A 72089-nucleotide genomic window follows, 5' to 3' on the forward strand; every position below is an offset into this window, starting at 1 on the left:
TCATACTAAGAAATACTGTTTCAGCTAAACCATCTCTTCCAAACCATCCTGCCTCATATTTTTTCTGCAACCCATTCCATTTCTTTATTGTTTTATACCAAGCCTGAACTTTACCTGGTCACATAGGCCAGTTTCTTATTTTACTTTATTTATCTTGTGATATACTGAGAGTCAAAATCTTGCAAATTTGGTAATTACAGCTTTTCACTATTTGATCCCGATTTACCTAGCTTTCCAATCTTTTCTTCCCATAGTTCTCTGACTCCAGCCATATCAAAATATCTGTCCTCAGCCAGGTATAGTGGTGCATGACTATAATCCCAGTGACTCTAGCAGGATTCCAAGTTCAAGGCCAACCTCAGCAATTTAGCAACACCTTGTCTCAAAATTTAAAAGGGTGGCGGGGCAGGGGGTGGTGCTGGAGATGTAACTCAGTGATAAAGTACCCCTGAAGTCAGTCCCCAGCACCCCAGTATCAGGAAAAATAAAATCTGTCATCTAACAAGTTATACATATTTCTACCTCAGTGCCTTTGTCCATGTTGTCATCCCCTACTGGAATGCATTTGTCCATGCACACGGAGTAGCCAAGGTCCAGTCCAAATCCCTCCTTCTCCTTGAATCTTCCTTGGCCACAGCATCCTTGATGATTCCCTACCACCACTCTGAAGTCCTCTCATTTTACATTAATTATACTCTATTCTGTAATCACTTTTACATTATTATTCATCTTATGTATGCTTTTTTACCTCAAGGACTAAGCTCCTTGAGCGCAGGGACTATGCTTTAAACAGAACTTCTTTGTGTAGTCCACAGACTTTGGCTCAGAACTATGTACTCAATAGGCAATTTCATTTTCTTGAGAATAGAAGGGAAACACTTTTTTCTAAAGTAAATAATGGGGTAGGAGGCTGGGGATGCAGTTCAGTTGTAGAGCATTTGCCTGGTATGCACAGGTCTGGATTCAGTCCCTAACACCACAATAAACAAATAAATAAAGCAAAAAATGGAATGGAACCTGAAGTCTATAGATGTAGAAGCATGAGGGATGAATAAAATCCTAACATCTATTACCTCCAAGCGGTGCTATGAGAATAATTAATGTTTGTGCAGGTCTTTGAGATCTTCAGATGAAAAGGACTTTAATAGAGTTCAGAATTATGATGATGATTCCTATGGCTCTTTCAAAGCCTCTGACCCAATACCATAGCACCTGTCAGGTTTTCTCAGACTAAGAAGAGTTCTGGGTTAAGAGGTGACTTCCCAAAACTTCTGGGGATATTCAGGGAATGTACACTTTAAAACAGAGCTGGAGATGGTAAAAATCGGAACAAAACAAACTCTGGACTCCCTGAGCAAAAGTGAAACCAAGATACTCCTTGTTGTCTTCCAGCAGGAAGTCGTTGGACTCTAGGACTGGCTGGCTGTGCCTGCCTTCTCTCTTAGACTCACTCAAGGCTTTCAGGTGTAAGGACCTATGCTGCACTTACCTGGTCCAGAAACTTCACGCTCAAAGTATGCAGCTCCAAGTGATTTTTGACCTGAGCATACAGATTTTGGTCTGAGGTTTACTCTTCATGATCTCTCTCTCTCTCTCTCTCTCTCTCTTTCTCTCTCTCTCTCTCTCTTTCTCAGAATAACTCTAGTGATTTCTTGATCACCAGTTGAAAATCTGTTGTGGCACAAGCTACAGAATGTTTATGCGGAAATCTAAGCTCGACTCCATTTTCTTTGATACCAAATTTCCTTTCCATTTTTCTCTTTGCTTTCTTCCTGCCTCCTGGTTTTGGTTGACTTGGATTGGTACCACTTTAACAATAATTTATTAACTATAAAAAATGTCTTCTCTGAGTCTGAAGCTATGACTACTTATGTTACAAAGAAAGAAAAGAGTTCCAATACTTTTTCAGGCCCAGGCAGACATAGATACAGTTATAATTAAGCAGTAAATCACGAGATGCTGTTAGAGCATGCTTCAGGTGGGTTGGAAAAAGTTGAATGTCCTCACCTGCCAGCACAAAATTAAAAATATTAAAAATATAAAAAAAGAAAGAAAGTAAAAGAAAAATCAGCCAAGCTTACCCAGATGGGGCTTATATCTAGTACAATCATAAAGCCACTCCTGGTTTCTGTTTCCGGGAATGAAAAACCCAGCAGCCAAAGATCCAGGGTAACATTACACACCAAATGCTAATTCCCTCCTTAGCAGATCAGGTCAAGCCATTCCTGGTTTGCAAGGGGCAACTTTGGTTAGTCTAATGTGTGAGATCAGACATCCCCACGCTGCTATGACCGGCAGGACAAGAAAGTCTGCAATTTAACTGTAATAGCAACAACAAAATCACATGAAAAGACTCCATTCTTCCAGTCCCTAAACTCAAAGGTATAGTTTTCCTTTTTTGGCAGCAGTTTTTGTGGCTTAAATTTAAGCACAAATAAAATGAACTTTTCTTTTTTTTTTTTTCCCCTGCTGCCTGGCATTGGGATTGGTGACCGATGGCCATCTGGACTGGTCTTTCCACAATGGCCTTATGGTTCTTGGAGGAAATGTGAGAGAACGCAATATAGTAAGGTTTTTTCACATCAACAACCCTTCAAACCCTTGGATATTCTAGACCAGGGGCTTCCAGAAGCCACTGGGCATCACTTTATCCTCTCCTCTCCTCTCTTCTCCTCCCCTCCCTCCCCTTCCCCTCCCCCTTCCCCTTTCCCTTCCTTTTCCCCTTCCTCCTCCTCTTCCTTCTCCTCCTCTTCCTCCTTTTTTCTTTTTCCTTTTGGTACTGGGGATTGAACCCAGGGACACGTAACCACTGAGTCACCTCCCCTGCCATTTTTATTTTGAGACAAGTTCTCACTAGGTTGCTCATGACCTTGCTAGGGTGCTGAGGCTGACCTCGAACCTGCCATCCTTCAGCTCCTGCCTTCCTAGTTGCTGGGCTCACAGTGCTCCGTCATCCCACCTAGCATGTGCTTTGTTTTCTTATTGCTCCTCAAACCCATGATGGGCATCAAGATCTGGTCCCTGATTTTCTCCACGCCCTGTTGTCAATCCCCTAGTTTTCCACCAGTTAGAATTAATTTTGATATATGAGTCTGACTGGTGCCAGATGAACTTCTTGATCCACCTTTTTATAATCTTGGGCTTCATGAGAAGTCTGAGAGCAGCCGTGATGCATGATGGCTGCCATCTCTGCAGCAGCACCAAGGAGGAGAGAGTGTGAATCTGCCATCAATTAGCCAAGTGCTCTGTCCTCACAGCACCTTGCTCTGGCTTCTGAGGCTCATAGTTGGCATTGGTCCTGCACAGGGATATTGATGTGGGCAGCCCTTGATCTAACTGAGGCTTCAGGAAAACAAGCAAACAAGCACGGCCCTGATTCTCCGTCTCTAGCTGCCTTTTCAGTATATACTTCTGTGGAAGAAAGAGGTCTCTCTCTTGGACAAACGTACACACATGATAACTTGATGACGGCACCTCCTCAAACCTCTCCCAGCACACACGGTGTGCGGCTCAGCTGTGTTAGGGCCCATTAAGCAGGAAGAGGAGGCGCACTGAACCAGAGGCAAAATGGCATTTATAATAAGTTGTAATTGAATAATATTGCTACAGTCGGGAGCAGAGGCACACGCCTGTAATCCCAGTGGCTCAGGAGGCTGAGGCAGAGGATCACAAGTTCAAAACCAGACTCATCAATTTAGTGAGGCTCTAAACAACTTAGTGAGACCCTGTCTCAAAATAAAAAATAAAAGGCTGGGGATGTGGTTCAGTGGTTATGCCCCTGGGTTCAAGCCCTGGTACAAAAAAAAAAAAAAAAAAAGCATATATCAGATACATTTAAAACAAAACATATATATATATATATTTTTTTTTTGCTATAGTTTGGATCTTGAATGTCCCCCAAAGAAGGCCCATGTGTCATGTGTTTAAGGATTGGCTGTCAATCTATCACTCTTAGGAGGTAGTGGAACCTTTAGAAAGTGGGGCTTAGTGGAAGGAAGTTAGGTCACTGGGGGCATGCACTTTTTTTTTTTTTTGTGCTGGGGATTGAACCCAAGTGCTTAACCACTGAGCCACATTCCCAGCCCTTTTTATTTTTTATTTTGAAACACAGCTTCACTAAGTTACTTAGGGTCTCACTAAGTTTCTGAGGCTGGCTTCAAACTTGTGATCCTCCTGCCTCAGCCTCCTGAGTCATTTGGAATTACAGACCTGTGCCAACAGGACTGGCTACTGGGGGCATGCTCTTAAAAGGGATTATGGGACCCCAGCCATTCTTCTTCTTTTTTTTTTTTTTTGCGGTACTGGGGATTGAACCCAGGGCCTTGTGTTTGCAAGGCACTCTACCAACTGAGCTATAGCCCCAGCCCTCCCAGCCATTCTTGTCTCCTAGTCAGCATGAAGTGACTAAGCTCCTCCATCCTATGTTCCTGCCAAAGACCTACAACAACAGGGGTCCAGCAACCCAGAATTGAAATCTCTGAAACCATAAGCCCAAATAAACCTTTCCTCCTTAAAAATCAATTATCTCTTATATTTTGCCACAGTAATAGAAAGCCGACACAAATCCATTAAATTCAAGAAAACCATGGGCTTAAAAATCTTTTTGTGATTTGAAGTAGAACCCCCAAACACAACTGGTAACATTTTTGTAAGAAAAGGCTTCTTGCTGGGTGCAGAAGCACAACTCAGGAGGTTGAGGCAGGAGGATCACAGGTTCAAGGCTAGCCTCAGCAATTTAGTGAGACCCTGTCTCAAAATAAAAAATAAAAAAGGCAGTGGGGATGTAGCTTAGTGGAAAAGTGCCCCTTTGATCCTCTGTGCTGAAAAGGGAAAGAAAAAAATAAATAAAAGAAAGAAAGAAAGAAAAGGAAATGCTTCCTGAGGTGTGCACAACTGGCTTATTACCTTTGGACCACAAATCTCTAAGTTGCTGCTTGCGTGTCCTCACCATAGGATCTAAGGCCTTCCTTCAGAATGTGCCAAGGAAAAGGGATCTAAGGATTTCTCACGACTCCATTGCTCACGGTCCATAACATGTTCTCCAAGTCCCGTCCTGCATCAACAGCATCACCTGGGAACTTGTCAGAAATGAAGTTTCTTAGGGCTCACCCCAGACTTACAGAATCAGAAACTCTGGGGGTGGGGCCAGCAATCTTTTAACAACTACAGCATGGCATTGAAGTTTGAGAACCATTGGTCTGTCAGGAAAACATTTATACATGGAGAAAGTTGGGGAGATGGGCATTATTTTCTGCCTTGAATGTGCTAAATATTTATGTGATTTACCAATTTTGTCCCTTCTTTGCAAACCAGTTTTTGCATGTGGAAAGCATAAATCGCCTCATTTCGTCCTCTTCAACAAGAGCCAACTGACAATGTAGTAGTGCACACTCTACCTGCCTTTCATCTCACACTGGAGCCAAGATTCTGCTCAGAAAAAGGCCCTCCTTTCAGAACTAGGCCTCTCAGTCCTGAAGGTCACTAGGCAAGGAGCTTTCCCATAAAAATCAGAAGCAGCCTGGGCGAGCTGAGGTAAGCGATACAAAGGCTTGGCCACTACCCGACAGGGAGGAAATCTGCTCCTGTGCTCAGGAGTCCTGCCTGATCCTCCTGGGGAACCTGACAGCTTGGGAAACACCTGGTAGGTCAGTCCACATATGGTCAGGAGAGCTGAGGGCTGGGGCCTTGCAAAGCAAGGACAAACATCTTCAATAACCTTGCATGGGCTGGTATCAGAATAAATCAATGGAAAGGCAGGGTGTGCCCAAAGGGCCCTGAGCCCTTCCAGAGACATATATGAAGACTACTCATAGCAATATGTATTTATTATACGTGGGTGGCTGCTATGGCTTGAATATGGTTTGTCCACTCTGAAACTCATGTTAAAATTGAATCCACTGCCTAGTGTGGTGGCACACACCTATAATCCCAGCGGCTGGGGAGGCTGAGGCAGAAGGATAGAGAGTTCAAAGCCAGCCTCAGCAAAAGTGAGATGCTAAGCAACTCAGTGAGACCCTGTCTCTAAATAAAATACAAAATAGGGCTGGGGATGTGGCTCAATGTTGAGTGCCCCTGAGTTCAATCCCCAGTTACTCACCCCCAACAAAAAATTAATCCCCATTATGAGATACCAGGTAGAGCCTTTCAGAGGTGATCAGGACTCTGTCCTCATGAATGGATTAATTCATTCTTGCAATTAGTGGATTAATGAGTTGCCTTGAGTGTGGGTGGCTATAAAAGTCAATATGGTTAGGTCTCTTGAGTGCTCCCTGTCTCTTGCCATATGATGCCCATGCTACCTCAGGACTTCACCAGCAAGCAGGCCATCATCAGATGCAGTCCTTGACCCTGGACTAGAACCAAGCACCAAAATAAACCTCTTTTTCAAATAAGTTACCAAGTGTCAGGTATTTTGTTATAGTAACCCCAAACAGCCTAAGACAATGACATCTGCTTTTCTACCTTGAAAAAACTTAACTGGGAGTCTTTGAGAAAAGGGCAGTCCAGTTTATTTAATAGTATATTGTGGGCTGGGGAGATAGCTTAGCTGGTAGAGTGCTTGCCTCGCAAGCACAAGGCCCTGAGTTCGATCCCCAGTACCGCAAAAAAAAAAAAAAAAAAAAAAAAAAAAGTATATTTCTAAAGGTCAACCACATTGTTAAGTGTAGCTGTAATACATCTGTTTGAGCTGCTGAATCAAATTCCATTGTAGGCAAAAAACAATGTGTCCTTCTATTCTCCTCTAGATAGGCTTTGGAGTTTTCTTTTTTCTTTCTAATTTTTTTTTTTCCAGTGCCAGGGATGAAACCTGGGGCAAATGCTAGGCAAGCACTCCTATATCCTCAGCTCTAGGTTGTTTTCAGTTTTTGTTACTGTGAACAGGAGACAGAATGTTTGTAGAAGATCAGAAAAGAATAATTTGTTCCCCCACCTTGGTTTTTGGTTTTGATTTTATTCTTGTACTGGGAATTGAACCTGGGGAACCTTACCATTGAGCTACATCCCCAGTCCTTTTTCTTTTTTATTTTGGAACAGGGTCTCAATTAGTTGCTTACAGCCTCAGACTTTTGATCCTCTTGTCTCAGTCATCTGAGTCACTGGGATTACAGGCGTGAGCCACTGCACCCAGCAAATTTACCTTATTGATAACAAAACCTATTATGAAACATAGTAATTAAAGCAATGTGTACCAGCTCAGTGACAGACTAACTGACCAATGACGCAGGATGCAATGGTATAGTACTTTGGAGTATATCAGAGAGTGGCAGTTAAATTAGTGGGTAAACCAGGCTCAGTATACCTGTAATCCTTGTGACCCAGGAGGCTGAGGCAGAAGAATTGGAAGTTTGAGGCCAGCCTCAGAAACTTAGTGAGCCCATATCTTTTTATTTGTTTGTTTTATTTAGATGTTGACAGGCCTTCATTTTATTCATTTATTTATATGTAGTGCTGAGAATTGAACCCAGTGCCTCACACATACTAGGCAAGTGCTTTACCACTGACCCACAACCCCAGCTTCAGTGAGACCATATCTTAAAAAAAAAAAAAAAAAAAAAAAAAGATTGGGGATGTAGTTCAGTGGTAGAGAGGCCCTGAGTTCAATCCCTACCACCACAGAAACAAAGTAAAACAAAAGAAAACTGAACCCCTACCTCAAACTATAAAGTCAACACTAAATGGATAAGTAATTAATTATCAAAAAGCAAAAACTCTCATTAGAAAATGTAGGTGAATCATTTGTACCTCAGAGTTGAAAACATTTCTTAAATAAGACATGAAAAGCACTTTACTAGAAAGACTGATAAATTTGACAATATTAAAAAATAAGACAAAGCACAGTGGTGCATGCCTGTAATCCCGGCAGCTCCAGAGGAAGGAGAATTGCAAGTTCAAAGCCAGCCTCAGCAACTTAGTGAGGCCCTAAGCAACTCAGTGAGACCCTAGGGATGTGGCTCAGTGATTAAGCTCCACTGGGTTCAATATCCAGTAACAAAATAAATAAATAAATAAATAAATAAATAAAATAAAAATAAAAAGAAGAAGAAGCCAAGCACAGTGGTGCATATCTCTAATTCCAGCTACTCTGGAGGTTGAGGCAGAAGACTCATGAAATTTGAGGCCAGATTCAGCAACTTTATAAGACCCTGGGGGGGGCGGGGAGTAAGAACATTTGTTTGTCATAGATTTTATGCAGACAAATCTCTAGGACTAAACATTATCTGCTTCTTGAACCACTCCCCAGTTGTTTTAGTTAGCTTTTTCACTGCTGTGATCAAAAGACCTGACAAGAACAACACAGAGGAGGAAAAATTCATTTGGAAGCTCACGGTTTCAGAGGTCTCAGTCAATAGATGGCCGTCTCCATTCCTCAGGGCTACAGGTGAGGCAGAACATCATGACAGAAGAGTGTGGTGGTAGACAGCAGCTCAAGACATCACACCAGGAAGCAAAGAAAGAACTTTGCTGAACAAGGACAAAATGTATACCCGTAAATCACGACCCCAATGACCCATCTCCCCCCACTCACCTTGCCCCGCCACACCCCACCTGCCCTCAGTTACCACTCAGTTAATCCCTACCAGGAGATTCACTCACCAATTGGGTTAAGGCTCTTACAACTCAATCATTGCATCTCTAGACTTTTTTTGCCTTGTCTCACACATGAGCTTTTGAGGGACACCTAATCTAAACCATAACACCAGGGAAAAGCCTTTTATAATTTGAGATTTGATTTTAATATAAATAAAACTGCAACTGACTCCATAAAGAGAACCATTCTTTCCCTATATTTTCAACAATATTATTGGAACCAAATCACCCTCTTTGCTTGACCTTTATCTCCTTAGAGAGATGTCTCCTCTTGCTTCCTGATTCCTCTCTCAATTAGACTTAGAATATGAACATATTCCCAGTCTTTATTGGTTAGAAACAGTGATGGGAGAGAAAGGTTAAAATCTATTAAAATAGGTGTATGTTTATCACATTTCAAAATAGCTAGAAGAAAGGATTCTTAATATTCTCACCAAAAAAAGATGAATGTTTGAAATGATGACTAAACTAAATATCCTGATTTGATCATTATATAATATTTCTATGTATTACAACATCACATAAATATGCACAATTATGTGTCAATTATAAAAAAACATAAGTGGGACTTTATCCCCATCTAAAAATAAAAATTAAAAGTTACCAAATATATAGAAGCTAATGAAAATTAATCAATGTTCCTTCCTTGAATATTTACTGAGTATCATCTACCAGACATTGTGCTAAAAACTAGAAATACAAAAATAGATAACATGCAGTACCTTAAAAAGACAACAGTCTTGGTGGGGGGTGTAGTCAGTGGTAGAGCAATTCCTAGCATGCATGAGGCATTGGGTTTGACCCCCAATACAAAAAAAAAAAAAAAAAAGAAAGAAAGAAAAAAGAAAAAGAAAAAAGACTTCAGTCTCCAGGAAGACAAGAGCAATAAGTGTCCTTGACACCCTGTTAGGGTTGTCTGTAGGGACCAGAAGGGCACAAATGAAGAATCAGCCATGCTACCAGGGAGGACAGGGAACGCGGGGAAAGGTCAGCCTGAGGAACGTTAAAGATGCAATTTGAGCAAAAGATGAAGGAATGCATAACCAGGTGAGATACACATAGGATATCCAGATGGCAGAGAACTGAGGAAGGCCCACTGTAGCATGCCAAGGCACTAAAGCAAAGAAAGGGGTCAAGGCAACCCTGAGAAACCTCTGAGGAACTTGGTCTTCAGGGAGGAGATTAAGAGTGCAAGTGACACAGGACATGGGGTTAGGGAAGATTTTAGCGTTTAAGATACATGAAACAGCCAGGGGTAATGGAACACTCCTGTAATCCCTGCTATTTGGGAGGCTGAGGTAGGAGGATGGCAAGTTGGATGGCTCCAACCAGGGAGATCCTGTCTCAAAATAAAATACAAAGGGCTGGGAATGTAGCTCAATGGTAGAGTGCCCTTGGATTCAATCCCCAATACTGGGTGCAAAACAAACAAACAAAAAGAGACACACATGAAGTATAAATATGTGTCCAGACTTCAGGAAAGAAGCCAGGAGAAATGGAATACTTAAAAATATCTGAAGGAGAAATTCCATCTTTATGTCTTAACTCCCTGTGAATGTTAAAATTTCTAAGAAAAGGTAATAGTATTTTCAGGAAACCACTCTGACCCTAATGTAAATCCTTAATGTCAAAATTATAGGGGCTGGAGTTGTGGCCCAGTGGCAGAGTACTTGCCTAGCATGTGTGAAGCACTGGGTTTGATTCTCAGCACCACATATAAATAAATAAAACAAAGGTCCATTGACAACTACAAAAATATTAAAAAAAAATGTATAACGTAGTTCCTCTTGCCTCACTGCCACAAACAATTTTGATGCATAAACAAGGTATATGTCCAAAACTATGATGATCACACAAAGTGAGCTGGGGGTGAGGCTCAGCAGTGGAGTGCTTTCCAAGCAGGCACAAGGCCCTGGGTAGCTCCCAGCAATGCAAAAGGAAAACTTTTAAAAATCATTCAAAGGAACCTAAATGAGGACTATGGATGGGCCTCATATCTTCATCTACCTCCCGCTGATATCCTAAATAGCACCCCACCCTCTCATTGGCCTTTTCTATTTACACGGGATCTTTGTTGTGAACACAGGAGCATTTTCTAGATTCATGCAGACACTATCAGAATATCATTATAAATCCATGACACAGACACTGACGGGCTCCACAGGGAACCCAGGTATGTAAAGAGAAATAAAAAAAGAACCAGAAGGAGTACAACAATGACAGAGAAACAAGAGAAACATCCAATCTAGTTCCACTACTCAGCCCTTGACCGCAATCTTGGGATTTCTGGCAGGAAAAAAACACTTAATAAAATCTACCCCCAAATTCTCCTTGTTTTTTTTTTTTTTCCCCTCCTTTTTTTCTTTTTTGCAGTACAGGGGATTGAACCCAGGGTCCTAATACTTGTGAAGGAAGCACTCTACCAACTGAGCTATATCCCCAGCCTCCTCCTTACTTTTTGATTGTGTAACTTCTAGACTCTGCTTTCTCTTGGAGAACACCAGGCCACCATAAGTAGACAAGAAACCATCTATTCATTCTGCTTCCTAGGTGCCTCTGCCCATTCTCTTTTTGATGCTGCTACCTGAAGAACTTCACCCTCCCCACTGAACCTTGACAATAATCTAATTGATCTTGATGCAGTGGAATTAGTCAGATGAATAGAAATTCTGACATTGATTCCATATGGTTGTGTGACCTAGGTCAAGTCACTTGACCTTTCTGTTTCCACAATTGTGAAACAGAGATGGCTACTCTATAAATGGTGGCTACAATTGTTGTTTATGCTTCCAATCCCTCCCCTGCGGTGATTTTCTAACATAAAGATCTGGCCATGTTTCTTCTCTGTTCAGAATCTGCTATGGACCACTCATGGTGGTGCACACCTGTAATCCCAGGGATTCGGGAGGCTGAGGTAGGAGGATTGAAGGTTGAAGCCAGCCTCAGCAAATTAGTGGGACTGTAAGTAACCTAGTGAGACCCTGTCTCAAAATAAAAAATAAAAAGGACTGTGGATGTAGTTCAGTAGTAGAGTCCCAGGTTTAATTCCCAGCACTGCAAAAACAAGCAAAAGCCTGCTGTGGTCTCCCTTTGTAGATGAAGTTCAGAAACCTGGCGTTAAAAAAGCCCTATTTACCTCTCCAGTCATTATCTTCTATGCCTTCCACCTTTTCCCCTGCTCTGCACATGTTCCCTCTTTCCATTCCCTGGACAAAGCCTATGCTTTCCTTTTTTGTGACTTTCTCTACTGGGGAGAAGGGGCAGGTGTAGTGGCACTTGCCTATAATCCCAATGACTCAGGAGTTTGAAGGAAGAGGATTGCAAGTTTGAGGCCAGTCTTAGCAGTTTAGCAAGTCTCTCGGTAATTTAGTGAGAACTTGTTTCAAAATAAAAAAATAAAAATGGCTGGGGATGTTGCTCAGTGGTTAGAGTCAGGATTCAATCCCCAGTCGCCAAAAAAAGAAAGTTTGTGTGCGTGATGCACGGTTTCTTTTACCTACTCAGCCTATTCAATGCACACCCATCCAAACCCTAATTCCTCATCTCTCTTTCTCTCCTATGTGTCTTTAAAATGTATGTGTGTGTGTGTTGTGCGTGTGTGTGTGCGTGCGCACGCATGCATGCCTCTGTGTCTAGTATAGCATTTATTTGGCCTGAGATGTACTAAGAATGATTTTTTTATTATTATTATTATGGTGTTAAGAGTACCTAGAGAGTAGAGTCTTAGGTCTTTACCTGTTTTATCTTGGTATCTCCTTGTCTAGTCCCCTCACTCTCTCCTCTCTTTTCCTGCACTTAGGAGGTAAGAAATAAATGGTTGCTAAATTGAATTGAACAGCCCACTCCTACTGCAGGCCTCTAAATCTTCGGTGTGAGCCGTGGTGATACAGACTTTCATCTTTACACAGTAAATCCCTTTGTGCTTATTGACTCTGCACACGAGCATGAAGAGGACAAGTAATAGAGCTGTGTTCAGTTATTACCTCATCCTCCAAGTGGCAGAAAGAAGAAAGACCTAGCTCGCCAGCATTGGTCCTAACAACTAGAAAATAATATGTGCTAAAGTGAATTTAGACAGTATTTGGGGAAGAGAGTGTGTGTGAGTTTGTGTTAGCTCTCCACCACTATTAAAAAAAAAAAAAAAAAAAAAAGCAAACCCTGGGATAATCAACTTATAAAGATAAAAGGTTTATTTTGATTCATGGTTTTAGAGGTTTCCCTCCATGATCAAGTGGACCCATTGCTTTTAGGCCTTTACTGGGGGTACAAGATTCCAATGGCAGGGCACATGTGGTACAGTGAAACTGCTCACTTCACGACCAAGAAGCAAAATAGAAGAGGAAGGGGCAGGGGTCTCACTCTCCCCTTCCAGGGCACATTCCCCATCACCTAAATACCTCCCACGAGGCCCACCTCGAAAAGGTTCCGCCACCTCCCAAAAGCACTTCCCTGGGGGACCAAGTCTGTAACACATGAGCCTTTGGAGGACATTCAAGACCCAAAGGACAGCAAGGTTTTTGTGAACTGATATGAGCTAAGCTCCATAATATCCTGAGGAATCAGACACAGTGCCATTGTGATGGCTCTTTTTTAAAGCCCTACAGCTAACCTATAGTACCATACCTGAGCCTCAGACTTTTCTGAATACCATGCTAATCCTAAAGCATGCTATTACATATAACTTGAAAAGAAATGCCAGAGTCAAATGAGTTTATTATCTATTGGATTGAATAAAGATAACAGAATTTCTTGGGGCTTTTATTATGTTAATCTGTGAATCTCTAAAAGGAGGCATATGGTATGGAAGTTGTAATGAATGTTGGCATTTTCCCTCCAAATTCATATGTGGAAGACCAAACTCCCAGTGTGACAGGGAGGAGGTAGGGCCCTGAGGAAATAATGGGGTTAGATGAGGTCATGAGGACAGAGTCCTAATAGTGTCCTTATAAGAAGAGGAAGAACTGAGATCGACACACCTCTCCCTTCCCCTCTCTCTGTCATCTGGAAACAGAAAGCTAGGAATAGGGCCCTCACCAAGAATGAATCCACCACTACCTAAATTATGGGACTTCCCACCCTCCAGAACTGTGAGAAACATCTGTTACAAAAGTCATATAGTCTATGGTATTTCGTTTTAGTAGCCCAAGCTGAAATAAGAGTGATTCCAAATTTATTTGAAAGTGGAGTTGCTTTATAATAGTGCATTATGGACCTAGAGTTTCACGGAACACACTTTGGGAGATGCTGTTATAATTTATCTTAATTTCATTTGGAATATGAATTTGTTACATCACATAATAGGAGCACATGATGTAACTCTCCTCCTATTGATGTCCAGAAGATTTCAACATGATTACAATATAAATATGCATTTCAAATCAGTTTTGAGTTGAATTCAAAACTTTTTTGGGTCTCCAGCATTTTGACCTTCTGATGGGGATTATGCCACTGGCTCTCCTGGCTTTCCAGCCTGCCAACTCACCTTCTGATTTGAGGACTTGCCTCCAAATTGGCCTGAGCTAAATCCTTCTTACCTACCTACCTACCTACCTACCTACTTACCCATCCATCCATCCATCCATCCATTCATCCATCCATCCATCCATCCATCCATCCATCCATCCATCCATCCATCCATCCTATTGGTTCTCTTTCTCTGTAGAACCCTGACTAATACAGTATTAACATCTATAATTAAATAAAAATAGCCCCCAAAGACCTACTACTTCTTCAGCAAGAAAATTCTCTTTTGAAAGGCTTACCTATGTAGAATTCATATAGGATCATGGATTTTTACTGACTAGAGAGAAATCAAATTAAAGGTTAAAAAAAATTCCATTGCTGAGATACTAAAGATTTCTGATAGATACTATACTAGTTTTGCTAGTACAGTGAGTAGCATGGCAGAAATAAAATTTTTACTTTTTTTTTTTTTTTTTGGTGCTGGGGATCAAATACAGGGCTTTACACATACACTGGCAAGCACATTACCACTGAGCTATATACCTCCAACCCCCAGAAATTTTTTAATGGAACAAATTTGATGATGTTGGTGAGAATAATGATAATCAAAAGGCTTTATAAACTAGTGCTGTTGTGATAATGCATACCAGGTGATATCTAGGGCAATTAGGAGTGACAGAATTTATCTATGGAAAGAAGGAAGCTCCTTTCATCTTCTTGATAGTACAAAGAGATGGGCTTCAATATTCAGCATTGACTGTGGGTCCAGTTTTTTATCTCTGCCCTGTACCTCTACCATAGTCATCTTTTCTGCTCTCACATGCTCCTTCCCAGCATCAGTGCTTAAGCATAAGCTTTTCTACCTCTCATTCCACCCCACCCTTGACGTGTCCTGTTTTCTTCTATCCAATAAAGGAAGGAGGGTGGAGATTTGGCTTCTCTGGCAGCCAAACACTGTGATGCTTGCTCTAGGCTCCACCTCCCACATCATCCACCACCCAGTGTGGACTACACTGCTCTTACCCAGAAGCTGTTTTTCCATCCTAGGAGCTGACCTCATTGTTCCTGGGGCTGGAGCCATCTTATAAGGCAACGCTTGCCAGTTTGGGAGTTTATGGCAGTTTGTTTGTGGCACTGGAGGAGTCGCCCTGCCCCATTGTCTTTTGTCATAAAGATGGTGTTAACAACCACCTTTCCTCTCCTCTGTGCATGAACATGGCTGAAAGCACAGAAGTGTGGCTTGCACATCACACATGGATATGACTGTAGATTCACTACTTTAGGAAACTGTTGTTGATGAGAATTGTCAGTATACAGCTCTGCTTCCTGTTCTTGCAGACCAGCGTGACATTTGGCTCAATCGAGTCTCTGTCATGGGTTGCCACACAAACATTGCCTGTCTGGTGCTGTCATTTCCTGGCAGTGAACAATTATTCCACATTGCCTCAGGATGCTCTCACAGTGTCCCTCTCGTGGCGGCTGAACCAGTCCTCAAAAAGCAAATGTACAGCTGGAGTCATTCTTTTGGGGAACACAGGCAGGAACAAAGCCAGTGTGGTTTATTGGAAAGATCACCAAATACAGTCCTAGGGGAACAGCTGCAGTATTTTGACAATAGAGGAACTGGCTCTCACTCCAATCGTCATTTAGTTGTCACAACCATACATGGCCTTCCTGTCCCTTCCCCATCTGATGCCATGAAGAGGGGAAGGTGGCAGCAGTGGCTTTTCAATTCCATAATCACTGGCCACATAGCACCATCCACTGGATAACACCACATACCCTCAGCAACCCAGCTGATCAGCTGTTCTTTTAGAGTTTCCCCCCTTAATATGCACCATGTTCTTGGCTACAGCCCTCACTTCAGGTCCCTTGATTTCCCCCATTTTAATGTACTTAATAGTAAACAATCGAAGTTGAGTTCTGCATCTTTAGGATAGAATGTTTTCCAGTGCAAAACCATTTCTCTTCAGATATACACTGGGAATAGACTTAGCCAACTAATATTTGCTCACTGTCTACTTTATATATGTCATGGTCCTAGGCGCTCATTGTGAAAGTTCAACAACAGATTATATATTGCTCAGGAAATGTGCATCTTTAAAAAGTTGATAACAATATTTACTTCCTATTTTAAGTAACAGATGTGTATTCAATACTTGAGATTTTTTTAACAGGAATTTAAATGCAACATGGGAATGAAAAGTGAACAATTCCCTCCAGACTTTAAAGTCTGGGGAGAGCTAGATATTATTTAACAATAAATGATGCAGCCTTTCCTTATTAGAATGGGTTAATTAAATCCTACAGGACACAAAACATTATCTTGACACAGAAATATAAACCTAAACTTATCTTTATCTGGCTACTTGTAGGGGAGAAAGAACCCAAGAATTTTTTGGTACTGGGGATTTAACTCAGAGGCACTTTACCACTGAGCTACATCTCCAGGTATATGTATATATATATATATATATATATATATATATATATACACATATATATGAAAAATTATATTTTTATATGATATTTTATACCATATGACATATACCATATATTTTATATGGTATATTTTTTATATGGTAAATATATATATATATATTTTTTTCTTTTTCTTTTTGAGACAGGGGCTCACTAAATGCTAAAGGCCTCCTCCTGTCTCAACCTCCTCCCAAGTCTACAGGCATGCACTACACTGCTTGGCTGAAGACTCTTGAAATAGCTAACTTAGATACCCAGAAAGCAGAATCTATGAATAAGCAAATTAGAGATTGAGGGATCGTGGCTCTAGATTACTTGTCCTGAGCAAGAAACCTGGAAGATGGAAAACTGAGACTAAAGGCCTATAGGACTCATGGTTTCTAGTGTTTGGGCTGCTTACATTTTTTTTTTTTTTTTTTTTTTTTTAACACTAGGTAGGTACTCTATCAACTGAGGTACATTCCCCCCATCCATGGGCTGTTTATATAATACTTGATGAGACACCTATTTATCCTAAGACCATTAGACATCCCTTTTGCAAAATATTGCTTCTAGGCACGACATGCTTTATTTTGTGTAATTTTTCTTTATCTACTGGAATTCCCATGGAGGCCCTCTCTCTCTCTCTTCCCCTCCTGTGCAAAATAAAGACAAGAGAACCTATAACTTTACAAGCATTGGAATTTGATTTTTGCTCACACTGCCTCAATTAAACAAGTTCTGAATTTTGTTGCTCTCCCCTTGGTGATGAGAGACACTGTCATGCACCTTAAGAGCAGAGAGCGATTCTGTGGACCAATACATTTGTGTCTAGGAGGCATGGTTATCTCCTGCTAACCCTCCTCGCTTCACACTAGCAGCTTTTAAATTGCTCAGAATCTTAGAAATGCCATAATCTCAGCATATTAAATATTAAGGGACTCCTTCAGAGTGACGGAGCCTTAAAGTTATGTTATGCAAATCTGAACAAGCATGTTTCCATGGTGCAGAATAAAAGTTATGGCAGGTTTTTTTTTTTTGAAGCACCATGACTATAAACGTCACTCGTGCCACCGTCTTTCACAAGGGCCCACTTGCTGTGAAATATTTTGAAAACAGACGAAGTGGAGATAACACAGAGCGCAAACAGGCAGAAATGAGTAAACCAAGCTTGGCTGCTCCCGAAGAAGAAAAGGACGCTCTGGAACCCTGGAAGAAAAAAACACGCGGCCCGTTGTTCGGGGACCTGTTTCCCTTGTCCCTTGAGCTGGGGAGGCTCCCCCGGGAGAAGGAAGCAGCCCCCCCAATCCAGCTTCCGGACTGCAGCTTCTCTCCTCACACCTCCAGGGAGCAGTGCCTTCTCAATCCACAATTCTCTCCGACCCAAAAATAACTACACAGATGTAAGGAAAAGGGCCAAAGCCCGCGGCACAGGGCGGTGCTTAGTTACAGTCTTATCGCTCACAGCCAGAACGCTGGAAACCTAACCTAGCGCCAGCCTTTTATAGCCAGTCCCTCGAGCCCCGCCCTAGCAACCACTCGTTGCAACGCCTCGCCCTCGCGCTCTGCCGGCTTATCGGCCTCAGCCAGGCCCTTCCTGTTCCCCTCCCCCCACCCGCGCTGCACGGCCGCCTGGGCCACGTGACTGGCCCCTGGGGAAGGGCGGGGCGAGTGGGAACGTGCGGGGCGGGCGCTGGAAGGCGAGGCCTAGCGTCATGAGGATGCGACCGGATGGTTGTGGCGCCTAGTGTTTCAGGGCATCTTGAGGTTCCGGGACTAGGCAAGATGGCGGGGACTATGTCGGTGGCGTGGATTCGCGGCCCCGGCTTCGGGTGCAAAGCGGTGTGGTGTGCCTCGGATCGGTGTTCCGTACGGGATTTTATCCACCGACACTGCCAAAATCAGGTGAGGATCGCGGTTCCTGGAAGGTAGGGAAAGGCAGCCAAGGGGCAGGGCTGGGTGCGGACAGGGTCTGTCCTGGGGTCGTCTTATTCTCTGGGGCTTTTAGTATTTGAGACTGAGTTCTCCAGTTTTAAGGTGCTTCAAACTAATACTGAGACCTTCCTTTGCTTTTGTTTTGTGAAGGTGGTGGTTTTACCTTCCCATAGAAAGAAAAAAGAAATGTCAGTTACCGGGGCTTAGTTCAACTCTAAGTTACACTTTGGTTCGGTTTCATTATTTGCAAAATATTGCTTCTAGGCACGACATGCTTTATTTTGTGTAATTTTGGCATTTGGACCAGGTGATCTTTAAGGCTCATGTCCTTAACATTCGTAGGAACATGCATTTTATCCACTAAGCACAACATCCTGTGAGTTCTAACTTAGAGATAATATGTGATAGCCAAACCCAGGCCAAAAGACCATTGGGAAGGGGAGTGGATTCGTCTTGTCACTGGATTCCTCCAGTCACTGGTTGGGGCCAACTACTCCCACGTGTACTATTGAGGGCATGGATTCTTGGTCCTGTTATTTAGATGCTTTCACTAATCATGTGTTGGTTTATTTGTCCATGCGTATTTATGAAAACCTATCAAGGACTTGTAAGGCTACCTGTATGCTTTTATTAATTCCTAATTACGCAAGTGTTATCAGCTGTGAGATACTAAACATATTCAGTTACGTAAAAAATTCAGTGGTCCTCCTGAATCTAATTTTAAATTTTGGCACTTGATCTAGAATTCTGTTTCTAACAACACCTCATCCATGCTGTTTTCTCCGTTACTTATAAGCTTAACAAATGTTAACACTGCAAACCAAATCTTTAAAACACTTGGACTAGTTCCACGGAGAAGCAATGTGTGTTTGCAAATAACGTGGTTTACCAGCTTCCTCGTTTCTTTCTGTGTTGTCTTTTAGTCTAAAAACAGAACTGTTTTGGACCATCTGAATGGGAAAGCAATTTTGCAAAATAGTTGGCTTTTAATATACTTGAAAATAACTCTTATGAGTATAGTTTCCAAACTTACTGACAATTGATCCAAAGTGGGACCAGAAAAAATAGGATCTTAACTATGAGAAATGTTGGGAATAAGAATTTAAAAATAAGTAGCAAGAAATAGAAACGGATTTTGGCAGTTATTTTACAAACATCACCATAGCAAGTCTGAATAGAAACAACCCTTATCAAAGGGTATGTGATGAGATACTGAAAAATAAAAATCGTTCAGGTTCACATCTATGCTTTTTGGGTGGGCACTTTACCACTGAGCTACATCCCTGTCTTTATTCATTTATTTTAAAATTCTGAGACCGGGTCTTGCTAAGTTGCTGAGGTTGACCTTGAACTTGCCTCTCGCCTCATATTCCCAAGACACTGGTTATTATAGGTGTGCACCATCATACCTGACCTACACCTATGCTTTTTTTTTTTTTCCACACCTATGTTTTTAAAAACAAAAATGTTCTGAAATGAGAACGTTAGGGTTAGTTCCCACTGAGAAAATGAAAGTCTGTCCTGATGTTCATCAGGCATAACAGACACAGATAAAGCCATTTGCAAAGTTAATAGGAAATAGTATTTCTCCCAAAGACATGCTACAATGGTGAAATTTTATAAAGACCTCCTTTAAAGTCTTTTCTTATTCACTTGGAAAACTTAGTCAAAGAAATCATAGATGATTTAAAAAACTACTGTGAAAACATCAGATGATGAAACATCCTACTCTTGCCTTAACACTCTAAGTCCCTTTGACATAGAGAAGCACTGTTGATTTCCAAACCAGGTGCAGAGCTTCTGATTGGGGACTTCTGGACACAACAGTCCATATTTATCTTAAATAGAGGAAAGAGGAACCTGGGTCTGTTTCACAGTTCAGAACTGGTGTTGGTCCATTACACACAGACCTCCATTGTTTTGAACCTGTCAAAACACTGCTTCATTTAAATTTCACCCAACTTCTCCCTTGCTCCAAATCGTATTTTTCTTGGTGATATATTTCATGATTCCTCTGGTGTGCAATTCCCCTTCATTGCAATGAGTCAGTAAATTTTACTTGATTGAGCTACAGGTTTGTCCCTGATGACCATAGCTCTTTCGGGCAAGACATGCATTGTTCCTTGTGCTTGAAGTATATGCTTCATAATACATATGATTAAACAGTTTAATTCCAGATTTCTCTGTTCTTTTTTTTTTTCACTAGAGACTTAATTGACAAGAATCTTAATAGAAGATGCAGTTTTGGTTTGTTTTCTTGTTTAATGAACAGTTCTGTTTGGAAATGAAATTTTTGCCTTCACATTAATGTCTTTCAAAGTTATTTAAAATATTTGAAATACCTATTAGATAAAATATTACAAGAAACTAAAATGGCTTTTATTTATGAATATTAAACAAATATGAGAAGCATTACATATTTAATCTTCACAACAGTTCTTACAGTAGATAGTATTTTACAGATAAGGATGGTCTTATGTTAATCATATTGTTGTAGATAGCCTGAACTCCTTTGCTTCTCTTCCCTGACATCATTTTTACCAGGGAAAACTCCAAATTACCTAAATCCATCTATCCATTTATTCTGCCCAGACATCTGGGCAGTGGCTGTGGTAGGAAGAAATGTAATCTCACAAATCATTTTCACTCAACACACCCAGTACTGCTTGGCAGCTGTATTTTCCTAATCCAGAGTGGATGGACTTCCACTGGGTTTCAGGACTGCTTAGCATCCTGAACTGTGTAGTCCCTGGAACAGCTAGACAGAATCTGGGACTGTGCAGTTAACAAGTCATGGTATTTTATATATACTATGGTGTGACCAGGTTGGGACGCCCTGATTAATTTCATCACTGTCACTCTCATGGGTCCTCTTTATTTCTTCTCTAAATTTTCAGTACTTCCTCCTTGTGACTTTCTGTTCATTGAGTTAGTAAGAAGAGAATTTGCTCATCTCATACCAGTTCCTTTACCTACCTGCCATGTATTCAGCCTTCTCTTCTATTGTTGTGGGTGAATTGTCCTCATTATTTTACAAATAATTCATAATTTCTTCTGTCCTGCATAACATCTTGTCTCCTCTCACTTATTAAAGGATTTATTTTAGCATTAGTTCTCTCCTCGCTTTCCCAATGTTTTTCCTTTTTACTAGTCATTTCTACCAGTGTATAAACATGAGCCCACATCCCTTCAGCTGTCAGTCCCATTTTCTCTGTTTTTGTTTTTCTTTCCTTTTTTTGGTCCTGGGGGTGGAATCTAGGACTTGGTGCCTGCTAGGCAGATGACATCCTCAGTTCTCTCTGGTTTTCTTTCTTTCTGTATTTTTTGGGTACTGGGGATTGAACTCAGGAGCACTTGACCACTGAGCCACATCCTCAGCCCTGTTTTTTTTTTTTAATTTTTTTTTTTTTTTTTAGTTGTAGATGGACACAATGCCTTTATTTAATTTATTTATTTCTATGTGGTGCTGAGGATCAAACCCAGTGCCTCACATGCTAAGCATGTGCTCTCCCACTGACCCACAATCCTAGCCCCCCAGCCCGATTTTTTATTTTATTTAGAGTCAGGGTCTCAATGAGTTGCTTAGTGCCTCGCTTTTGCTGAGGCTAGCTTTGAACTTGTGATCCTTCATGTGCCACTGTACCCAACTCTGGTTTTCTTTATAGAAAATATTCTTGAAACTCTTCTTTAGAATACATTTTGTTAGGCTCTCCTTATTCCAACAAAGCAACTCTTGTACTCATCCCTGTCTTCTGTATCCAGTGATCAGTTTCCAGTTTTCACTGTACTTGGAGCATCAGCATCATTTGGCACAGTTGATCATTACCTCCTCCATATACTTTACTCAATCGACTATTCATCACCTTCAGTTCCCTTCTACTTCACTGACCTCCCTGCTGCTTCCTCCTTATCTCCCTAATTTTTTTTTTTTAACTATTTATTTTTGCTGTGCTGGGGATCGAACCCAGGGCCCTGTGTTTGCAAGGCAAGCACTTTACCAACTGAGCTATCTCCCCAGCCCTCTCCCTAATTTTTTTATTTTTTGGGGTGCTGGGGATCGAACCCAGGGCCTTGTACTTACAAGGCAAGTGCTCTACCGACTGAGCTATCTCCCTAGCCCCTCTCCCTAATTTTTAAACCTTGGAGTTATCAGGGTTTATTTTTTTCTAGTAGATTTCCTCTGATCCAGTTGATTTCATCCAGTCACATGACTCTTAAGTACATGGATGTGCTCACAGCTTTCAAATGTAAATCTCCAGTCCCTGCGTTCACCTGAACTTGAGATTTGTATAGCCTTCAGTTTATTTAATGTCTACATTTGCCTAATAGACAAAAGAACCTGTGACTGATTCCACCTCCCCAAAAACTCCTTCTTCATCTTAATAAGTGGCAAATCTAATCCCCCACTTGTCAAACCAAATTTTTATTTCTTTTCATTTCTTAGATGAAATGAAAAAGATAAATTTTTCTTTCTCACATGTAAGGAGTCAAGGGCTATTTGGGTTGTTCCCTGTTACCTGACTGGGCTCTGGACTCCTGTCTTTTTTCTTATGTGGCCTTTGCCTTAGGGAACAAGATGATGCTTCAGCTTCTGCACAGACGAAGCAGAAGAGCATGTATCGAAATTTCCATCTCATTCCCAGTTCCTCTGTTGGTTTCACTTTGTCCATCTAGACATTAGCAAATCTTTTTGCCTCTACCTTCAGCGTCCCTTCAGCATTTTTATTGACTTCTGCCACTACCAGTAGCCTTCATTTCTCACCTGTATTATTGCAGAAATGTCTCACTGATTTCTCTGCTTCTGTAGCTTTATTTACAACTCAACATCTAGAGTGGACCTTTAAAAGCATTTCTCCAGCAACCAAAGAAATAAAAAAATTAAAAGCATAACTTCGATCATCTTACGTTGTTCAAAACTTTACAATAGTTGTAAAATCCTAAGTCCTTATAATGGATTTTAATGCTTGTCATTCTTGTGCTTATTTAATTCTAGCCATTGGCATTTTACTGTTGAAGCTTATTCCTGCTTAGGTCTCTCTGTGTGTGAGAGCCCTGAAAATGCTAGAAAGTCCTCTACCACTGAGCTAATTCTCATCTCTTTTTAAAGTTTTATTTTGAGACAAAATCTTGCCAAATTGCCTAACCTGGCCTTGAATTTGTGATCCTCCTACCTCAGCCTCCTGAGCAGTTGGGACTACAGGTATGCTCCTCAGGGCTCTGCCCAGCTTCAGGTCTTTGCATTTGCCTGGTACCTCTGGGATGCTGTTCCCCCAGAAAACTTCATGGCTTGTTTACTCATTTTCTTTAATTCTCTGCTCAGATATCATTTGATCAGAGATTTCCTTGACTAGCAATATAAAATAGGTGACCATCATGCCTGTCCCTTTGTCCTGCTTATTACCACTTGACATAATATGTACTTTTTTTCTCATTATTTTTCTTTCCCCACTGAAAATGATGGGTTCATGAAGCAGGAATTTTAATTTGCATAGTATTCTAACACCTGAAAGGTAGTGGATAGATAATAAACACTTAATTAATAGTTGCTAAATCAATGAATGGTTCCTTTTGAAATAATTTTGTGTATTCGGGCATGTGCACACCTGTAATCCCAGCTTCTCAGGGGGCTGAAACAGGAAGATCGAAAGTTCGAGGCCAGCCTCAGCAACTAAGTGAGGTCCTAAGCAACTTAGTGAAACCCTGTCTCAGAATAAAAAATTAAAAGGACTGGAGATGTAGCTCAAATTGCCTCTGGGTTAAGTCCCCAGTAAATACCCTCCCCCTGCCCCTGCAAAGAAAAAGAAATAAGTATGTGATTTTTTTGTTTCCCCTTAAACCAAGGATTAAACCCAGGGGTGCTTAACCACTGAGCCACATTTCTAGCCCTTTTTATTTTTTATTTTGAGACAGGGTCTCACTAAGTTTATTAGAACCTATGTTGTTGAGGCTGACCTTGAACTTGTGATCCTTCTGCCTCAGCCTCCCAAGCCACTTTGATTACATGTGCGCCACCATGCTCTACATATGGTTTAGAATGAATTGTTTCGTAGTTTCTGCTTCAGGAAGATACGAACAATGAATTTTTCCTTTTCTGTTGATGTTTTAGATTTCTTCTTTCCTGATGTAGATTCAACTATGTAATTACTAGTTTCATGTAACTTTGAAGAATATTCGATTTTGCAGTATCAGAAACTTGTATAGAAAGAAATATATATAGTATCTACATATATATGTGTATATACACATATATTTACTATCTGAGATTGACATATACAGAGTGGGTTTGGGCTTATTTGGGCTATAAGTTGGGGGCATCAGCAGAAGAGACAAACACTGGCTGCCAGGCAGTTTAAAAATGTTAAAGCTGGCCTGGGATTGTGGCTCATTGGTAAAGTGCTTGCTAGCATGTGTGAGGCACTGGGTTCAATCCTCAGCACCACATAAAAATAAATAAGATAAAGGTATTGTGTCCATCTACAACTGAAAAAAAAAATCAAAAAAAGAAAAATGATACTTGTCTCTCACTTACCACCCTATCTATGCTTTTCTGAATTTGTTACTTTTGATTTTAAATTTGTGGGTCAATCTTGTGACTCAGGTGACATATTGGAGAAGAAGAAAGCAGCTTTTTATTTCTACCAAAAAAGGCTGAAGGTTTTATATATCACAGTTAGGTATATTAAATCCATGAATTTTAGGGACAGCGCTAGGGATCAAACCCAGGACCTGTGCATGGTAGCCAAGCATTTTACCTCTGAGCTACATCCTACACCCTGATTAGGTAATAGTAAGAAGAAAAAAAAAAGATCCAGAATGCATCAAATAAGGTGACTGTTTTTTCTTTTAGAATTTTCACTTCAGTTCAACAAATAGTGATTAAATATACTGCTTGTTATTGGAGTAACAAAAAGATAATAGGTTAGGTCCCTTCCTGTAAGAAACGGTACTAAGAGCCCAAATTTGTCTCTAGGATGTTCCAGTGGAATACTTCTTTGTGAAATGCAATGGAGCCCTCATTAGCATCAATGATACGGTGCAGCATGGAGCTGTTTATAGTTTGGAACCCCGACTTCGTGGTGGGAAAGGAGGTAGGACATGAATGTTGATTACTTAGTTTTCACACATCAGTAGTCTTTAGCAGTGTTTTGAATTAATCAACTCCTTGGTCTCTGAAGTATGCCAGCTTTGTTTTGCCTTATGAAATCCCTTATTAACCTAATTTTGAGTATTTCCTCTTTTATTCTTTTTGAGGAAGAAATAATTGTTTAGTACACATCACACCTTCAGCCAGATTGCTTTTAGGAACCCAGGTTCAAAAATTTCAGGGAAGATTAGATGAAGAAAGACGAACATTAGTCTCTCCCATTTGCTGAAGAAAAGAGCTTTAGATCTCCCAATTTTATTAAGAGTCTTTCTCCTTGTGCTTGGACAGATGACCTAATGTCACTTTAGGAAACAACTGTTTGCAGTGGGAGTAGATTAAGAAAGGACCCGGTTATACGTTATATCTAAGAAGAGAGAAAAGAAAAAGAGCAAAAACAGAATATGAACAGTTTTGGATATTTCTTCTGATGTACAACATGTACTTCTTAAGTTTTCTCAAAAATCTACTTTGATTTGTTTTGGTTTTTCAGAGCATTGACATCTCAGACTATAATCATTCAGCTGTTTAAATTTGTGTCTTAAGAATGAAGTATGTCATTCAACCATTGACAGCTTCAAGTTACCTTTCTTTTTAAACTCATTGAAAAATTTCACTACATAATTCTTGAATAATTAATCTGGGAATCTTGGGATCTCTGGCACTGACCAAAGCCCATTAAATATCCCCACTGTACAGTACAGTATTTTAGAAATAAAAAATGGAGGGTGAAAGGTTTCAGGGTCATCCGAGTTATCAGTCCTTTTATCTTTGTAGCCTGAGCTACTATGTTCATGTTCACCTTTTAAAAAACAGAGAGAGAGAGAGATAAAGAAAAAGAGACTATAGAGATAGATAACTTTTAACCTAGTGATAAACTTTTTTACAAATTTGATTTGTATCTTTCTTTGAACATGTTTTAACCTGCTTCTCCAAACATATTGGCTCAGGTTTCGGATCCATGCTCCGAGCACTTGGTGCTCAGATTGAGAAGACAACCAATCGAGAAGCTTGCCGGGATCTCAGTGGAAGGAGATTACGCGACGTCAATCATGAAAAAGCGTAAGATACCCACCTCTTTTGTTTTAAAGAGAGCAGCATACTTTCACTAGTGAATTACATATATGGCTATGCATACCAGAAATGTAAACTTAAAAATATTTACATTCTGTTATTTGACTCAACATTTTTCCATAATTTAATAATTATCTTTGGTTTTTAGTTAAGTTATTACAGTAAGCTGGCAATAAGTGTGGCACACCTTTCTGGGTAAATATCACATCTGAGTAAGAGTCTATTGATTCATGTGGGGTACCTTTTATATGTACAGTCATCCATTGCTTAATGCTGAAAACTTGTTCTGAGAAATGCCTCGTTAGACAAATTTGTTGTATAAGCATTAGAGTATACTTATACAAACCCAGATGGTATAGGTTGATCACTCAGTGTAATCAAACAATGTATGAGGCTGCTCTTGGCTAAACACGGCACACCATTTTACAGTAATCTTTTTTTTAACAAATAGAAATACACTCTAAAATAATAGTAGGTCCTGGGGTATAGCCTGGTGATAGTGCACTTGTCTAGCATGTGCAAGGCCCTTGGTTCTATCCCGACAACAAAAATAAAATAACACCAAATAGTAGAGTGCATTAAATACATAAGCCAGTAAGTCATTTTATGTGCTGTCTTTATATGCACCTGGCAGCACAATAGGTTTGTTTACACCATCATCACCACAGATAGGTGAGTAATGCTTTGTACTGCAATGTTACTGTAGCTACTGTGTCATTAGGCAGTAGAAATTTTCAGCTCCATTATAGTTCTGGACTACTGTCATATATGCAGTCTGTTATTGATGGAAACACATGACACATATATAACGTGTCCATTCAGTTACATCTCTTCTTCCTCTTCCCCAGAATGGCTGAATGGGTAAAGCAGCAAGCTGAGCGGGAGGCTGAAAAGGAGCAAAAGCGCCTGGAGCGGCTACAGCGGAAGCTTGCAGAACCCAAGCACTGCTTCGCTAGCCCTGACTACCAGCAGCAGTGCCACGAGATGGCTGAGCGGCTGGAGGATTCCGTCCTTAAAGGTGAGAATGAGTACTTCTCAGTGTGGTCCACAGGCACCACTGAAGCCTGCAGTTGCAGAGTGCTCCACACTGTACACGAAGAGCCTTCTTAAGCTCTTTTGAGGGTCTCGGACTTCTGAGAATCTCTGGAAAGCCTTGGAATCTCTCTCTTTAAAAACAAACAATATAGTTTTAACTCCCCTCCAAATAAAACACACACACACACACACACACACACACACACACACACACACACACACATTTGGCATACTTCAAACCCAAATTCTATGGACCCCAGGTAAGAACACATTTTATGTTTGTGTGTTGGGATAAGCTTAGTCTTCGGGAGGTCCAGACCTCATTGTATTTGCTTTCAATTTTAGCTCAATTAAAAAAAAATTTTTTTGTGGAGGAGATGCCAGGGATTGAATCCCAGGGGTACCTTACCACTGAGCTGTATCCCCAGTCCTTTATATTTTTAATTTTTGAGACAGGTCTCACTAAGTTGCTGAGGCTGACCTTGAACTTGTGATTCTCCTGCCTCGGCCTCTTGAGTCATTGGGATTATGGGATGTGCCACCATGTGTAGCAATTTTTTAAATGGTTTTTAATGAGAATAATTCTCACTAAGATTTTGTCATTCAAAACTTTGTGCTAGACCTGTTGTGGGTACAGTTGAATAAAAAGGGATCTCTTCCTTCTAAAAAGATTGTGATAGTTGGGCATGGTGGTGCATTCCTTAAATTGCAGGTACTCAGATGCCTAAGGCAGAGGATTAAAAGTTTAAGGCTAAGTTCGGCAGTTTAGCAAGACCTTGTCTCAAAAAAAAAAATATAACAGGACTGGGGTTGTAATTCATTGGCAGATTTGATCCTCAGTATGGCAAAAAATAAAGGTGATACAACAGGGGAAGCGCAAATGTATGTAAATAACATAAGAGAATAAATAATTAGATTTGGAGAGGACTAGACATGAACCTGTCAGCCTGAAAGTTACAAATTGGACATTGGTGCTTTAAAAAGCTGGTTCTAGAACCAGAACATTTAGTTCAAATATTGACAAACTTGAAATTAATCTCCTTTTACTCATATGAAATATTGGGTATATTAAGAAATTTAAATCTAGAATTTTAGATTTCAGCTCCAGATTTTATAATTTTTTAAAATTTGCCCCTGACAGTAGAAACTATTCAATTTTTGGTTAGGTATGCAAGCTGCCTCCAGCAAGATGGTATCAGCAGAAATCAGTGAGAATCGGAAGCGGCCTAACAAATCAAAAACAGACCAAGGAGCCAGTGCAAAGAAAAGGAAATGCTTTTGGTAAGTACCTTTCATTTTCATTTCAAAGTGATCTTTGAGGACTGACATGATTTATTTCCTTCTTGTCTATCCAGCAGAAGCACATTTTTAAATAATGTTGGACAAGAGCTTGGAGATTTTCCAGAGTGCTTCAGTCTTCAGGTTTTGGTGATTGTCACATTGTTCACACTAATAATGTGTTGTGCTCTGAATGCCATTAGTAGAATCTGAAGGATAATTTTTTTCCTTGGAGTGAAACATCAAATAGAGCTTTCTATTTGAATTGCTTTTTGATGTTGAAAGAGTTAATTTCAAAAATTCCAGCTAAAAGACAAGCTGTATTTCCACTTGATTCTGTTTTCTGTCATTTTGCTGTCATCGTTGAGTTCTTCACCACTGTCACACTTGTGGGTGAAATGCACAACAACCCTTTTTCCTTCCATTCTTCTGATAGTTCTTTTGGCCCTCTGATTGCCAGCTCAGTTCCCTTGGGCCAGGTTCTAGAAATTGGTGAGTACAAATGGATCTTGCTTCCTTGTTGGTCTCCCCTGGGGGGACAGAAGGATAATTATTAACCAGAGGTCATGTAACTCTTGAGTTCAGCTGAGAATTCTGTGTGTTCTTTCTGAGATAGGAATTAAATGTTCCTGAAAGAAGAGATAGTAGCATTACCTGTATTTTTAAAATTTATTGTGGTTTTTCGAGGTACAGTCCATAATACAACAAAATTCATCTGTTCTGATTGATCAATTCTGTGAATTTCGAAACGTATATAATATATAGTCATGTAACCATAATCACAGTCAAGGTAACAGAGTATTTTCATCACCCTAAATAGTTCCTATGTGCCCCTATAGTTAATTCCCTTCCTCTACCCATAGACTCTGCAACCATTGACCACCAGTGTGATGTTTCTTCTTGTGGTTTAGGCTTTTCCAGAATGTCATACAACCTTTAGTGCCTGGCTTCTTTTGCTTAGCAGACATTTTTTTGTTTTTGGTACCTGGGATAGAACCCAAGGGACGCTTAACCATGGAGCCACATCCCCTGCTCTTTTTATTTTTTATTTTGAGACATGGTCTCACTAAGATGCTTAGGGCCTTGCTAAGTTGCTGAGGCTGGCTTTGAACTTGTGATCCTCTTTCCTCAGCCTCCTGAGTCACTGGGATTACAGGCATGCACAGCCATGCCTGACTTAACATAACATGTTTAAGTATCATCTGTGATATTATATGTGTCGGTATTTCATTCCTTTTTATTGCCGAGTTTCATGGATATACTACAATTTGTTTATCCATTCTTCACTTGATAGATATTTGGAGATTTTCCAGTTAAAGGCAATTATGAATAAAGCATAAGTTTTTTTTATAGCTTTATTATTTTATTTAATAAAATTAATATGAGGAGTGCTTTAAGCAAGATCAGCTTTATTTTAAGAGATTTACAACTTCTAAAACAAGATTCTGGCCAAAAAGGGTATGGAGTGGGGATGGAATGGAAGAAATCCTGTTGGATCTTTGGAAGGGTTGGGTCTAACCCCAGATTTTTTTTTTTTTTTTTTTTCCTTCTATTTATGCCTCTATACTATTTTTTTTTTTTTTTTTAATTGACCTACTCTCCATCTCAAGCTAGCATATTCAGATAATCTATTTCTTGGAGATCCCACAACTATTTAAATAAAAGTTATAGGCCTGTTGCAGTGGCAAAGCCTGTAATTCCAGTGACTCAGGAACCTGAAACAGGAGGATTGCAGATTTGAGGCTTGCTTCAGTAACTTAGCCAGACCCTATCTCAGAATAAAAAAGAACTTGTGATGTAGTTCAATGGTGAAGCGCCTCTGGGTTCAACTATCAGTACAGTAAGCACATACCTACACACAAATAGACGCAATAAATGACGTCACACCTTTTTGTTACTTCTGACAGGTTGGGCATGGAAGGACTAGAGACTGCTGAGGGATCCAGTTCTGAAAGCTCAGATGATGACAGAGAAGAAGCACCTAGTACTTCAGGAATGAGCTTCTCCACTCCAAAAAATGGCAGGCATGATGTTGAGATGGCCGGCGAATTGCCCAGCAGTTCTCAGAGGGAGGAAGAATTGAGTACAGACTCTGGATTATCAGAAAAAGTACAGAGCCCAGTGACTGACCCTGGGAAGTGTATTTCAGAAGACTTGGGTGCAGAACTGGGAGAGACATCTACTAAGGAGCACGAGGGGAGGAAGATGGTGAGAGAAGCAGAGACCAAGGAGAGAAAGAAAGCAGAGTGTCAAGAACTCATAGAAAGGGAAGCAGCTGGTGCTGGACGGAGTAAGGATAAAGAGAAGAAAGAAATCACTGCTGGAGAAATAGTTGACAAGGTAGCTCCTGGAGAGATCAGGGAAAATGTCTCCGTGGCCAAACTGGAGGAAAAACAGTCAGGAAACACAGTAAGTACTTATTTTGGGTCACTATCTAGAGCCAATCTCCATAATAAGTCATTAATATGAAAACGTGCTTTTTTCCCATCAACTGCTTAGTGAAAGGCGTGTTTAATACTAGGAAGTACAGATGATGGAGGAGCTTGACACACTAAAGCGTTTTTTTTTTAAAGCTCTAGTATTTATACTATTTTGCCACTAGGTGGTGTCCTTGGTACCATATTCCATTAGTTCTAAGACGTACATTTTTGACATTTTATCATCTCTGAAGTCAGATGTATAACACACATGATAACTTAATTGGTACCTTTTTCCCACCCCTCTTTTCTTGTGGTACTGGGGATTGAATCCAAAGGTGCTGTATCCCTGAGCCACATCCCCAACTCTTTTTTTAATCTTTCATTTTGAGACGGGATCTCACTAAGTTGCCCCAGCTGGCCTTGAACTTGGAATCCTCCTCCCTCAGTCTCCCTAGTCTCTGGGATTACAGGTGTGCACCACTGGGTGCAGCTGTTCTTTTTTTTTTTTTTTTTGTGGTGCTGGGGATTGAACCCAGGGCCTTGTGCTTGCAAGGCAAGCACTCTACCAACTGAGCTATCTCCCCAGCCCTGTTCTTCTTAATACATAAAATAAGTAGGGTACATTTTGATAGATGGCACTTTAGTTTTATATCAGCTATATTTCCTATCACTAAACTACCTGCGTGCAGTTTTTTCTTTCTCATATGAGACATTTTGAACAATAGTTGTCAGCTGGATATAAAGATCTTTCCAATAGAAGAGAAAAAAGAAAGTTATCATTAAATCTAAGTCTCACATTTAACTTTTTAAAAAGTCATTTTCAATGTTCATACTTTTCCAGAGGTAGGTGATTATTTTCTATCTTCAGTAGAATAACTTCCAGCAAAAATCTTTAATTTTACTCTGTGAATTAATGGTTTGCTTTTTTAGAACAGGAGCATCCTGATTCTGCTTGTCATTTGTCTAGTCAGAACCTTCCCTATCCCTGCCCCCCAACATAAGCAAAAATGCATAGATTGCCCTTTCTGTGGAGGTGACTGAAATCTTTTATGCTAGTGCTTTAATGACCTCACCTTATCTCTGTAGTTGTAAGCATGTGATTTGTTTAGTGTTTTGTGTGCTAGGAATTGAACTTGGGACTTCATATATGCTTAGCAAGAACTCTACCACTGAGCTACATTCTTATTAGCTCTAGGCATTTAATTTTTTATGTTGCATGTGTACATTAGGAGTTTTTTGTTTGTTTTTTATTTTGATTTTATTTATTTATTTGTACTGGAAATTGAACCCTGGCGTGGTTTACTACTGAGCTACATCCCCAGACCTTTTTATTTATTTTTTTTATTTTGAGTCAGTCTTGCTAAGTTGTTCAGGCTGACCTCAAATTCATGATCCTCCTGCCCCAGCCTCCCAAGTCACTAGGATTACAGGTGTGCACCACCACACCCAGCTAACATTAGAAGGTTTATCCCAGCTAAAGTTTTAGAAAAATGAATAAAGGCCTGGTGCAGTGGTATACACCTGTAATTTCAGCAGCTTGGGAGGCTGAGAGAGGAGAATCACAAGTTTGAGGCATTGGCAATTTAGAGCTTGTCCCAAAATAAAAAGTAAGAAGGGCCACAAATAGTTCAGTAAAGTGCCCCTAGATGTATGTAATTCCCAGTACCAAAAAAAAAAAAGATTAGTTTATTAATCATATATATATTTTTAAAACATATTTATTATTTGTTCATGAATAAATTTTTTAAAAAATTTATTTGTATGGTGCTGAGAATCAAACCCAGTGCCTCACACATGCTAAGCAAGCGCTCTACCACTGAGCCACAATCTCAGTCCCCTAATCATATATATATTAAGAATACATACAGAGTAACATCTAGATGATTATTAAAACTCATTAATAAGATAATGGCAATTAACATGACAATTCCTTGAAAAACAGTGTAGTTAACAGAAAACTGTTAACTTGATTTTAAATGTTTTTTTTTTTTTCCCCTCAGGTTCTTGGTCAGGAAGCTATGGATTTGCTGGCATTCAGCTCTGCTGCAGAACTGGAGTCATTGGGTTTGGAAAAACTCAAGAGTGAACTGATGGCCCTTGGACTGAAGTGTGGGGGGACGCTACAGGAACGGGCAGCAAGACTCTTCTCTGTCCGAGGATTGGCAAAGGAGCAGATTGACCCAGCTTTATTCGCCAAGCCTTTGAAAGGAAAGAAGAAATGAAATTCACCAGAGCTGAGTCCCTGTGTGTCGTCTGCTGGATAATCTGCCTAATGTGTAATGTGGACTTGTAGCCATTATTCCCATCAATTAAAAGCTATTTTTAACACCCCAATCTAACTGTCCCTCCCTTTTTTTTTTTTTTAATTACTGCATTCATAGAATTAAGTGTGAAACCATCTGGGCCTAAAGTTTTCTTCAAGTTTTTTTTTCAAAGGCAGGGGTACTGGGGATTAGACCCAGGGCATTTTACCATTGAGCTGCATCCCCAACCCTTTTTACTCTTTATTTTGAGACCGGGTTTTACTCAGTTGCTGAGTTTTGCCTCAAACTTGGGATCTTCCTACCTTAGTCTCCCAAATTGCTGGGATTGTAGGCATGTGGCACTGTGTCCAGTCTAAGGTTTTTTATAATAAATCATTTGTTAACTACAGAGCTGTTGAGATTTTGGTTAGGTGAGTTATATTCTCAAAGAATTTATCCGTGTGGTCCAAGTTGTCAGGTTTGTAGACAAAGTTTTTGTAATAGTCCTTTCTTTCCTTTTAATGTCTATGGGTACTTTGTGAAAACTACTTTTTCATTCCAATTCTTGTAATTTCTTTTTTTTTTTTGTTAGTTTTTGCACCCAGGACCTGGTGCATGGTAGGCAAATGCCCTATCACTGAGGTACATCCCAGTCCTGATACCAGTAATTTCAGTTCTCCATTTATCAATCTAGCTGTAGGTCTATTAATTTTGTTGATCCGATTTTCCAGGAACCAGTATTGGCTTTGTTAGTTTTTCTCAATTGTTTTTGTTGTCATTGATTTCTGCTGTATATAGTTCCTCTTAGTTTAGTTTGGGTTTACTTTCCTTTTTAGCTTTCTAAGATAGGTCTTAGGTCATTGAGTTTTAATTTTTTTAGTATAAATATTTAAAAGTAAATTTCCTTTTAAATGCTACGTTAGTTACATCTTGACCATTTTAACATTTTTATTATCAAGTTCTAAATATTTTGATTTCCTCAAGTTCTTTGACCCATGGATTAACTTGAAGTGTGTTGTCTAATTAGTGTTTATTTCCCCCTAACTATCTTACTACTGATTTCTACTTTAATCCCATTGAGATCAGAAAATATCCTCTACAGTTTCACCAAACCTTTTGGTTTTATCAATACCTGTTGTATGACCCAATATTTCTTTAATTCTATCAATTTTTGCTTTATGTTTTACAGTTCTGTTACTGTTTTCCTAATGTATTGAATAATTTATTTTTTGGTGCTGGGGTTGGAACCCAGGGCCTTGGTCATGATAGGCCAGCACTCTATCACTGAGCTTCACCCCAACCCTGTACTAAACATTTCATCATTGTGAAATTTCCCTCTTTATCTGATAATACTTTTTGTATAAAAGGCTACCTTATCTAATGTGTGTGTAGCCTCTCCAGCCTTATACTTAACTATTTGCAGTGTACCTCTGTACCTTTTTCTGTTCATTTACTTATTCCCTCTGAGTCTTTCTATTTAAAGTGGGTTACTTACAGCATATATCTAATCTAATCTAATGTGTGTGTAGCCTCTCCAGCCTTATACTTAACTATTTGCAGTGTACCTCTGTACCTTTTTCTGTTCATTTACTTATTCCCTCTGAGTCTTTCTATTTAAAGTGGGTTACTTACAGCATATACTTGGGGCTTGCATTTTTTAGCCTTTTAATTAGAGTGTTTACCATTAAACGTAATTTCTTTTTTTGGGGCGGAGGGGCAGGGCACTAGGGATTGAACCCAGAGGTGCTCAATCACTGAGCCACATCCCCAGACCATCTTTTTATTTTTTATTTTGAGACAGGGTCTCATTAAGTTGCTTAGGGCCTTGCTAAATTGCTGAGGCTGGCTTTGAACTTGGAGTACTCCTGCTTCAGCCTCCTGGGCTGCTGGGATTATAGGCATGTGCCACTGTGTCCAGGTCATGTAATTATTGATACAGTTAGTTCTTTGTTTTTTGGGTTTTTTTGTTGTTGTTGTATGGTTTTTTTTTTTTTTTGGTACCAGGGATTGAACTCAGGGGCACTTAACCACTGAGCCACATCCCAAGCCTTTTTAACTTTTTATTTTGAGACAGGGTCTCACTAAATTACTTAAGGCCTTGCTAAGTTGCCGAAGCTGACTTTGAACTTGCTTTAACTTCCAAGCTGCTGGGATTACAGGTGTGTGCCACTGTGCCCAGCCAGTTAGATTTAGATCTAACATTTTGCTGTTTTTTGTTTGGATTAGTTGATTGTTTTAGAAGTGCATTTAGTTTATTGGCATTTTAGCTGTACTCTGCATAATTATTTTAGTGTTATTTTAAGGATCACAATATATGTTCCCACTTTTTCAGTCTACTAATAGTAAATACACCACTTCACATAAAATGTAGCAATCCTTCAACTCTGTAGGTCTGTTTATCATCCCTATCTTTTATACTGTAGTTGTCACATGTATTGAATCTATAAGCTCTGTAATACAATTTCTGCTTTAAATAATATGTATTTTAAAGAAATTAAGAGAAAAAATTTGAAAATGTATCTTTTTATATTTATGTGCGTATTTACCCTTCTGGGAGGTCTGGTATCATTTCTCTTCAGCCTGAAGAATTTTTTATGTATAGTACAGGGAACAAATTTTTCTTTTTATCACTTTAAGAATCTTTTTCCATTGTCTTATAAGGCTCTGCTGTTTCTGGTGACAAGTCAGTGGTTATATGAGTGAATGCTCCCTTTATATAATGTGTCTTTTTCTGTGGCTGCCCTCAGTATGACTTGATGCAGTTTACTGTGTTAATCTTGAAGAGTGATGAACTTCTTGGCTGTATAAATTTATGCCATTAATCAAACTTGGAAAAATTTCAGTGATTATTTATTCATATCTTTTTCTGTCTTATTCTCCTGGAATTTCAATTATAGCTTACAAATAGGCTAAACCACCACATGACTATGACTCCCTTAAGTCCCTGAGTCTCTGCCTTACCAAACATTTCTGGTTTTGGATCATCCAATTTCTGTGATCTAGCCCGGTTGGTGGATGGAGTCCGTCAGCCCACGTTGCCCAGCCTTTCACCAGAATGGGCGTTTCTTAGCACCACCACTGTACTCTTTGGCTAGAGTCCCTAGAGAGTGTGGCCCTGGTGTGAACTTGGTGGCTCCAGAGAGGCAGCCATGGGACCATCACTCACTTTTGCTTCCCACAACTGGGGACCTGAGGCATGTTTTTCTGATTGCCACAGTATGTTTTTCTGTTGCTTAGAATCCTCTTTCTAGTGTGGGTATTGAAGACAGTTTTCACATTACTTAGGTACCTATTCAGATCTTTTAAAAGGGGGTTGGGTACAGTGGCACACACCTGTAATCCCATCTGCTTGGGAGACTGAAGTGGGAGTTTAAAGCCAGTGTGGGCAGCAAAGACTGTCTCAAAAAAAACCTGGGCGTGGTGGTGCAAGTCTGTAATCCCAACTGTTTGGAAGTCTGAGGCAGGAGGATTACAAGGCCAGTGTGGGCAATTTAGTAAGACTTTTTTTCCCAAAAGGGAAAAAAAGGGGCTGGAGCCAGAGCTCAGCGGTAGAGCACTTGCCCAGCATTGTGCGAAGCTCTGGAGTCCATTCCGGTACCTCAGGGATGGGGAGGGGGAAGGAAAAGAAAGAAAAAACATTTAAAGGGAAACATTTGGATTTACTGGAGGTTTACTTTGTGAGATTTGAGGGTTGGTTGGTTGGTTTGTTCTTACTGTCAGGGGATAGGGTAGCTGTGCTTAAAGAATGTCTTTTTATCATGACAGCATGAGGTTGGCCTGGCTAGAGCATCTTACTACTCGACCTCGCTGTGCTCTTCAGGTTGCCAGAGCTCTAGCTGTGTTCTGCCTTATGGGAGTGCAAGCAGCTCTGGCTTTGCTCCCTACAGGCAAATGGATCTGACTAGCAAAGTTAAAAGACTGCAACTCTGCCTAGCTTGGTGGCACATGCTTGTAATCCCAGTGTCTCAGGAGGCTGATGCAGGAGGATCCCGAGTTCAAGCATTTTAGTGAGGCCCCAATCAACTTAGTGAGACCTTGTCTCTAAAAATAATAAGGGCTGGGGATATGGCTCAGTGGTTGAGCATCTCTGGGTTCAATCCCTGGTAAAAAAAAAAAAAAAAAGACTGGAATTCTGTAATTGCCCCTATCTTATAACATTAAAAGTTAGAAATAAGGAACAGTAATTGACCATCTTGCCATTCTATGTGGCTGTAGTTCCCTTAGCCCTTGCTAGTCCATGCATGGGGATAATGGACTTTTGCTATGTCCATTTTACTTATATTTTTTTGATTTAAGGATATCTTTACTTTATAATGCTTATTTTTCTTTGTTTCTGTGTATGTATGAATATGTACTTGTGCGTAGGTATTGGAGGTTGAACCCAGGAATGCCTTTTCTTTGAACTACATCCCTGATCCTTGTTTTGTCCTTGAACTTTCAGTCCTCCTGCCTCCCAGAGTAGCTGGAATTGCAGGTGTGCTCTGCCACACCTGGCCCTCAGCTTCTGAAGCTAACACTGAACTTCCTCCCAGTCCTTTGGTCACCTGAAGGAAGAGTTTGCAAGAGGGAGATATAAAAATATGCTCAAGGTTACTTTTTTTGGAGGGGTGGGAGGGATATGGGGGATCAAACCCAAGACCTCAGGCATGCTGGGTCAGCACTCTACTGCCAAGTTATACCCCCAACCTTTCAGATTACTATCTTGAACCAGCATCCTCAAGGTTAAGAGCACCCTCTCAGGAAGTCCAGTAACTTAAAACCAGGTACTAATAATTCTGGACCTGGCTCTGATCAAAATCACAAAGATTTTGACTTAAATTTCATGACCTTATTTATGTCTGAACTAGAATTTGGGAAAGGGTATTATGGAATCCAGGTGACCCTGTGTCACAGGTTGATTGCTCTTAGTCACCCAACTATTGGCCTATTTCTGGGAAGAAGATCTGGTTCAGGCAGCTCTGATCCTTGGTAATGAAGAATTAATGTGAATTTTTAAAAATGCTTTTGAGTGTTACTTTTTCTTTTCATTTTCTTCCCTAATGTGTCCTTTGAAAAAATTAGATTAATGGTGCTCTCTGAAATGAACCTATGAATAGGTTATTTATCCAGTATCACTCCAAGAGCTTGGGGATGCACAAATATGGCTCTGAATCAAAATATTTGCAGTCACCATAAAACAACTTCAGTTTTCCCTGAAATGCCAGCCATGTGGTGTGGTGGGCTTTAAGTCAAGGGCTTTGAAGTAATCCATCTGGGTCTAAATTCTGATTTTCCCATTTTTAAATAGTGTTTTCTCCCTTCTTAACTTTTCTGATACTTATTTCCCTAGTCTTGCTATTAAATGGATCATATCTACTTTTAGAATTGTTAGAATTGAGTGAGTATGTAAGTCATCTAGCACAGTCTTTGGCAAATTGTAGTTGCTCAATAAATGGAAGTTGATGGAATACTCCAGAGCTCCACTGTCTAATAGAAATGTAATGTGAGTCACATGTAATTTTAAATTTTCTTATCACATTAAAAAATACAGAGGTAAGTAAAATTATTTTTTATTTTATTTAACATAATACCTTATTTCAGCAGTTAATCCATGTAAGAAAATTATTAATAAAATAATTTACTCTTTTGTATCTTAAGTGTTTGAAATCTGGTGTGTACTTTATACTTAGAGTCCTCAATTTGGACTAGCTTCATTTCAAGTGCTCAGTAGCCCCATGTGACCTGTGGCTCCTGCATTGGGCAATGCCACTCCAAAGCAAGGTGGGAACACAGCAGAACGGTCCGTCTTAATCGGAACCTGAGTCCAGAGCTGGATCAACCAAATCAGGCTGAAGGGAATGGGGGCTTTCAGTGTGTTTTTCAGTGTGATTTTCAGTCATGATAGTCAAATGGAATGTATGAGAAATGAAAGCTTTGTGAACAGTCAAGTGTCATGTGGAAAGTGGAAGGGTTTCTCCTGCAGGGACTCAGGATAGGCCAGGGTGGCACAGGTACAGAAACGTGCAAGAGCTGTGGTCTGTGAGGCCTGGTCCTGGCTTTGCTGGTACATAGCTGGATGACCTCACCTGGCAAATTACTGCAAGGCATAGCTGAAATTGGCTATGAAAACAGTCTATTTAGGATTAAAGGAACTATATATATTTTCGTGGTAGGTGGACACAATACCTTTATTTTTATGTGGTGCTGAGGAGTGAACCTAGGGCCTCATGTGTATTAGGTGAGTGCACTACTATCGAGCCACAGCTCTAAGCCCAGGGATTAAAGGATCTTTCAGGGGGTTGTAGCTCAGTGGCAGAACATGCGTTTAGTGTGCTCAAGGTCCTGGGTTCAGTTACCAGCATCATAACAAAACAAAAAAAGACTAAATTATCTTGAAGTGAAAAAGTAATAAGAAAATAAGGGATTGGGGTAAATGCTTAATGGAAATAGAAGCATGATACTGGATATTGCAGTGAAACTTTCAAGTTTACCAAGTAGATCACTTGGTCCACTTCACGATTTAGTATAGGAATGGCAGTTAGTCTGGGGAGGCAAGTCATGTCTCTGCCGTTTAAAGTTCTGCTCATCTTTCAAGACAGGTCACATGCTACATCCTGCTAGTCTTAGGGACAGCTTATGAAGTTTACTCAGCAGACTTACAGTTCCAAACTTTTTGAATGTGCATGTTTACCAGTAAAACATGGAGGATATGCATCCCAGATAATGTCACTTATCTGTCAGAGGCCTCCATTTGGTTTTCATCTCCCTTTGAATGCAAACCACACACTTAAAATGTTCTGCAAGCCCCTCAGTCTGTACCCCTCTCCCCTCTCTGGCCATTTCCTTGCCTCACTGTGCCTCAGCCACCCTGGCCTCCTGGCTGTTTCGTGAACAAACTAAATGTGCTCTACTCCTACAGTTCAGCAAGGACTCTTCCCTCCACCTGGAACATTCTTTTCCCAGATATCCACAAGGATGGCTCCTTCACCTCTCACTCTGATTTAAAATGGCAGGCTGGGCATGGTGGCACATGACTGTAATCCCAGTGACTTGGGAGGCTGAGGCTAAAGGATCACAAGTTTGAGGTCAAGTGGCCGGTCTAGCAAGATCCTGTCAAAATAAAAAAAAGGATGGGGATGTAGCTCAGTGGCAGAGCACCCCTGAGTTCAATCCCCAGTACCATTAAAAAAAGAAAGAGGGTGTTGGTGGGGGAAAAGTTACACTCATACATTGCTGGTGGGCTGCAAATTAGTGCAACCACTATGGAGAGTGGTGTGGAGATTCCTTGGAAAACTTGGAATGGAACCACCATTTGACCCAGCTATCACACTCCTTGGCCTATACCCAAAGGACTTAAAATCTGCATACTACAGAGATACAGCCACATCAATGTTCATAGCTGCTCAATTCAAATAGCTAGATTGTGGAACCAACCTAGATGCCCCTCAGTTGATGAATGGATAAAGAAACTGGTATATATACACAATGGAATATTACTCAGCCATAAAGAAGGATAAAATTATGGCATTTGCAGGTAAATGGATGCAGTTGGAGAATATCATGCTAAGTGAGATAAGCCAATCCCAAAAAAAAACAAAGGCTGAATGATCTAAGTGGATGATGATACATAATGGCGGGGGTGGGAGGGAGGCAAGAATGGAGGAAGGTTGGATTGTATACAGGAAAAAGAGGGGTGGGGAGGTGGGGGGGAGGAAAAATAACAGAAGGAGACAAACATCATTACCCTATGTACATGTATGATTATGCAAATGGTGTGACTCTTACTTCTTGTACAACCAGAGAAACAACAGTTGTACCTCATTTGTGTACAATGAATCAAAATTAAAAAAACAAAAGGTGGAGGAGGAGACAGTTGCACACCTCCTTCCATACAATTCCTATTTTTCTTTTTTTTATTTTTGGTACTGGGAGTTGAACATAGGGATGCTTAACCACTGAGTCACATCAGAAGAGGAAGAAGGAGAAGGAGGAGAAGAAGGAGGCAGTAGTACTCTAGCTTTCCTTTCTTTTCTGCCTATTTTTTCATAGTATTTATTACCAATTATATTGTTTATTTCACTTACTGAATGTCCCTCTCCATTGGAAATAATCTTTTTAGGACAGAGTTTTGTCTGTTAGTGTTTAGGACATAGAAGATGCTCCACAGATATTGGTGAAATAAATGACATTTTTCCAAAATGGGACCTGAGAGCAACTGAGCACCTGAGGAGCAAGTGTGCTTGGCAGTTCTGTGAAGGGCTTCCATGGGTTGCATACCACCAGTCAATTACGAAAAAGGTTACCCATTCTGTGAAGAAAGACTTTCTTTTTTTCTTTTTATTTTATTATTGTTATTATTATTATTTTATTATTTTTGTATTATAGATGGACAACATGTCTCTATTTTATTTGTTTATTTGTATGTGGTGCTAAGGATCCAACACCAGAGCCTCACACGTGCGAGGCAAGTGCTCAGCCCCAGCCCTGAAGACTGTCTACGAACAGTAGAGGGCGCTGTGCACTAATAAATGCAGGCAGAGAAGGCGGGCAGGAAGACCGCTCAGAGGAAGATGGGGAGGTGGGAGGGCAGTGGTATGGGGTAGCAGGTGGCAGTAATGGATCCCTAAGAGCCGGGTGCAGCTGCCCACTCCCACTAACCCTCATATAGATTATGTGGCAGGCAGATGGTTAGGTGCAGCTGACCCAGATTTGACGCGAATCTGTTCTCTCTGACTTTTGAATTCTCAGATTTCACTTCAGTTTTCAGTCTACAAGCTATGAATAAATCATGCACAGGCATGTTCAATATTCCATAACATTATTATTTTTCTCTTTGACAAGTCTATCCAAATCGTCCACTGTTTTTTGTTTCCTTCTGGAGGAAATCGAATATATATGGAAGGCATCCAAATGTTGCTTTACTTTTGTGTTATCCAAACAAAATACTCTTTTTGTCATACAGCTACTTTTGTTGTTGTTTAGCCACGCTGAGGATTGAGCCCAGGGCCTCCAGCGTGCTAGGCTAGTGCTCTGCCACTAAGCTGTATCCCCAAGCCCTATGTAGCTGTTTTATAGAGTGCTAATATATTTACTTCTCTTTGATGTCTGCATGTCATCTGAGTGGGAAATGTATGCACTGATGCTATGCTTCAATTTCATCAGGACTCCAGACCTGCACTGCTCTTAGACAAGGCAGGCAGAAGAGGCCTCTGCCCCGAGACCACATCTGGAAAACATGATGGGAAACACAAGGTTAACTAGTGTCTTTCTCTTTAAGGCTGAGCAATAGCTTGAGTGAATGGACTACAGGAGAGGTTTGGGGAGGACAAAATTCCAGCCTAGGCCTTGGAAAACCAGAGAAAAGTAGCTGCTGTTAAGTCATCTACTTAAGACACTAAGCGGATGTTGAGGCAGATGGGTCCCCAGAAGTGCTGGTTATCCTGGGAAAATTCTGCCACATCTCTGGTCTCAGTTTCTTCATCTGGAAAGACCCTGTACTCACACAAGTTTGAGTTTTCTGGAGTGGGGTACTGGGGATTGATCCTGTGGACACTTTCACACTGAGCTACATCCCTGGCCTTTGTTTTTTGAGACAGGGGTCTCACTAAGTTATAGAGGCTGGCCTTAAACTTGTGATCCTCCTATTTCGCTTCCCGAGTAGCTGTGATTACAGGCTTGTGCACCACTGCCCCAGCTCACACAGGGTTTTGGAGAAGAGAGGATGATCACTTTGCAAACACACCTGACAGTGCTGCAGACACACCCTTAGCATCATGGTTTCCAGCTCTGCGGCGACCCTTGCAGGCTACCAGCGGGGGCTTGGAGTCCATCACCATATCTGCCTCTGTATGGCCAGGAGGGCACTGCCCAGAACCTGAGCCCAGGGAGCTGGTGGGGAAACTCTGGGTCCTCTTTCTCCTCCCCACACATGGCTCTTCTTATTTTCTTCTCCCACTATAGGTAGGGGTGGGGCAGGGAACCCAGAGACCTCACATAATTCCTACCCATGACAATCCCCTGCCGCTGGGCAGCACATGACTTTTTAATGTGCCAGACTTAACAATGCTCCCTCACCGAGATGCTCAAAAGGAAATTGTTTTGAATGTGTGGGTTTATGAAGACAGCTTCTGTAGCCAAGAAGCACTTCCTTCTGACATGTTGTTTTTTTTAATTGTAAGGTGACTGGGGTTGTAGTTCAGTGGTAGAACGCTTGCCTAGCAAGTGACAGGCCCCGGGTTTGATTCCCAGCACTACAAATAAATACATACTGATTTAAACAACTCTGCGAAGAAGGCTCTGTCATCCTCCTCCTTACCATGTAGAAATTAAGGCACAGAGAGCAGCCTGCAGGCACCCTACTCATGGAGTCGTAGCATGAAGCCCAGGCAGTGTGGCTCAGGACCCTGTGGGCTTGACTAGCACACAGGTACTCGGGCCACTCAGAAACATGTGGGACAGTGGAGGCTAGAGAGGGATTATCTCTGCCATGGAGAGAAGTCAGTGTCCCTGACGTGGATCTCAGACACAAATTTCATGGAACTTTATTTATTTTTGTGGTGCTGGGAATCAAATCCAGGGCCTCACACGTGCTAGGCAAGCACTCTACCACACAAATGTGCGACCAGCCCTCGGTCACACTTTTCCTGACTTGCCACTTTCTTTCTCTTATACCTCATCTTATTTCTTGAGTGCCCTAAGCACCGATTTGTTGACACTGCTGTAAAGCCTGGTCACATTAACTGGGGTTTACAGGCAATAAGTCTGGCCAGTGTCCTTTGGGGTGGCAAGAATGACACTTGCTTTTTATTCCAGGCTGTGACACACCCCTCCAGCCAAGAGGCAAGAGTACAGCCAGGTCTGAAGGGATTATACTGTGACTCACTGCTCAGGACCTTCCCCAACCCTGGAATGCTCAGTTGATGGCAGGGCTGCATCTGCCCAGTCAACATGGAAGGAATCTGAAATCCACTTTCTAGGAAGCTAATGAGAATCCACATTAGCACTTGCATTAACTAGGCCCAGCCACGCTTATCCCCTGTATTCCGTTTACTAAACACTGAGCTCCTGAAGGGTGGACCCGTCTCTGTTTTCCCAACTCAGAGGTGTCTGATGACGGACAGGTGTTCGGTAAATGTTGATTGAATAAACTGTGGAAAGGACTGGGTGGCTTCCCAGGGGGTTGGGTTCAAATCCACTAGGACTAGGAGATTGTTTGCCCATAAGATGATGGTACTAAGGATGCAGTCTCAGGGGGTTGAGTTCAAATCCCAGTGGGGACAGACAGGACAGTCAGACTGCATGACCTTAGACAGATGAGTGTGTATGTTTTGGTCTTGGCTTCCCTTCTTAAAGGCCGCCATTGTTTAGGGGGTAGAAATTACATGTGAAGGCAAGGAACCTAGGCAGACGGAAATATGAGCACAGAGCCTTTGGACTGGTTTCCAGGACCCACAGGGTCCTCATACACCCCCAGCTTTGATCCTTGGAGGAAAGGTGACACCATTTGGGGCTCCAAAATTGACTCCCTCTCCTCCTTGAATGTGTTTTCTTTTTAACCCTTTTTCTTTTTTTCTTTTAGACAGGACCTCACTAGGTTTTTTACAGTCTTGCTAAATTGTTGAGGCTGGCTTTGAACCTGCAATCCTGACTCAGCCTCCCAAGCCACCGGATTACAGGTTGAAAATGCTTTCCTAAAGGAGGCTCTGCCCTTTTGACAGGGTTTTAGGAGGCAGGACGCTGGGGCTAAAGGCTGCTGGGGATCTGCCTGGGCTGAGGCTGGACTTCAGGAAAGTCTAATTCTCCTTCCCAACTTTGACAAATGCAGAAGCCACGATGATGTGGCAAAGTCAGAGGAAGGAAGCACGCTCCTCTCTCCCTGGTGTCTGTTTGACAAGGGTTCCTTTTCCCTGGCATGTTCACAGGCCCAGCTGCGGCCCTCTGCCCCTCCTAGGGCTGGGACAGGGGTGGGTGAGTGGGGACCCCCTCCTACCCAGTGCTGAGCATGGAAGCCAGGGCCTCACATATGTTAAGCGCGCTGCCACTGGGCTACATCTCAGCCCAGATGGACATGAAAAATCTCAGTAATCAAGATAATACTTTAATGTTTTATTTTTAATTTTTTTTTTTTTTTAAGACAGGCTGTCCTCAAACTCCTGGGCTCAAGAGATCCTCCTTTTCCAGCCTTCTGACTGCTAGGATCCCAGGTGTGCGATACCATGCCCCGTTCTTTTTTTAGGTTTTTTTTTATATTTACACAATTGTACCTAATAATTATTAATTTTATATTTTTATTCAATTTTCAGAATGTTGTTTGGAAAACAATTTCATATGATTTCTCTTTTTAAAAGTTATTTTAATATATTTTTAGTTGTTGATGGACCTTTGCTTTATTCATTTATTTCTATGCAGTGCTGAGAATTGAACACAGTACCTCACACATGCTAAACAAGTGCTGTACCTCTGAGCCACAACCCCAGCCCCCATGCCCAGCTCTTAATTTAATTAATTAATTTATTTTTTTGTGGTGCTGGGGATTGAACTCGGGGCCTTGTGCTTACAAGGCAAGCATTCTACCGACTGAGCTATCTCCCCAGCCCTTAATTTAATATTTTAAAAAGTAAAAATTAAGATAACAATTATGTACTTACATTTCAAAAAACTAAAAGAAAAGATTTTGAACATTTTCACCACGAAGAATTGATAAATGCTGGGGAATGAGAATGATCAAATTATGTTATGTGCAAGTACAAATATGGCATAATGAATCCCACCATTAGGTATGATTATAATGTACCAATGAAAAATAAATTAAAAGGTCATTATATCTGCAAAAAGAATTGATAAATGTTTGAGGAGATAAATATGTTTTATCTGATTTAAACATCCTACAACATAGACATGTGTGGAATATTACATGATACTCCATTAATACGTACAACTTTTATATTTTAGGGTATAAGTTAAAAATAAAAAATAAAACATTATTAAATATAAAGTCAAAATCCAAGCTAAAAATCCATAGTGAATGAATAAAATATCAAAATTTTAAATAAAGGCAGAATTAGTTGCTCTCTCAGACATTTGCTTTTGTGACATAATGGATTATTTCTATTTGGACATTTCCTAGACTTCTATTTCTGGCCCTGACCTCCTACCTTAAACAAAAGTTGTGAATCTGTAGCTGTCTTCTGATGCTCCCTGGGGAGGTCCAACCAGTGAGGAGCTGAGGCCTCCAGGCAAAGGCCTTGTGAGTGAAGTGTGGATGTGTGGAAGTGGGTCTTTCTTTTTTTCTTTCTCTCTCTCTCTCTTTCTTTCTCCTTCCTTGGAGGAAAGGTGACACCATTTGGGGCTCCAAAATTGACTCCCTCCCCTCCTTGAATGTGTTTTCTTTTTAACCCTTTTTCTTTTTTTCTATTAGACAGAACCGACTTCCTTCCTTCCTTCCTTCCTTCCTTCCTTCCTTCCTTCCTTCCTTCCTTCCTTCCTTCCTTCCTTCCTTCCTTCCTTCCTTCCTTCCTTTTTTCCTTCCTTTCCCTCTCTCTCTCTCTCTCTCTTCTCTTCTTTCTTTTTTTCCTTTCTTTCTTGTACTGGGGATTGACCCCCAGGAGTGCTTAACCACTGAGCCACATTCCCACCCCTTTTTAAATTTTTTTTTTAATCTAGAGATAGGGTCTCACGGAGATCTCAGTACCTTTTTTTGAACTTGCAATCCTCCTGCCTCAGCCTCCCAAGCCACTGGAATTACAGGTGTCACCACTGTGCCCAGCTTGGAAGTAAGTCTTTCAGCCCCAGTGAAACTTTCAGTTGAGGGCAACCTTGAACACAACCTTGTGGGAGAACTTGAGCTAGAACCATACAGCTAACCCTCTCCTGGAACAGGGTGCAGTGGGATGCCCTTATAATCTCACCTACTCAGGAGGCCGAGGCAGAAGGATCATAAGTTTGAAGACAGCCTCAGCAACTTAGTGAGACCCTGTCTTGAAATAAAAAGGTCTGGGATGTAGCTTAGTGGTAGAGCACCTTTGGATTCAATCCCTGGTACAAAAAATATATATGAGGGGTGGGGTGGGGGAAAGAGACAAAAGATGCTTGGTGTGTAAGTCACTAAGTCCTGAGGTGACATTACACAGCAATCTTTTTTTCTCTCTCTGGTGAGAATTTGGTGAGATTTTGGTGGAATTCTCCAGAGGCTTGCAAAGTGTCCTTTTTCTATGTGATCTTTCCTGGTGGTGGTGTCTGCCCTCGTGGCTTCAGGTACCACCTCTGGGCTGTGCTGGTGTTGTCTGGTGTCAGGGTTTCTCCAACCGAACATCTTCCCAGAGCTTCCCACCCTGCTTCCCCCTCCCAGGTTTCCCATGGGCTCTGCATGACTCAGACAGAACTGGATGTCTTCTTCCTCAACATCTGGATCCCATCCTCTGGTAGGCACCCAATCTAGGAACCCAGGAGTTACCTCCCCTGCCTCTGCCATATCCCTTCAGTCCTTAGTCACCATACCATTTGGGTTGCTGGTGGCTTCACCTCGTTTGCTACCGCCATGGTTCAGGTCCCATCCCATGACTTTTCTTTTACGTGACCACCACAGCCCTGCCTCCTGGTCTCCCATCCTACATTCCCCACAGGGTCGCTGAGTGTAACTTATAGAATCATGGCTCTGCCCCAGAGATCTTGCTGCCTTTGGAATAAAATGGAAACTTCTTATCTGGTCGCCTACATTCTATACCTCTAATGACCACTCAAAGGTTCCACCAAAACCTTCCTGCCTCCCTGCACAGACAATTGAAGCCAAGCCATGGTAGCCTGAGAGGGCAGGGCTCAGTCAGGCTGACAGCTTCTCCTTCTGGGATAACCCTAACAGGCCTGAACCCTGCTATCCTTCCTCATGAGTGTGGGACTGTCTCAGGCCTTTTCTCCATGGTCCTCAGCTGAGGAGAGAACATGAGCAACCTGCCTAAGATGACTGTGTGTTTGTTAAAGAAGCGACTCAGCCCAGGAAGAGAGACACCATCTCTGCCTGGTCTCCAGATGGTCCCCAGACTGTCTTCTGGAAGTCATCTCATCCACCCAACCGGAGCCTTCCTTTTCGAGGATTCCGCAAACTTTTTGAAAGCTTTGGCCTCTATATATGCCCCCTCAATTTGCATGCCTCACAGGCTTCTCCAGGCTCTAGAAACAAGTGCGTCCTCCTTTGCTCAGAGAAGGCTTCCTCAGGAAAGGGCCGCATTGCCCAGTGATTGTTGCCTTGTGGGAGCCTGGAAGCTGCCCACAGAGAAGGGACCTGGGTGATGTCTTGGGATGCTTCTACTTACAGCTACCTGCGATCCTCTGTAGTGGTGCCCCATCCTCCACCAAAGATTCTTTTTTTTTTTTTTTTTTTTTTTTTTTTTTGTGCTGGGGATCAAACCCAGGACCTTATGCTTATAAGGCAAGCACTCTACTGACTGAGCTATCTCCCCAGCCCCACACCAAAGATTCTTAATTAAGCTTCTCCAGGGACCCTCACCATCATTGCTTTTATTAACAAAATATCAGCAAAAATTTCTGCAGAAAAAAACCAATGTGGAGGACTGGGGCTGTAGCTCAGTGGCAGAGTGCTTGACTAGCACGTGTGAGGCCCTGGGTTTGATCCTTAGCACCACATTAAGGATCAAATAAAGGCCTGATGTCCATCTACAACAACAACAACAACAAAAAACCACAGTGTGGGATAGGACTTCCTATCTTTTGTGAGGACTAAGTTGCTCAGTCTTACAAAAGTTGTTTGTCTGCAGACCTGATGATGTTACTTCTGCTTTTGTGATAAAAACTTGTAAAACCTCTGACTAATCTAAAAAAAATGGGACAAAAAGCACTTGTCATGTAAACCTTCAAAGCCCTCCTCCCACTGAGTATAAAGATCAAAGAATTTCCAGACTTGAGGACCAGATAATTTTTTAGGCAATAGACCCTCTGGACCCTGCAGCCAATAAACCTGCTTCCTGAAAATTCCTCAGGTGTCCAGCCTCTTCTGTCCTACATCACCTCCTGCCTTAGCCTCCCAAGCCACTGGGATTACCAGCATGTGCCACCATGTCCAGCAGTGACTAATAAATTTGACTTCCACAATAACAAAAACATTATAAACTTAAAAAGAAGTCTTAAGAAAAGAGAACGTTCTAGCCAGGATCTAGAAGTATATATTCACCATGCATGTAATCAAGAAAGAATTGAAAAAAAGGAGAAAGGATCTATATGCAGAATATATAAAGAGCTACTGCAAGTCAATAAGGAAAAGACAAGTCAAGAGTGAGAGCACACACCTGTAATCTCAGCAACTCCAGAGGCTGAAGCAGGAGGATCATAGTTTCGAAGCCATCCTTAGCAACTTAGCAAGGTTGTAAGCAACTTAGTAAGATCCTGTCTCAAAATAAAAAAATAAAAAGGGCTGGGGATATGGTTCAGTGGTTAAGGGCCCTTGGGTTCAAACTACACAATAGAAAATGGGTAGAATAAATCTAAATGGCTCCTGACATTGGAAAAGTCATCTGACTAATAATCTCATTGATAATCAGGGAAATGCAAAATATAGGCAATATCATGATTCTTTCCCACCCCCACATTAGATTAGGTCAAATGTAGGCACTTAAGTAAGAGAGACAAGGACGTGGAGAAAGAGGCTCTCTCACAAAGACATTTGAGTGGGTGTATAACTTGATAGAGATTTCATTTTTCTTCTCCTTCACTGGGAATTGAATTCAGGTAATTTACCATTGAGCTACATCCCAAATCTTTTTATTTATTTATCATTATTTGAGACAGGGTTTTGACAAATTGCCAAGGCTGGCCTTGAACTTGTGGTCCACCTGCCTCAGACTCCTGAGTAGCTGAGATTGCAGGTGTGTGGCTACCACAATTGGCTAACTTGGTAGTGATTTCTTGGAGGGCAATCTGCTGGAATCTAACAAATCTACAAAATTTGTACACCCTTCTCAGTGTCTAACCTAGAGAAGAGCCCACACACAGGTACACAAAGAGGAATGCTCAAAATTTTTCACTGCAATATTATTTATAACATGGAAAAAATACAAAATTCAATCAGGGTAATGTTTCTATATTTTGAAACTCTATTCAGCAATAAAAGAAGGTAGTAGATCTTGCTGTGGGGGGCAGCAATATGGAAATATCTCCAAGACATATGGTTAAGTGAGAAAAACCAGTTGTAGGACATGATGTGCAGTTTGATTCTGACAATGTGAAAAAGAGAAAATGAACGCAAAATGTATATTTTGATATGTATATAATAGACATATTAATTTGCATACTAATATATTTATAGAAAAAAACTAGTTGAAAGAATATACACAAAAATGATATCAGTGGTTAATTACCTTCAAAAAATTTTCAGGGAGTCAGGGGAGATGAAGAGGGGAATTGGAATAGGAAAGTTCTGTTTTGTTTTGTTTTGTTACTCTTGGGCTGGGAAAGCGGCTCAGTGGTAAAGTGGTTACCTAGCAAGCTCCAGGCCCTGGATTTGATCCCCAATGCCACAAAAAATGAAACAATAATAATAAATTCTAAAACATCGGTATTTTTTAAATACTCTACAGTATAGCACTTTTTGCCTAATTTTAAAATTTTATAATAATGCTATTTATTGTCTCTCAGCATTTAAAAATCAACATAAACAAAGGACTGAACAGAATGTGAAGGTTACCAGGATGGACAAGGCAAAAGTAAGGATGTAGCCGGTAGAGATCAGAGATGGGAAAGGAAGAGGGAGGGAAAATGAGGAACACTTCATAGTCTTACCTGGTGAAGCAGACATTATCTAAAGCTTGGGGAGTGCTAGGCATGCCTGTAATCCCAGAGACTTGGGAGGCTGAGGCAGGAGGATTGCAAGTTCAAGGCCAGCCTCAGCAACTTAGTGAGTGAGGCACTGTCTCGAAATGGAAAGTGAAAAGGGCTGGGGATATAGCTCAGTGACAGTATCCCTGGGTTCAATCCCCAGTACCACAAAAATAAAATAAAACTCAGGGAGTGAGAAACACAGGCTTCAGTATATTGTTTCCATTTTCAAAAGTAACAAAAAGAACTAAAGTAACCAATGTATTTATTAAAAATTCAAAGGGCGGGGGTTGTGGCTCAGCGGCAGAGCACTCACCTAGAATGGGGGAGGCACTGGGTTCAATTCTCAGCACCACATTAAAATAAAATAAAGGTATTGTGTCCACCTACAACTAAAAAATTAAAAAACAAAAACAAAAACAAAACAAAACTCAAGAGGTGGGCTGGGGAGGTAGCTCCATGGGAGAGCACTTGCCTAGCACGCTTGAGGGCCTAGGTTCAATACCCCAGCACTGGCAAAAATAAAAATAAAATTTGGGGAGGAGGATGGAAAAAGGCGTCATGGTTTGGGACGGAAAACATCAGACGCAACCTCTGAATGTTGGGAAGGCTGAGGAGGGGAGGATGGCTTTTCATTATAAACCCTTCTGTGCTATTTGATACTGTGTCATAGGCATGTCTTTGATCACGCGCAAGACCCCAGAAGCCTCCTTAGAAAACTCAGCTCCCACCAGGAAACTCTCAGAGCTCCAAGACCAAGAGGCAGGCCAAATGCTCAGAGGACAGCTTAGAGTTGCCTGGCAGAGGAAGCAAAAAGTGTTTCCAGGAGGTGTTGGCTGCGTGGTGGCTGGAGTGTCACATTCCCTAACACGCAGGAAGGGGGTAAAACATGCCAGTGGCTTCTCACCAGTGGATGGCAAAAGCTCGTTTCCTTTCTGTGATAGCTGCAGGCTGAGCTCTTGATAACAAGCTGAGGTTTCTGGAAAGAGGATCTGTCCCAGCAGGAGGGGGCTTGTCTTAGGGATTCCCAAATGACTCCATATTCATTAGTATGTATTCTGTTTGCTCAGCCCGCCTTTCCATCACCTATCAGGATGTGCAAATCCCCCTCCCTATGCTATCAGCCTCACTCTGGAGATTAGGGAATGGGGTAATGACCCTTATCATCATTACCACAGCCCCCACCCAATGCTCTCCCCCGAGCTGGTGACAACTCTCCCTCCTTACTGGCCAGCTGGGTACCCACAGCCTAGAAAACATGACCCTTTAAGACTTTTCTATCTCTGGGCTGGGGATGCAGTGCTATAGTGGTTGCCTGTCATGCACAAGGCCTTGGGTTTAATCCCCAGAAAAATAAATTTAAAAAAAAAAGGATTTTCATCTTTAGGCAGCGCATGTGTGGTGCAAGCCTATGGTCTCAGCTACTCTGGAGGCTGAGGCAAAAGGACTGCTTGAGCCCCGAAGTTCAGAACCAACCTGGGCAACATAATAAGACCCCATCTCTTGCCAAGCACAGTGGCTCACCCCTGGGAATCCCAGCAATTTGGGGAAGTTGAGGTAGGAGGATTGCAAGTTTGAAGCCAGTCTCAGCAATTTAGCAAGAACTTGTTTCTTTTTTAAAATTTTTTAATTGTTTTTTAATTGTAGGTGAATACAATACCTTTATTTTATTTTTATGTGGTGCTAAGGCTCAAACCCAGGGCCTCATGCATGCTAGGTGAGTGCTCTACTACTGAGCCACCACCCCAGCCCAATACCCTGTTTCAAAATAAAAATGAAATGGACTGGGAATATGACTCAGTGGTAAAGATCCCCTGAGTTCAATCCTCAATACAAAAAAACAAAACAAACAAACAAAAAACCCAAAAACCCCAAACAATCAAACAAACAAAAACAAACAAACAAAAAAACTCAAAAAACAAAAGAAAGTTTTCCATCTCCAAATACTGAATAATTTCACTCATAGGGAGTCTCAAAAGCTGATCTCATAGAGTAGTGGTTACCAGAGGAGTGGGCAATGGGGAGGGATTGGTTAAGCAGCATGAAGTCACAGGTGGGGTGGGTGGAATAAGTTCAGGTGTGCTCTTATACGGAGGGGTGGCTGTGGTTAATAACACTGTTGCAATGGCTAAGGGTGTAGCTCAGTGGTTGAATGTGTGCTTAATGTGAGGCTCATGTTTGCTCCCCAGTACTGAGGGAAAAAAAGAGAAAGAAATGTTTTATTTTCGTGCATGTTGAGCACACACTCTACCACTGAACTATATCCCTGGCCCTGTGTATTGTGTATTTCAGAATAGCTAAAAGAGGATTTTTAAATGGTCTGACCACAAAGAAATGATAATTTTTGAGGTGATGGGTAAGTTAAATATCCAGACTTCATCATTATTCAATGTATACATGTACCAAACATCACACACTATACTCTTAAATATTTACAATTATTGTATCAATGAGGATATTTTAAAAATTAAATAATTTTAAAAATTCCATCTAGACCTATGTGATCCTAAAGAAAGGCCAAGGGAATCATGTGAAATCAGGAGAACTATGTCTCAGAGGGAAGGGGGTGGGTTGAGTGTTGTCAGGTGAAAACAAGAAACACTGATACCAAATACACGTTATCACACACCTGGCCTTGTGCAAATTTAGACTGTGCTGGAAGTGCAGACAAGATACAGTGCTGCTTGGGAGAAGCTGACCAGGATTTAGGTGTCTGTGTAGGAGACACTTCTCACCCTCTGCTCCTTTGCCAAGTGAATGTGCTTTTTTTTTCAATTTTAAAATGAAGGATGTCGGGGAAAAGGCACACTCATATATTGCTAGTGGAATTGCAAATTGGTGCAACCATATGGAAAGCAGTATGGAGATTCCTCAGAAAACTTGGAATGGAACCACCATTTGGCCCACCTATCCCACTTCTTGGTTTAAACCCTAAGTACTTAAAATCAGCATATTACAGCGAGGCAGTCACATCCATGTTTATAAGTAGCTCAACTCACAATAGCTAAACAATGGAACCAGCCTAGGTGCCCTTCAACAAATGAATGGATAAAGAAAATGTGGTATATATACACAACTGAATATTACTCAGCCTTAAAGACGAATGAAATTATGGCATTTGCCAGTAAATGGATGGAGCTGGATAATATCAGGCTAAACAAAACAAGTCAATCCCAAAAAACCAAAAGCTGAACGTTTTCTCTGATATGCAGATGCTAATTCACAATAAGTGAGGACACTAGGGAAGAATAGAGGTATTTTGGATTAGGTAGAGGGGAGTGAAGGGAGGGTAGGGGATATGGGGATGGGAAGGACAGTAGAATGAATCAGACATTATTACCCTATGCACATATATACCTATATGACCGGTGGGATTCTACATAATGTATAACCAGAAGAATGAGAAATTATACTCCATTATATATGATGTATCAAAGGCATTCTACTTTCATGTATAACTAATTAGAACAAATAAAAAATTTTAAAAATTGAATTGTTGGACTGGATATAGCTAAGCATCTGTGAGGCCCTGGGTTCCATCCCAGCACGGTGAAAAAAATTTTTTTTTATGTGTTGGCTACTAGATTCTGATGAATACTGGTCTTAATCTGGGCACAGATCTCATGTCTCTAATTTCCCGTTTCAATTTTCTTAGTCAAAAAAGACATGTATCTCCTCTCTTTCTTTTCTTTCTCCTCCTGCTTCTCCTCCTCCTCCTCCTCCTTCTTCATCTTTTCCTTCTTCCCTCTCTCTCTTTCAGCAAAAACTATTCGAGCAATTATTTGGCAGGCACGGTGCTGGGCATGATTACAGGATCAAGCAAAAGTGCCCTTCGCTCTATAGGGAGAGTGAATCATCTCTCTATGATGCCAGGAGAGAGTGCCATTAACTGTCCTGGGGAGAGATGGGATCGTCAGAACAGGGGCAGGCTCTGGGTTTCAACTTCAGCATCAAAAAAAAAAAAAAAAAAAAAAAAATGCTGAGATTTTCCAGAAGAGAAATAGTTCAAGGGTAAAGAAGAGAAGAAGGGCATGCGGGACAAAGAATGAGCAGATAGAGGATCATCCTGGGCCTATGTGGGAGGCCAGAATGCCAAATGGAGGGGTTTGGAGACAGGGGATGGAAAGTCGAGCTGGGACCTGGAGAAGAACTTCCAGATGGGGCAAGAAAGAGGAACTTCTGCCTGTGATGTGGGAAGTCACAACAGTGGTGACTGATCTGGAGCAAGATAGGAACTGTTTTGCGTGGGCACAGAAATGGCAGGGAAGGGGTCACCAGGCAGGGAGGGACAGTAATCAGCATCTGGTCTCCTCTGATCTCCTGCTTCCTATGTCAGGGTTCTTGGATGTGAAAATTTCCAGAAGTATGAAAACTGTAGAGAAAGACAAAAGAGTTTTTAGAAAAGACAGAGAGGAGAAGAAATGGAACTTTAGAGGAAAATGGAGATAACTACAACTCAATAGATCTATTGAAGCATTAAATATTGTGATACTTAGTTCACATATAACGTGATGCTGTTCAGAGTATTTAGAGTAAAAGAACAAAAAAGTTTTCTGTTCACCTGTTCTTCTTCTCATATATCTGGAGAAAAGTCCAGAAAAGATCTCTCAGAAGAAAAAAAAAAAAAGTTTTTTCCTGGTCATTTTCTTTCCTCTCATCACAGGCAATCATGAAGCTGGGGAATCATCTAGAAGGACAAGATTTTGAGTAACTTGGATGGTGTAATGGGCGAGTTTTTCACTGAAATTCAACAGCAGCCTTCTACAAGCCTACCCTGCTCCTCCAACCTAATAGGCCTAGAATCTTTGGCATTCGAGTCTCAGTCTCTGCCCCCAGTGGACTCAGTTCCCCATGCCTGTGCGACATTCCTTGTGCCATTCTAGGCAGTGACCCCTTGATGGAAGGTGGGAGGTGCCACAATAGTAGGGTTGTGGGGAAGTTGTCTGGGCAGAGAGGAGGTAGGAATGGAGAGCCATCCCCAGAGCTCAGGGGCAGCCTGTATCATGGTTTCATGATGGCTACGCTGTGTGGAATGACAGACAATGACCGGGAAAGCAGCGGCCCAAATCATGGAAGGTGGTTCTGAGAGAACTGAGCAAGCTGAGACATTTGGGTAGTCTAAAGTCATCCAGGTTGGAGAAGACTTTCGTTGCTTGGGTCTCAGTCGTAATAGAAATGCAAATGATAGTGCCAAGAATTTGCTCTTTTGGTACAGCACTCAGATGATTACACTTAAAACATTTACAATATCTTGGTAGAAAAGAAAAAAAAAAGGCTTCACTTAAAATTATAAAAGCCTGAACAATTCAGGTTCATAAACAATCTGGACTACATCTCTGGGGGAGAGAGTTCCAATTTAGACAGCTTTCAGCGAACGTTCTCTATTCTCCAAACTTCTTTCCTCCCACCAGGATAGAAGGGGCTATTTTATAATTTTTCTGTTTTGTTAGTCTGACCTGACCCCAAAACCAGACGCTCCATCCAGATCCACAGTCTGAGGGGAGGCCTGGCTCCTTCCTCTGGATGACAAAGAGTGACTGCCTTCCCTCCCTCCCGAGGGCTAATCTGTCCATTGTAAAAAGTTTCCCAATCCACATTCGTGTCCTTCTTTTGGCTTTTGGCTAATTGCCCAATTACTTTATTTCCCAACAGAACTCTCCAGGCTGCTGGGAATCCACATTCAGGACAGAAGCCTGTGTCTTGGGGAAACCTGAGGAGTCTGCAGGATTTGTCCTCTGTCTGTCTGCTTCTCACGCCGCCCTGCCCCCTTCCCCTGCCCAGACCCAACTGTGGGTTGATGAATCCCCAGCTTGCCTAAGGCTGATGGATGAGCCCTGCAGGCTTCAGGGGGACAGGGCAGGATGGGCAATGGAAATAATTTGAGGTTGTAGAAAGAACTATGGCCTGGGAATTGGAAGAATTGGCTTCGTGCAGGTGTTTATCATTAACTGCGTGAGTGTGGGGAAGTTGTCATCTCTCTGAGCCTCAGTTTTCTTAGCTCAAAACCTTGGGGAAGGAGAATGGCCTTGAGACTCCAGCTGTAAGCTCAATTGTTCATTTCAACTCAAAGCCCGGGAAAGCAGGGTGGTTGGCTGGATAAGCTCTCCATTGGTGCTATGTGTTCCCAGGCTCCTTACTCAAGGGAGGCTCCCCCAAATTTGGAAGGGGTGTCAGTTTTCCAACCATGTACCACCTCTGCAGGCTCCCAGTGGCCACGCCCCACTCCCAGAACCACCCTCAGCACCAGGCTCAGATGCTTGGTCCCATCCCAGGTCCTTGGCAAGGCTAGGTGTTGACTGCATGGTTCCATTTCCCACTGAGGGCTCAGTTCTAGACTTGGCTCTGTCCTGACAGGGTAATCCAGAAGCACTAGGAAGACATCTGGAGGATCCAAGAAGGGTCCCTCTACTTCATTGTCTTCTCTGGAAAATGAGGTTTCCATTTAGCATGTGGGTTTCCCAGGTACTCCCAGAGTTCTTGCCCTGGTGTGTCTCCTAGGTGGTAGATAGCCTCTTGTGCATATCTGTAAGTCAGGGAAGCAGCAGCACCAGGGACCTGGCTTCCTTCCCTGGGACAGCATGTCCTTGCTGAACTATAATGGGGTCCACAAGGTCTCATTGTGAGCCTCTGGCCCCAGGGAGTTCCCAATAGGTCTAGATGCTGGAGGCTTGGGGAGGGGGTTGTGGCAGGCAAGGGCAGCCTGGGTGTTATATCCTTGGCACCTTCCTGGCCTGTGATAAGCCACAGGGCTTCCTCTCACCCAGCAGCAAGGGTGGCGGACTATTGCATATTTATGGAACACCAGCCCAGAAGAGCTTCTAGGATTGAGGACCACAGGTCCTGGGTTGCCTGTAAATGTGACACTTCTGCACCTTTTGGCCCGATTTAAGGCCCAAATGTTTGCATCACTTAAGTCCTTTCTCTGATAATCACTTGCAAAGAAAGGCAACAGTATTTCTTTTGAAGAAGGCTATGCTTGTCACCAAGAGAGTGGGAGGGTGGCTTGGGCCACATGCAGAAGGATAGCCTTAGTTTTCAGAGGATATCCAAACTGTTAAATGGAATATTTATTTATTTATTCATTTTGCAGGGCTGGGGATCGAACCCAGGGTTTCAAACATGCTAAGGAAGTTCAGTATATCTCAGTTTTGCCCCCAGCCCTATTGGTGTTTTTTATTCCCCCCCTTCTAATTCTAAGACCACCCTACATACTACTAAAACCTCGCTATGTATGTGTACATGCAAGTGAATGTATATTTTCAAATGTGTATACACAAATGCTTGAATGTGTGTGTGTGTGTGTGTGTGTGTGTGTGTGTGTGTGTAAGCATGGTATCCTTGGGCTCCATCAAGAAGAAATTCTGCGCTTGAGAATCAGAAAGTTCTCTTCTGCCTGGGATGTGTGACATGAGAGATTTGCCAGTGACACAGCATCACAGCATTCCCACAAAGGTGTCAGGGTGCTACCTGCCCTGGGAAGGTGGCAGGGGTGATCCGTGCCCAACCAGTCCTTTGGCTCTCAGACCACAGTCCTTGTTCCCCCACCCCACACCATCATCACTCACCTCCCACATGACAGAGCACAGGAATCAAGGTTGCGAGGTTTTAGGAAGGGCTTCCTCTTGTATGCCCTCAAATCCCCTGAGCCAGGAGGGGCCTCTGGAAACAGATGCCTGAATTTTTGTCCTGAGCCTTCCACCAACTGAGTGTCAGTTCACCCTGCAGTACTCCAATATTGCATCTGGAAGATGCATCAAGACCTACATGTGTCTCTTGAATACATGCCTGACACATGGTGAGCATCCATGAAACGTTTCATATTCTTGTTAAAGATATTTTTGGAAAGACCACATGCTGAGAATGCAGATTTCAGACAAATAATAACAGCACACCCTTCTAGAGTGATTACTTGAACAAGGCACTGGGCTAAACACCTTATTCGTATTCATTTATTTGATCTTCATACTAACTCTATGAAGCAGATCTTGTGGTTATCATCTCCTGTCTTCAGATGAGGGAATTGAGGCACTGAGTAGTTAAATAACTCACTCGCAGGTTTAACATGGAACAAGCATCAGATTCCATATTCAAACCAAGCTAGTCTAAAATGTATTGGAGAAGGTACTGGAGAAGGCACTACCCCCAGTACCTATGGCTTTGGACAGGGCATGTCTCTGTGTTGTGGCTTCTGCTTTCCAGGTTTCTGCCCTTCCTCCCATGTCTTGAAATGACTAAGATTCAAGCTGAGTGCCAGTGGTGTGTGCTGTGTCAGTGGGCAGACCCCTCCCCAGAAAGATTTTGCCATCTGAAGGGGGAAACTCACTCTGTGATTGACTGGGAAGGCACCAGCAGGAATTGCTTTTCCGAGAGACCCATGTGTGGAGCAGGAGGGGGTTGCAAAGATTTAAGGATTCAGGAAGATTCCTTTGACTCAAGGGGCATCAATGAAAGTGGCCAGAACCAGCAGGACTGCAGAACAATTTCCCTCCTTCCTTCTGGAACAAACCTAGACCCAGAATGTCTTCCAGGAAGAGATTTAAAGGCTGTCTAATAGGACTCACTTTTTCACTGAAAAACTTGCATTTTTCATAAAACAAGATTGGGGTATGTCCAGGGAAATTCAATGGACACTAAAAATATTGAGAGCTGCCAAGGCAGTACAGCTAGAAATCCCAGGCCTGTTGGCATCCAGACAGTCCTTTGTGCCCTTTCTGGACAGCCCCCTCCCTGGGACTCAAGAGCCTGTCTGGCTGCTGAGCTCCCAGGAGGTCCAAGGGGTGTGACCTACCCCCTCCCTCTCCACCCCAGGGCCAGCTATAAAGCTGGCCAGCCCTAGTTCTCAGCAGACCCAGTCAGGCCCAAGATCCTCCCACAGCCTCCTTGGGGACACATCCGCCATCCTGAGCAGTACCATGTGGCCCCTATGGCTCTGCTGGGCACTCTGGGTGCTGCCACTGGTGGGCCCTGGGGAGGCCCTGACTGAGGAGCAGGTCCTGGACAGCCTGCTACAGCAGCTGCAACTCAGCCAGGCACCCACCCTGGACAGGGCCGATGTCGAGGGACTAGCCATGCCTCCTGATGTGCAGGACCAGTATGTATCCCTGCTGCAGCGCAGCCATGGGGATCGCTCCCGTGGGAAGAGGTTCAGCCAGAGCTTCCGAGGTGAGCCCTCCACCTTCTGCATCTTGGTCCTTGGTTGGGAGGGACTGACACACTGTCCTTAACCACTCTGGTGGTGTCAAGAGGCCCCTGCCTTGTGGGGCTCTGTGGAGAGACCATGTGGTGCCCATGGTGAGGGACTGTGGCCTGTGAGAGTGGGTGGGCCTGGGCTTCTGGGCACTGGCTGTGCACTGATGGATCTCTCAGGGCCAGGAGAAGCAATGCCTGGCTGGACATACTGGCAAAGCCCAGGCCTCAGAGGAGAGGAGGAGATAAGGAAAGCAGAGCCCCGGGACTTGGGTGGGTGTGCCTAGGACCAGGTTTCCCAGAGAGCTAGAGTGCAGGCAGGACTTCCTGCGTTCTACTTCCACATTGCCACTCTGGTCTGAGGGTGAGTTGGAACAGATTGTCTTAAAAATTTCTCTCAACTACTTGCTCACCTGGAACAGTGGAGGACTGTCCTCACCTGTCTCCCTCCCAGCATGGTGGAAGTGAGTGTTGGCTGTGGGGAGAAGCTGCTTGGGTAGCTGGGAATATAACTGGAGTGTGACAGCAGAGGTGTCCAGTTGTCAGGAATGCAGCTGCACCTCAATCCTAATGCAGCCTCTTGCCTCAGAGCTGGAACCACCCACTAAGGGTCCAAGCTAAGGGCCCATCCAATGCCAGACACCCCAGGTGCTGACTTTTGATCTTCAATATGTTGGAGTTAGCCAAGGGTCCCAAAGATGCCTCTTCCTGCTGATGGAAATCGTTTACTAAAGGAGGCCCAGACTCAAGGGAGATTTTTAGGTAACTGTGTTTGCCCCAGAAACACAGAAAAGGGGCTGGTCTCTCCTGGCCCGGCAGTCTGCTCAGTCAGTGGGCTTGCCACCTTCAGAACTCCCTTGGTGTCCTGAGAGGCTCTGCTGACCCTGCTCTTGTTCCCAGAGGTGGCGGGCAAGTTCCTGGTGTCCGAGGCTTCGACGCACCTGCTGGTGTTTGGCATGGAGGGACGACTGCCACCCAACAGCGAACTGGTGCAGGCTGTGCTGCGGCTCTTCCAGGAGCCTGTCCCCAAGGCTGCACTCCGCAAGCAAGAGAGGCCGTCCTCGCGCAGTAACCGGGTCCGGGTCACCATTGAGTGGCTGCGTGTCCGCGACGATGGCTCTAACCGCACCTCCCTCATAGACTCCAGGTGGGAGTCCTGGCTGCTGTGGTGCTGGGGGAATGGAGTGGGAAAGAGGCTGCTCGGTTAAGCGCCGAGAAGGGGGAGCAAGAAAGGGCGGGGCCAAGGGATGAGGGCGAGGCGGGGGCGGGGGGCTTCCTCCCAGGGCCCTCCTGACAGCTGTTCCAGACCCCACCCCTCACGTGGGTCTCTGTCTCAGGCTGGTGTCCATCAATAAGAGCGGCTGGAAGGTCTTCGACGTGACCGAGGCCGTGAACTTCTGGCAGCAGCTGAGACGGCCCCGGCAGCCTCTGCTGCTGCAGGTGTCGGTGCAGAGGGAGCACCTGGGTCCAGGGGCCTCGAACGCCCACAAACTGGTCCGCTTCACCGCGCAGGGGGCAGTGGGCGCTGAGCAAACCGAGCCCCAGCTGGAGTTGCACACGCTGGACCTCAAGGACTACGGGTATGCTTCCGTTGGGAGGCCAGGGACACAGCAGATTGGGTGGTCCGGGTCTACCATCTCTGGAACTAGCTAGGGGGCGGCTGTGCGGACTACCCCAGGGTAAGACGGATTCCTACAAGTCAGAGTTTCGAAGGAGAGAAACTGTATTATTCAAACGTTCATTCATTCATTCATTCATTCATTCATTCATTCATTCATGGGATTGAACTCATGGGAACTTTAGGACTAAGCTACACTCCTAGTTTTGTTGTGTTGTTGTTGTTTTGAATTTAAGACGGAGTCCTGCTAAGTTGCTGAGGGTCTCCCTAAGTCTCTGAGGCTGGTCTCAATTTTCCATCCTCAAGCCTCCGCTTCCTCAGTGGCTGGGATAACAGGCATGGGCCATGGCACCCCACTTATGCAAACATTTTATTGAAAAAAACTTATATTTTCAAATTGCCAGTGAATCATACACATTATTATAATCATCTATTTCACTTTTACCATCATGATTAAGTCTTTGAAAAATATTAACCTTAGCTGTTAGCAAGGCCAAATTCTTTTTCTCATGGGACAAGTTAGTTATTTGGAGCAGACAAGGGCTGCATAGTATAGTCAGCTTTCCGGATCCCTGGCTTTCACATCTGTGAATTCAATCAATCACAGATCATAAATATTTGGGGGAAAAAAACCCATCTTACTGAATATGCAGAACCTTTTCTCCTTGTCATTATTCCCCAGACAATACATTGTAACAACTAGGTACATAGTATTTACATTGTATTAGATATAAGTTATCAAGACACCATTTTAAGTATTTGGAAAGGTGTGCATAGTATGCAAATACTACCCCATTTTATACAAAGGACTTGAGCATCAGCAGATTTGGGTAGCCAAGAGGGTACTGGAACCAATCCCTCATGTATACTGTATATTGAGGATGACCATATGGTGGTTAAGACCCTTTGAAATCAGATAGCCAAAGTTCCATATAGTTCTGCCTTCTACAGGCTTCAGGTCCTCTGGCTTGTCCTCCCCTGAACATCTTTGGGTTTCATTGTTTTCAAGTGTAATAGGGAAAACTTCCCCAAGTTTCAACTGAGGATGAAATGTAGATATCACCTGAGATAATACATGTGGCATACCTAGTTCAATGTCTGGCATATTAGGAGACTTTATGGTGACTTTATGTTCTGAATATATTTATTCATTTGTTTTCTATTACAAACATTCAGTTTTTTGAACATAATGAAAGTTGGATCATAAATCTCCTTCCAGATTCTCCACTAAGCTGCCCACTGGGCCTCCTGACCTCAGCCCTCCCAGCTGACCTCTGACCCTACCTCTCCTTGTCCCCACAGAGCTCAAGGCAATTGTGACCCTGAAGCACCAGTGACCCAGGGCACCCGCTGCTGCCGCCAGCAGACATACTTGGACCTCCAGGGGATGAAGTGGGCTGAGAACTGGGTCCTGGAGCCCCCTGGTGTCTTGACCTATGAGTGTGTGGGCAGCTGCCTGCAGCTCCCAGAGCCCCTAACCATCAAGTGGCCATTTCTTGGACCAAGACAGTGCATCGCTTCAGAGACATCCTCACTGCCCATGATTGTGAATATCAAGGAAGGAGACAGGACCAGGCCCCAGGTGGTCAGTCTGCCCAACATGCGGGTGCAGAAGTGCAGCTGTGCCTCAGATGGAGCACCTGCACCAAGGGGGCTCCAGCCATAGGCACCCTGTATAGCCACTGAGGCCTCTGATCAGACGTGTATAGAAGCAAGTCTTAATGTAGGTCTTAATTTTACAGTGAGCAATTTGCCCTTGTTCCAGTTTAGTGCCTCCATATTACTTTTGCCCTGAGTTCTTCCAGATCCTGTCCTTCTTGTCCATCACCCATCCTAAGCACTTACATGAGTAAATAATGCAGTTTCAGATGCTGAGTTCCAGTAGGAGACCCTACCCTACTTAGCTGAGGATATGACAGAGCAATGAACAGATTGTCAGCTCAGAGTTTCTATTCTCTGTCAAATTCTCAACTGAGTAGGGAATAAACCCTATCATGAGGGCTGGGGAAATAGAACTGATTTACTCTATTATCTGATGAATTAAAACAATAAACAATAAAAAAAAAAACTCTGCTTCCCTTACACAAGGAGGATATCTGAAAAACAGACCCGTCTCCCCCAAATACTGACTGAGACTTTTGTAAAGGTACCTAGAACCCTGTTTCCCTGAGAGGGTGGTTGAGGAGGGAGGATGAAGAGTTTCAGGCAGGGGGTTGGAGACAGGGAATCAGGACACCTGGTTTCTGAATCTGATGGGGCTACAAGCCAGGACTTCCAGCAAATGCAGACTTTGGGTTCCTGTGTCCTCTTAAAAAGGAGGAGTGGGCTTCTGCTCCCAGACTTCACTGCCCCAAGGATCTGACAGTCCCTCACACTATCTTCTACTCCACAGACATTGCCTGTGTGTATTTAGGTGATCCCCCACTGTTTTAGAGAACTTATCACCAGAGACCACATGTATTTACATGTTGCTGTTTTTTATATTTAGCAAAACCAATTGCATGTAGATAATATGAAGAAATAAAATAAAAGTGATATTTCATTCTGTGTCTCTGTATTTAATTTCTAGTACTTTTTATGTAAGAGTGAAGGGAGTGAAAACTAGGAAAGGAGAGAATGTAATGATTGAAAGAAAGGGGGTGGCCAAGGAACCCCAACTTTGAGGGGCATTGAAGACTGTAATAACTAAATTTAGTTTAGACTTTTATTTATGATTTTTATATTTTCCCATACAACTCTCATTTCAAAAATAGTATTGTGAATGATCACATATTCCTTCTCTTTGAAAAGCACATTAACCCCTGCAAAGATGATTATGGGGTCCAGTGTGTGTAGTATTGAGGTAAGCAAGCTTACAGTTACTGAGCATTTATTAGGAACCAGGTAGCTGAGCTTGGTAATGTCACATATATTGTATCATTTAAACTTTTGCAGTTATTCCTTGAATTAAATATTGTTATTCCCATTATTCAGATAAAGAAACAGGCCAAAGCAATGCAAACCTGTTGAATTTCCATCCCATAGAATGGGTTATATACTTATTCCCACCCCAATTCCCAGTAAGTTGACTATACTGATGATACAGCTATCACATTTGACAATTCCCCTAAATTTACCTTTCTCATTTAGCTGGGTTTTCTTATGTCCAACTATGGAGAAAGTTATACTTCAAGTTTAGGGACTATTTTTTACCCACAAAGCTAATAAATATCAACTGAATAATGGAAGGAAAAATAGAACAAAAATAATTGTCTGAGGAGAGTCAGGATTTGAAGACATAGCAAGAATATTATTGGAAGTAGGGGAAGAGGAGTTGGCTCTGACTTATAAATGGCTAGATCATTTTCATAAGATATCAGAATAAAGCCTTTTTATGGGGGTGTTGTAAGCACCATGTGGCATATGGTTGCTTTGTCTGTAAGAAGAATATGATTATCTTGTGAAGAATTCTACCAGCTACTCAGTGATGTACCTGTGGCTCTAAAAGTATGTGGTCTCCTAGTTAGTAACACACAATCTGTGTTAAGAATGGGCCTGTTTTTACCACCTTGAGTGAGGCAGGAGGATCACAAGTTCGAGGCCAGCCTTGGCAACTTAGCAAGACCCTGTCAAAAAAAAAAAAATGTAAAGGATTGGGGATGTAGCTCAGTGGTAAAGTATTCCTGGATTCAATACCCAGTACCAAAATAATTAATTTTAAAAATCCAGGAAGTTGGCTTCATTTCATTAGCTCAGGGAGATAGTGTCGTAGACAGAAGGTTCTCTCCAAAGATATCCAAAACCTGATCCTTAGAACCTGTGAATATGTTATATTACATGGCAAAAGGGATTTTGCAGATGTAATCAAGATCACAAATATTAAAATAAGGAGATTATCATGGATCATTCAGGTGCACTAAATCTAATTACATGAGCCTTTCAAAAACAGAGAATGTTCTCTGATTAGAAGCAGGAGAGATGAGATAGAAGGGGGAGGTCAAAGGGATTTGAAATATGAGGACTCAACATGCCATTGACAGGTTGAACATAAAAGGGACCATGCACTTGGGAATATGAGTGGCCTCTAGGAGGGCAAGGGCTCTGGGCTGAGAGCAAGCAAGGAAAAGAGACCTGAGTCCTACAACCACACAGAACTAAATTTTTCCAGCACCTGAATGAGTTTGTAAGCAAAAATTTTCCCCAGAGCCTCTAGGTAAGAGTCCAAGTCAGCTGACATTTTTATTTGACCTTATGGGACCTGCAACAGAAACATCAGCTGAGCCGACTGAGACTTCTAACCTACAAATTGTGATAGTAAATTGTTTTGTCTTAGAGGCTAAATATGTGGTGGATTATTACTGCTGCAATCAGAAAAGAATTTAAAAGTAAGGCAGATCCCATTAGAAGTGGGCTGTAGTCAGGAACAGTGATGCAGGCCTATAATCCTAGTTACTCGGGAGGCTTAGGCAGGAGGACCACAAGTTCAAGGCCATCCTGGAAAACTCAGTGAGATCCAGTCTCAAAATGGAAAGAAAAAAGTACAAGAGATGTAGCTCAGGGGTAAAGTGCCTCTGGGATTAATCCTCAGTACCAAAAAAAGAAAAAGAAAATTGGAGACGCCCCTCCCCCCGCTGGAGCAGTGAACTCGGACAACTGGGAGCGCCGAAAAGGAGGCCGCTCGGCACAGCGCTGGGACTCGGAGCAACCACTGGGGCTCCGGCGGCTGCCCAGGGGAGGAGCAGCGAGGAGAGCTGTGTGGACTCAGGACACCGGGGCCTGCCCTGAGGAGGAGGAAGAGGAGCGCGGCCGCTTGAATTCAGAGTGACTACACCAGAGCTACAGGCGGTTGCCAGAGGAGAAGCCGCGCGGCGAGCTGTTTGGACTCGGACCACTTCTGAACCCCGGGGCCTGCCCTGAGGAGGAGGAGGAGGAACGTGGCCGTGTGGATTCGGAGTGACTGCACCAGAGCTACAGGCGGTTGCCAGAGGAGAAGCCCAGCGGCGAGCTGTTTGGACTCAGAACGACTGCTTCTGAACACCGGGGCTGGCCCTGAGGATGAGGAGGAGGAGGAGGAAGAGGAGCGCGGCCGCTTGGATTCAGAGTGACTACACCAGAGCTACAGGCGGTTGCCAGAGGAGGGGCTGCGTGGCGAGCTGTTTGGACTCAGACCACTTCTGGACACCGGGGCCTGCCTGGAGGAGGAGGAGGAGGAGGAGGAGGAGCGCGGCGGGTCGTTTGGACTCGCAGTGACTGCATTAGCGCTCCAGGCGGCTGCTCAGAGGAGAAGGCGAGTGGTGAGTTGTTTGGACTTAAAGCGACAGCGCCTGAACACAGGGGGGCTGCCTGGAGGAGAAGCGTGGTGGGTCGCTTGGTCTTGAGTGGCCGCACCAGAGCTCCGGGCGGTTGCTCAGAGGACCCGTGCTGCGGGTCACGTGGATTCAGAGCCACTCAGAGCGACCGCTCCTGAACACCCGGGGGGTTATCTGGAGAAGGAGGAGGAACGGGGAGGGTCACTTCGACTCGGAGTGATTGATTGCCCAGGGCTACGGGTGGTTGGTGGGAGGTGGAGGCACACAGTGAGTTTCTTGGACTCCTACTGACCGCACCGGAATACTGGGCGGCTGTCTGGAGGAAGAGGTGTGTGGCGGGTCTCTGGGTCTCAGAGCGATTGTACGGGGCCCCAGGTGGCTGCTCAGAGGAGGGGCCGCATAGCCAGGCGATTAGGTGCAGAGCAGGGTCCCAGGATCTAGGAGGCTTCTGGGTGGAAGAGTCGCACAGAGACAGGCTTAGGGCGGAGCAAAGGTTCCAGGCCTGCGGGCAGATTCTCTGAGGAGGGGCAGCCTAAGGAGATTCATCTGTGAAGGGTGAGGCTCCCAGGCCCAGGAGGTAGGGCCGGGCCCCTGGGAACTTTGCAAAGGAAGGCAGCCCAGCCCAGGCGGTAGCTGTAAATTGAGGGGAATCTCTAGGAGGGTACGGACCAGCGAGAACTCCCCACCGGGTCAGTCTTCCCTGCCGGGTGAGGTTTCCCCACAAGGACGGTAAAACTAGAGACTCAGGCCCAAACAGGCCTTGCCTCAGCCCGCAGCCTAGTTCCCCTTTGGATGACCATTGGTCAACAAGTGGAGGCACCACTGCCCACTAGCAGGGATTATACCCCACCTGAAGGCCACCACTCCTAGAGAGGCAGCTTCCTTGTGGAGCACCGCATTATCAACTTCCTCCAAGACTTCAGGCTACTGAAGGCTAAGGGGGGATATATATAGAAATCTTCAGGGACATTGTAAGTCAATAGAGGAAATCTGCAATATCTCAGTGGTCCACTGATACCTGAACATTATGAGAAAACAAGGAAAGAAAATGCTGCAAACAAATCTAGATGTTACATCAATAAACCCAATGACAGCATGGCAGAAGAAATGACAGAAAAGGAGTTCAGAATGTACATAATTAAAATGATCAGAGAAGCAAACGATGAGATGAAAGAGCAAATGCAAGCATTGAATGATCGCACCAATCGTCAGTTAAAAGAGCAAATACAGGAAGCAAAAGATCATTTCAATAAAGAGTTAGAGATATTGAAAAAAAAACCAAACAGAAATCCTTGACATGAAGGAAACAATAAACCAAATTAAGAACTCCATAGAAAGCATATCCAATAGGATAGGACACCTGGAAGACAGAACCTCAGACATTGAAGACAAAATATTTAACCTTGAAAACAAAGTTGAACAAACAGAGAAGATGGTAAGAAATCATGAACAGAATCTACAAGAACTATGGGATATCATGAAAAGGCCAAATTTAAGAATTATTGGGATTGAGGAAGGCCTAGAGAAACAAGCCAAAGGAATGAACAATTTATTCAATGAAATAATATCAGAAAATTTCCCAAATCTGAAGAATGAAATGGAAAATCAAGTTCAAGAGGCTTATAGGACTCCAAATATACAAAATTACAACAGACCCACACCAAGGCACCTTATAATGAAAATACCTAACATACAAAATAAAGACAGAATTTTAAAGGCTGTGAGAGAAAAGAACCAAATTACATTCAGGGGGAAACCAATACGGATATCAGCAGACTTTTCAATCCAGACCCTAAAAGCTAGAAGGGCCTGGAACAACATTTTTCAAGCCCTGAAAGAAAATGGATGCCAACCAAGAATCTTATACCCAGCAAAACTTACCTTCAAATTTGACGATGAAATAAAATCCTTCCATGATAAACAAAAGCTAAAAGAATTTACAAAAAGAAAGCCAGCACTACAGAACATTCTCAGCAAAATATTCCATGAGGAAGAGATGAAAAACAAAGAAGCAAATCAGTAAAGGGAGGAATTATCCTAAAGGAATTGTCAAATAAAGGAGGAAACAAGTTGTGTCAAACAAATAAATAAATAAAATTTAACAAATGAATCAAATGACCGGGAAACCAAATCATATCTCTATAATAACCCTGAATGTTAATGGCCTGAATTCATCAATCAAAAGATATAGACTGGCAGATTGGATTAAAAAGAAAGATCCAACAATATGTTGCCTGCAAGAGACTCACCTCATAGAAAAAGATACCCATAGACTAAAGGTGAAAGGATGGGGAAAAACATACCATGCACATGGACTCAGCAAAAAAGCTGGAGTATCCATCCTCATTTCCAATAATGTGGACTTCAAGCCAAAGTTAGTCAGAAGGGATAAAGAAGGTCATTTCATACTGCTTAAGGGAAGCATAAATCAGCAAGATATAACAATCATAAACATCTATGCCCCAAACAGTGGCTCATCCATGTATGTCAAACAAATCCTTCTCAATTTCAGAAACCAAATAGACCATAACACAATAATACTAGGTGATTTTAACACGCCTCTCTCACCACTGGACAGATCTTCCAGACAAAAATTGAACAAAGAAACCATAGATCTCAATAACACAATCAATAATTTAGACTTAACGGACATTTATAGAATATACCATCCAACCAAGAGCGAATACACTTTCTTCTCAGCAGCACATGGATCCTTCTCTAAAATAGACCATATATTATGCCACAAAGCTAATGTTAGCAAATACAAGAAGATAGAGACACTACCATGTATTCTATCAGATCATAATGGATTGAAGTTAGAAATAAATGAAAGAGTAAAACACAGAAACTATTCCAACATCTGGAGATTAAACAATATGCTATTTTATGATGAATGGATAACAGAAGATATTACGAAGGAAATTAAAAAATTCTTAGAGGTAAATGAGAACAAAGAAACATCATATCAAAATCTCTGGGACACTATGAAAGCAGTACTTAGAGGGAAATTTATTTCATGGAGCGCATTTAATAAAAGAAGTAAAACTCAACAAATAAACGACCTAACACTACAGCTCAAAGCCCTAGAAAAAGAACAGAACAGCACCAAAAGTAGTAGAAGACAGGAAATAGTTAAACTCAGAGCTGAAATCAATGAAATTGAAACAAAAGAAACAATACAAAAAATTGACAAAATAAATAGTTGGTTCTTCGAAAAAATAAACAAAATTGATAAACCTTTAGCCACACTAACAAAGAGAAGACGAGAGAAAACCCAAATCACTAAAATTCGGAATGAACAAGGAAATATCACAACAGACAGGACTGAAATACAAAACATAATTAGAAGCTATTTTGAAAATCTATACTCCAACAAAATAGAAAATTTCGAAGACATCAACAGGTTTCTAGAGACATATGAATTGCCTAAACTGAACGAGGAGGACATAAACAATTTAAATAGACCAATTTCAAGTACTGAAATAGAAGAAGTCATCAAAAGCTTAACAACAAAGAAAAGTCCGGGACCAGATGGGTTCTCAGCCAAGGTCTACAAAACCTTTAAAGAAGAGCTCATTCCAATACTTCTCAAAGTATTCCATAAAATAGAAGAGGAGGGAACCCTCCCAAACTCATTCTATGAAGCCAATATCACACTGATACCTAAACCAGACAGAGACTCATCAAGGAAAGAAAATTTCAGACCAGTATCCTTAATGAACATCGACGCAAAAATTCTCAACAAAATTTTAGCAAATCGCATACAAAAACATATTAAAAAGATAGTGCACCATGATCAAGTGGGCTTCATCCCAGGTATGCAAGGTTGGTTCAACATCAGGAAATCAATAAACGTAATTCACCATATTAATAGACTTAAAGTCAAGAATCACATGATTATTTCAATAGATGCAGAAAAAGCATTTGATAAAATACAGCACCCCTTCATGCTCAAAACACTAGAAAAAATAGGGATAGTGGGAATATTCCTTAACATTGTAAAGGCCATTTATGCTAAGCCCATGGCTAATATCATTCTAAATGGTGAAAAACTGAAAGCATTCCCCCTAAAATCTGGAACAAGGCAGGGATGCCCTCTTTCACCACTTCTATTCAACATCGTTCTTGAGACTCTGGCCAGAGCAATTAGACAAACCAAAGAAATTAAAGGGATACGAATTGGAAAAGAAGAACTCAAACTATCCCTGTTCGCTGATGACATGATTATATATTTAGAGGAACCTGGAAATTCCACCAGAAAACTCTTAGAACTCATAAGTGAATTCAGTAAAGTAGCAGGTTACAAGATTAATGCCCATAAATCCAACGCATTTTTATACATAAGTGATGAATCTTCAGAAAGAGAAATTAGGAAAACTACCCCATTAACAATAGCCTCCAAAAAAATAAAATACTTGGGAATCAATCTCACAAAAGAGGTGAAAGACCTCTACAATGAGAACTACAGAACACTAAAGAAAGAAATTAAAGAACACCTTAGAAGATGGAAAGATCTTCCATGTTCTTGGATAGGCAGAATTAATATTGTCAAAATGA

The 72089-nt window shown here is 42.1% G+C and overlaps 2 protein-coding genes across 2 annotated transcripts; both read left to right on the forward strand.

Moving 5' to 3' along the window:
* Positions 1 to 18248: 18248 nt before the first annotated feature.
* On the forward strand, positions 18249 to 35135 carry SDE2 (SDE2 telomere maintenance homolog). Its single transcript, XM_079106703.1, has 7 exons — positions 18249 to 18417; positions 25418 to 25535; positions 26539 to 26650; positions 27511 to 27680; positions 28864 to 28978; positions 30883 to 31384; positions 33396 to 35135. The coding sequence occupies exons 1-7, from the start codon at positions 18298 to 18300 to the stop codon at positions 33615 to 33617; spliced, it is 1359 nt and encodes a 452-aa protein (XP_078962829.1). The 5' UTR covers positions 18249 to 18297; the 3' UTR covers positions 33618 to 35135.
* Positions 35136 to 60302: 25167 nt separating this feature from the next.
* LEFTY2 (left-right determination factor 2) lies at positions 60303 to 64786 on the forward strand. Its single transcript, XM_079106707.1, has 4 exons — positions 60303 to 60602; positions 61527 to 61773; positions 61964 to 62206; positions 63547 to 64786. The coding sequence occupies exons 1-4, from the start codon at positions 60353 to 60355 to the stop codon at positions 63908 to 63910; spliced, it is 1104 nt and encodes a 367-aa protein (XP_078962833.1). The 5' UTR covers positions 60303 to 60352; the 3' UTR covers positions 63911 to 64786.
* The last annotated feature ends 7303 nt before the right edge of the window (positions 64787 to 72089 follow it).

This window comes from Sciurus vulgaris (assembly GCF_902686455.1).
Source record: "Sciurus vulgaris genome assembly, chromosome: 12".
NCBI classification, from domain to species: Eukaryota; Metazoa; Chordata; class Mammalia; order Rodentia; family Sciuridae; genus Sciurus; species Sciurus vulgaris.

Coding starts and splice junctions, on each gene's coding strand:
- SDE2 (XM_079106703.1), top strand. CDS start 18,298: ATGGCGGGGACTATGTCGGTGGCGTGGATTCGCGGCCCCGGCTTCGGG. Junction 25,536..26,538: donor ACTTCGTGGTGGGAAAGGAG/GTAGGACATGAA, acceptor ATATTGGCTCAG/GTTTCGGATCCATGCTCCGA. Junction 26,651..27,510: donor GACGTCAATCATGAAAAAGC/GTAAGATACCCA, acceptor CCTCTTCCCCAG/AATGGCTGAATGGGTAAAGC.
- LEFTY2 (XM_079106707.1), top strand. CDS start 60,353: ATGTGGCCCCTATGGCTCTGCTGGGCACTCTGGGTGCTGCCACTGGTG. Junction 60,603..61,526: donor GTTCAGCCAGAGCTTCCGAG/GTGAGCCCTCCA, acceptor TCTTGTTCCCAG/AGGTGGCGGGCAAGTTCCTG. Junction 61,774..61,963: donor ACCTCCCTCATAGACTCCAG/GTGGGAGTCCTG, acceptor TCTCTGTCTCAG/GCTGGTGTCCATCAATAAGA.